Source organism: Colobus angolensis, unplaced genomic scaffold (assembly GCF_000951035.1).
Source record: "Colobus angolensis palliatus isolate OR3802 unplaced genomic scaffold, Cang.pa_1.0 Scaffold108, whole genome shotgun sequence".
NCBI classification, from domain to species: domain Eukaryota; kingdom Metazoa; phylum Chordata; class Mammalia; order Primates; family Cercopithecidae; genus Colobus; species Colobus angolensis.
The window spans coordinates 3209339-3281427 of record NW_012111808.1 but is presented as its reverse complement, the minus strand read 5'-3'; the positions used below and the strand labels follow the sequence as shown (position 1 = coordinate 3281427).

General features: G+C 36.7%; 1 long non-coding RNA gene across 1 annotated transcript; it reads left to right on the top strand.

The window, feature by feature from the left end:
• The first annotated feature begins 26264 nt into the window (after positions 1-26264).
• Positions 26265-58555, top strand: LOC105516850. The gene is made up of 4 exons (XR_001002554.1): positions 26265-26302; positions 47940-48030; positions 48164-48360; positions 56573-58555. It is a non-coding gene; the product is annotated as an uncharacterized LOC105516850 (long non-coding RNA).
• The last annotated feature ends 13534 nt before the right edge of the window (positions 58556-72089 follow it).

The following is a 72089-nucleotide window of genomic DNA, read 5'->3' as shown; positions in this document are numbered from 1 at the left end:
TTACTGCAATATCTATTCTTACAGTATTGAATTTGTTCATTTGTTTATTTTAGTCAAGAATAAATGTTGAATTTTATCAAATACATTTCAGCATATTTTTGGAGGATCATAGAGTTCTTCTCTTCTAATCTATTATAATTATATTAATAGATTTGGTAATATTGAACCAGCCTTGCCTGCTTGAGATAAGCCCCATTTGCCCAGAGCATATTATTCTTTTAGTATCTTGCTAGGTACTATTGCTGGTCTTTTATTTTGGATTTTGCATTAATATTTGTTTGTGAGATCATTGGTAGTTTCAGTGTATGTGCATATATGGGTTTATTTTGGGCCTTTGATATCAATATATGTGTGTTTCATAACAGCAATTTGAAGTTTTCATTCGTTTTCTAGGCTCTGGAACAGTTTAATGCTTTAAAAACCAATATCTTTTCCCTAAAAATTCTGAGGCTTCTCCATACAACTGCTTAGGTTCAGTGTTTTATTCATGGACTATAGGATATACAGGGCCACAACATAAACTTGTGTGGTTTCTGTACTGCAAAATAGCGTCTGGCCTTATATAGATTTGTAGATTAAGGAGTGAGGGAGGATAAGATCCAACTTGTGCAGTGTTTTGCTTACATGCAACTCTCTGATGGAGATGTGCTTCAGCTGCAGACAATATTTTCTTCTTCATACAAATAGATCAACTACCTTCCACACAGCAGAAGAAAAACGGAGTGACCTTGATGTGGAACTCAAAGACACAGCCATGGCAATTAAATAAAATAAAGAACAAAAGACTGAAACAAATGAACAGCATCAGAGACCTGTGTGACAAACTTAAGTATTATAATACACATGTAGTTGGAGTCTCCAAAAGGGCAATGAGTGAGAAGGGAACAGAAAAAATATTTTAACAAATGTGGCTAATAGTTTCCCAAATTTGATGAAAGCTATAGGCCCGCTGATCCAAGAAATTCCCCTAATCCAAGTGCAAGAACCTGAAGAGAAGTTATACCTGAGTATCACATAATCTAATTGTTTAAAATCAGGGACTAAAATATCTTAAAAGCATCCAGAAAAAAGACACACATTATGTGTAGAAAAACAAAGATAAGAACAGCTTCACGTTTCTTATTACAAAATAATTGCAAAGCCAGAAGATAGTAGAGCAACATCTTTGAGGTACTGAGAGAAAAAAGCTCTCAATGTAGAATTTTATGCCCTGCAAAGAAACATTTAAAAATGTAGTTAAAAAACAATTTTAATGTGTGAAAACTAAAATAATTAATCACTATAAGACCAGAACTGCAAAATGTTAAAAGAATTACTTCAGGCAGAAGAACAATGATACTAGATCTATAGAAGACATAAGAGCCCTCGAAACTCTAACACAGTCACTAAATACACACATCCACACACATGCACACCCCATCGAGTTATAGCTAATAAACTAATAAAAGATACGAAATAATCACAAAATACTCAATTCACAAACAAGCAGAAAAATAGAGAAAAAGAGAACAAATATCTGTTGAAACAAATAGAAAACAAGTAGAAAGGTGATAATTTTAAACTCAACAATAGCAAAAATCCTTTATATGTAAGTAGTAAACCCCCACCAACCAAAAAGCAGAGATTTTTCACATTGGATATAAAAAGCAAGACCCAACCATATGTTGCCTAAAGGAGATAAGCTTTAAATATAAAGACTTAACTAGGTTAAAAGTAGAAGGATTAAAATATATATACTATGCTAACACTAATCAAAAGTAAAGAAAGATGGAGTACTTATATTAATATCTGGCTAAATAGATTTTGGAGGAAATATTACTAACAGAGACAAAGTTGGTCATTTCATAAGGAAATAGCAGTTAAGTCATCAAGAAGGCATACAGTTCTAAATGTTTATGTCCCACTAATAGAGATTCAAAATACATGAAGCAAAAACAGACAGAACTTCAATGAGATTTTGAGAAATCCACAATTACATTTGGAGTTTCGAACACCCCTTTCCCGATTAATTGAAAGAAAATGTAGACAGAATACCACCAAGAATACAGGAGACTTGAACAACACTATTAACTAATTTGATTTAATAGGCATATATAGAATATACCATTCAACAACAGCAAAGACACTTTTCAAATGCAGATAGAACATTTACCAAAACACACACACACACACACACACACACACACTTGGAACCATTAATAAAGGCTTAGTAAATTTTAAAACTGTAAGTAATACACTGTATGTTTTCTGACCAAAATGGACTTAATTCAGAAGTTAACAACATAAAGGTGTCTGTAAAATCCCCCAAAATATAAAAACTAAGTAAAACATTTTTAAAAACTCATCAAGGAAGAGCAAATCAAAAGAAAAATTCAAAAGTATTTTCAACTGAATAAAATTGGAAACAAAACATATCAGTATTTGTAGGATGCCACTAAAGCAGTAATTAGAGGAAAATGTATAGCAATATAACACCTATATTAGAGAAGAAGAAGCATGTCAAATCAAAGACCTTACTCCTGATTAAGACCATTAATAGACTAGGGGGAAAAAGACCAAGTCAGACCCAAAACAAGACAAGAAAAAGAAGAGAAAACAATAAAGATTAGAACAGAAATCAGTGAAATAGGAAATACAGAAGATCAATAAAATCAGCATCTGTTCTTTGATATCAATATAATTGATAAATCTGTACCCAGATTGATGATGAAAAAAGTATAAGTGTAAAAGATTCAAATTGCCAATTATCTGGAATCAGGTGATACCACTACAGGTTTGACAGATATTAAAAGAATAATAAAGGAATATTATGATTAAGTTTATGCTAAAAAATTCAACAATTTTAATGAAATAGATAAAATTCCTTTAAAGACATTGTTATGGACTCACCAGAGACCAAGAAGATGCCAGCATCATGCTTCCTGTACAGCCTGCAGAACCATGAGCCAATTAAGCCTCTTTTGTTTATCAATTACCCATTTTCAGGTATGTTTTTATAGTGACACTAGAATGGCCTAATACAATAGTGAACCTTCTCAATCTAACAAAGAGTATCTCTGAAAAACCTATGGCTAACAACATGTTGAACAACTGAATACTTCCCCAAAGATCAGGAGCATGACAAAGACGTCCTCTCTCATCACTTCTATTTAATATTATGCTAGAGGCCTACTCAGTGCATTGAGGCAACAACAAGAAATAAAAGGAATCCAGATTGCCAGGAGACAACTGTCTTTATTCATAGATGATGTGATCATTTCTATAGAAAACACTGTAGATTCTATAAGAAAGCTACTAGAACAAATGTATGAATTTAGAAAGGTTACAGACTACAAGATACATATGCAAAATTAAATTGGGTTTCTATATACTACAAATCAGAAAATAAAATTTTTAAAATAGCATTTATGATAGCATCAAAAACCTGAAATACTTAGGGGTAAATCTGATAAGTGATGTGTAAGAATTGTACACCAAAACTGCAAAAACATTTTGGGAGAAAAAAAAGATAACCTAAGTAAATAGAGTGATGTACCATTGTCCTGTAAATGCAGACTAAATATTAAGATTTCAGTTCTCCCCCGTTTGATCAATAGATTCAATGTAATTCAAACCATAATTACAGCAGGCTTTTTACAGAAATTGAAAAGCTGATTCTATAATCCATATGGAAATGCAAAAGCCTTAGAATAGCCAAAACAACTTTTAAAAAGAAGAATAAAGTTGGAGGACTTACACTACTTCATTTCAAGACTTATTATAAAGCTACTGTTCTCAAGACAGAGTGGAATTGCCATAAATATACATAAGTGGATCAATGGAACAGAACAGAGAGCACAGAAATAGATCCACAAATCTGCTGTCAATTAATTTTTCACAAAGGTGCAAAGACATTTCAGTGGAGAAAGAATGGTATTTCAGCAAATGGTGCTGTAAAAATTGAATATGTATATGTATCATATGTAAAAATGAACTCTTAAATGGATCACAGAAATATAAAACTTAAAAATATAAAACTGCTAGAAGAAAATATAGATGAAATCTTTGTAACCTTAGGTTAAGCATAGATTACTTGGACACCCATTAAAAACACAATATGTAAAAGCAAAAGATAATCAATTGGACTTCATCAAAATTAAAAATGCCTACTCCTCAAATGATACTGTTAAGAGAACAAAAATATAAGACATATACTAGGAGAAAATATTTGCAAATCTCACATTTGATAATGGACATTTATCCAGAGTCTATAAAGAGGTCCCAAAACATACTAATAAAAAAACAAGCAAACCAATTTTTAAAAACTTAAAACCAGCATGTAGGAAGCTAAATCTAGAGGCTGGAGGAAGGTAAGACTGGATAAGATAGAGAATGGAGACTGAGAAACCAATTATGGTGAATCCATAGCTGTTTATTTTTAATTTCACCAGTAAATGTTCCAATGTATGTCTCTCAATGAAAAGACTCTTTTAATAAAATACAACCACTATACAATTGTCACGTTTTAGGGTCAATTCCAATAGATAGTACAAGCATAATAGTTGGAATACATTGTATACCCACTATGTGGTAGAAATTGCTGAACTCACCAGAACCCTATGAAACAGGTATTAATATACTGTCTTCAAAGGTAAGGAAACTGAGGTTTAAGGACACTAAATAGTGTGTTCAAGATCGTACAGCTCCAAAAGTTGCAAGACTTACAGTCAAACCAGGCTGTTTAACATTAATATGTCATGATCTTTCTATCATAGTATCCAGTCTTCTAGTAATTGAAAAAATAGTGGAAAGTAAACAAAGAATTTTTTTACATTCCATACTGTATTGATTAAGCTACAGACCAAGCTCCTTGGTAGAAAATGTTACAAGTGTAAATAACATAGACATTCATTTCTCTTCCTCAGGTCAGTGAAGAGACATGTGGTCTAGGATGTGTATGACAACTCTGCTCCATGAAGCCATCTAGTCACCTAGACTCCTTCTGCCTTGTCACTTTACCATCCAGATGATCTCCACATTCGACGATTAAAGCCAGCTCATTAGTACCGCTTCCAGCTCGTGGCAAGAGGAAGGAGAGAGTAAGCAGATTCCTTTTATGGATTTTATCTAGAAGTTATACAAATCTCTTGCACTCACATCTAATTATTTTAGTCACATGAGTACACCTAGCTTCAAAGAGGCTGAAAAATAACTCCTCCAGCTAGGCACTGAAGAAATTCTACTTCTAAAAGGAAGAAGAGATGGGTTTGTGGGGGCAGTTAATTATCTGTTAACGGTGCTTTTTCTAGTCAGGTATTCTTGACACAATAGATCTGGTTTCTATTACGGCATGACATTGGGAGGCTTTGTAATGTTAGTTCTATGCACTTTGTGAAAATTGGCCAACCCAAGTGATAATTCCATAGTACACACACTCTTGGAAATCTTGAGTAGTAGTTATCATTATTTGCAGATAGCCTAAGTTGCTCTCCTATTTGGGGAAGAGGATGGGTGTAGCCTGGTGGTCCTAGCCACTCATCAAGAGGAAGATACCAAGATTGTGGTTCAAACATCAAAGCTTTTAACCAAGAGTTTATTAATGAGTGAAAAAAAAAAATCAGACCAAGAGGAGGTATGTCACAAAAACTGAAGAAATGTTTTACCCAAAGCTGATGCCAACTGCTACTGCTAAAATAATTCACAACAAATCATCTCTTTTCACTATTTGAATTTTGGATAGAATAAAAGACTGAGGGCTAGAGAAAAATCACGATGTATTCAGACTTGCCCTCAAGAACAATCCACCATTAGAACTATTCAGAGGTTGTAATCACTTTCTTGTCTTGAGGCCAAGAAATCTCATCGTAATGATGACATGATGCTCTCTTTTCAAAACTCATTTACTCCCTAAGCATGAGGATAGTGTCTGAAACACAGAGCAAACCTTCAATTCTGGGAGACAGAAAACCCTAAATTTCCTCCAGGGTAGACATAGGAGTAGTTCAACTGCAAGATGGGAAAGGCCAACTTACCATGCCATAATAATTTAATCATGGTCTCAACGATGTTTCAGTAACATCATTTATAGCAAATAAGTAAAAGATAGCTACACATTAATTTCTGGGTACTAATTTTATAATGTAGAAAATGACATATTTAATGGGCAATAGTTCAAAAGAGCTCTTAAAAAGGACTTTTTTTCTAGACATGCATTCATAATTCCTATGAAGCAAGGGTGGGGCTCAAAACTCAACTGCTGAAAAGTCAAGGGGAGATGGAGGAAAAGAACAGGGTGTCACTGAATATATAAGGGATGTTTTGGATCTATTCTCCGAGTTTATTAATTCCATCTTTTCTTTCTGCTCAAGTAAAACTTTTCTAAGCTATAAGCACCACTTTTTTTAGAAATTTTAGTTAGGCAGAAAGTTATTATTTCATTTATCTTTCAGTATAGTTTTGTTATAAGACTATATAAAGCACATATGAGACAAGCCATGATGTTATATATGATATTGCTGGCAGATCTGAGTGGATTAAAAATGACTCTAGCTACTGAGATAATGAGCTTAGAGCTGTGGAAGTCTACTCTCTGCCATTGTTCTGAAGGACATGATAGCTGTCTCAATCAGTTTTTCAAGTATTAATAGTATTACATTACTTTTATATATAGAATGAAAAAGCCTACACTAGACAAGAGACCACAAACAAATGATTGACAGGCAAATTCACACAAAGTTACATTTTGATGGCAAGCATGGTGTTTATCTTTTTAAATTTGAATTGGTGGTTTTCAAGGAAATGTGTCATACCTTTTAGCCACCCATTTCCTTTGAATATGCTTCTTGTTTGTTTGTTTGTTTGTTTGTTTTTCCTCCTTATAAGTATTTATCTCCCTGACACAGGAGTCAGATATGCTTCCTCCCAGGCTGCTGTGAAGCAAGAATATGGGCTATCCCAATCAGATACACTAGAGTGAGGCTTCAGTTCAGAAATAGGCACTGCAGGGAAACTGGTCTGATTCAGGTAACAATGCCAGTGGTGGAGTTCCAGCATGGTAGTCAGCATCAATGGTGTTGAGACTCAGTGTCTATGCCCATAGGTAGCAGTGGCAGCATCTTTGCTAGATTAGCCCTGCAGTATGTTGTGGGTGCAATTGTTGGCAGCATAATCCTAGGATGGATTCTGGTCTCCTGGAGCCTGTGTCCATCTATATTGTTTCATAAATTCCTTTGTTTCTTATACCTGCTGGAAAGGCTTCTGTTATTTGCAACTAAGCAGTCCACCTGATACGTTTTTCAAACTTTAAAAACTGAGGAAATTTACCAAAATCCATGAATTTCTAGTTTATTTTGGAATATCAGATCTGGCAACCCTGAACTTAACTATTCCTGTAGGGTAACATTGAGCAGGATCTCACATCCTAGGCACATGCCATGTACCTTATATATATTTACTCCCTGTAAGTATTTCATTGTTTAACCCCTGTCCATTTTTCATTCCTGCAGGACCCATAATTTTCTATAGTCATAACACTTCAGGTCATGTATTTATATATCTAATACTTTGACCAAGTCAAAATATAGTATTTATATTGATTTGTTTCTTGTTAATGTATGTGTTGAGAGCCTGAGTCAGTAAATAACCTTTAAGAATTGTAACTTTTTAAAAAAAAATATGGGCAGGGATGAAATAAAACAAACCACTATGTGGATTGTTCACATTTTCCCAGCAGCTAACAAACACATTGTATGTATCATGGCAGGCACCAATAAATATACAATGACCTATCCATTTATTTATTCACTCAGCAAACGTGTATTCACTATCTGGGTACAGTGCTTATGGTAAAGTTCTTATAATGACTCCAAAAACTTCTGAGTTATTTGATGCTACTGGCCTACCCTGAACACAATTTTTGAGGAATAGTTCCCAAGAAAGGGAAGAAATAAAGGAAAAAAGGAAAGAAGAAAGAAAAAAGGAAAAAAAAATGGAAAGGACATAGAAGGGATCAATCAAGACTAATGCAAAATATGAGTACCTGAAAGCTGTTAGTTGTCTCCATGAGGCAGTATGGGCTGGAAGTGAGTTTTATCTGTGCTTCTCTATTATACTGCTACATTACTCCATCAGATGTACCTAATTGTTAATTATGTAGATTGATTATGGAACCATGCCACAGTAAACTAGTTAGATCATATTTAACTGTCTCTTCACCATAAATTATCCTCTGTAATGTATGGTTATGTCTATAATCAAAAAGGCAAAACCTATTGTTATAAAAATCTTAGTGCAAAGGATGGGAATTCAAATAATAGTTGGTGGAAAGTTGAGTGTAAGTAAACTATAAACAATGACACTTCCACAAGTCAGACCTTTGGTGGGTGAAACTATTTGTTATTAATAGACATACTTGTTGTCATTTTAAGTAATTAATCATTACCCATAAATATAATTTGTATTATGCATTTGATTTGGAGCCAGATATGGACTCTGCAACTTGACATGATTTTGTTGTCTTCAGTTAGTGATTTATTATCCCTGAGTCTCAGTTTCTTCCTCTGTGAAGGATTTGATAAGAAATTAAAATAAAAGAATAAATATGCCAAACTGGATCAATGTAGAAAAACACATTCCAGCACCTCTGCTCCACACACATACACATGCAAACCAACCTCCCCAGCTCACAGAAATTCTGGCCAAGATTGTAGTAGTAATAAAAGTAAATTCTTAGAACATATCCAATGGACTTCTGATTAAATATTTAAATATAGCATAATGAACATGTGGATTTAGCATCAATCTTTCCTAAGATTCCATCAAAATAAAGAAAGAAAATTATATAAACCCTTAAAGACAAATTGAGTAGGAGAAGGCACAACAGGGAACAAGAAGTTATCAATAAATATTAGAAGAGAGGTATGATAATGATAATTGACTCAATGTAGAGGAGAATATTACCACACAAACTTAGGATAATGATATAATGCAAAGCATGCTTATTGGTGAGGCAGAAACCTAAAAGGCATCAAGAAATAAAAATATATGATTTAGTGGAACATGGTAGAAGGAGAATAAAGCAAGGGCTAAAATTAGGGGAATTGGTTGAAGGGGAATTGGTTGAAAATGTGAATATTCAACAAAACCCCTTCCCACCCTAGCCAGCCAATTATTCCATTTGCAAGTTTGCAGTACTAATAGCTTCTAAAAAGATAAAAAGATAGTTGACTACAAAGAAGTAGGAGTCAGATGGCATTAGATTTTCAGGAACAACACTGGGAACTAGAAGACAAGGCAGCAATTAAAAATTCAAAGCGAAAATAATTTCTATACCCAACCAAACTATCAATCAAACATGAATGAGGCCAAAAAAGAAAATTTCCAAATATATAAAATATCACGTACTTACTACCTATATGGTTTCTTTTAAGAAGCTACTGGAAGATGTAGATTTGCAAAATAAAACAATAAATTTAGGAGTAAATATGGCATCCAAAGAAAAATCTCAGGACAATGTAATTGTGCACCAGACCTAAGGAATCCTCAACACAGACTAGAAGGGGAAAATGGGTGCATAAAGTAGAAAGATTACCAGAAACAAAAATGGAGCTGACAAATTGCTGTGCTTAGGAGCTTGAAATAAAATAGAAAAACAACCAAAAATGGCCTGTGTGTTGCTTTAAAAGAAATACTTTTGAAAGAAAATAATACAAAATTTTAAGATGAAGGATTATTAAAAGATATTTCACACAACTCAAAGGAAAGCTGCTCTCTACATGTTAATATCAGACAAAAAAAAATTGGCAAAAATCATCAAGACAGAGACATTCCTAAACGTAAAAGGTGCAGTTCACTGATAAGCTATATCAATGTTTGTCTTCACTTAAAAACTTAGCTGAAGGAATTAAAGAAAAAACTGACAGAATTCTAAGCAATGATATATCCATAATCATAGGAGGATATTTTAACACCTGTCTCTCAGCAACTCAGTTCTCAAAAAGAACACAAATTAGTAAGACCATAGAAAATTTGATAATATTAACAAGCTGACAGAAGTCATGGATTTTTTGTTTTCGGGTTCACTGTTATAGCCCCCACCCCACTGCCTCGTTGAGTGCTTGGAACATGGTAGATATTAAATATTTCCTGAATATATGAATGAATAAAACCAGTAGAACCCAGAACGCAACAAAGAGACAATATACATTCTTGTAAGTACATGCAGCACATTTACTTAAAAATTAACCTCGTGTCAGGCCACACAGGAAAATCTTGAAAAACATTTATAAATGATACAGTCTGCATCCTATGACAACACCTTACTTACAGTTAGTTGGTGTTTACAGTCATCATTTCATTTCTTTACAGAGAATTTAAGGAAACTTTCAAAATTTTTTAAAGAAGTCTGAATTATTAGAGTGAAATATTGACATTATAGAGAAGAAATACATTGAAATTCCTAATTAATACTTCCTGCTCTGCTAGTAATTAGAATTGTTACTGAACATGAAGGAAACATGTAACTAACTCTAAGTTTCAGCAACCTCTTCTAAAATTTGATGATTGGACTTTTGTATTTGCAGTCCCTTCCAATTCTAACACTTGTTTACTGCTTACCCATATAAAAGTCCTGTCTGTCTTTCCTTCTTTTCCTTTTTATATTTGTTAACTGAAGAATGTATTGTGGCATAGTTTTAAAGAACAAAAAGCATCTTGACCCATTCTACAGTAAGTTAAAAAGACATTGTGAGAAAGTTCTCATGTTAAGTGTATAGGAAAATTGCCATGCAGAGAGTGAAGCCTAAATAATATGTACTACAGGAGCCGTCAATCAAAAGAGACTCAATATCACATATATGTATAAATGGAATACAGACTTAAAGAGGAAGGTAATTTCTGAAATGCCACACTGTCTTAAAGATGGCCTCTCTGGGTGAGCAATTTGTCCAGAAAGAAAATAAGCATCCTGCCTTGATCTGGAATGTTCTTGGTATTCTTCTATGCTTCCTGCCCAAGTTTAAAACCTTAATATCCATTCAAACTGTCAGACTACTCCAATTATCTCTGGTACAAAATATCCCACAGTTCAGTACTGTAAGACATTGTGTAGCTTATAAATGACTAAGTTTTGCCCTGACTGATAACATTTTCCCAAAGTCAAACAGATTCTGCTTTTGTCTCTCTGCTTGTCTCAATATAGCTGCACTTTATTTCAATACTTCTCTTGTAATTGAGCAATTCCATAAAATCAAATAAAATGATTTATAATGGAATGATTACTCCAGGGTAACATTTCAAGTGAAATTAAGATTGAAATCTAATTTAAAAGCTTTAATGTAAATGGGTCATTAGAGGAGGCTCTCCAGGGAATTTGCAATTAAACTAAAGTGACAAGGGTTTTGTAGGGGTGATAGACCTAAAGGTGTTACAATACTGATACATGCTCATTTCAGATGCAGCTGGCCTTATCACAACTGCTCAACAAGATCAGAGTTGCTGAGTGAAAGGAGCAATCAAGTCTAACAAAAACACTCCAACCCATTACAAGAATTTCTCATGAAAAAAAAAAGAAGAGTTCTGATTTATGTAAAGGCTTCAGTATATTTAATTCAGTATATTTAATTGGCATTAATTAATCTAGTTAACTGCTGTTAATCATCTCCATATTTATCTCTTATCAAAATCTTACTTTTATCACTATAACTATTCATTTAACAATAACTGTTTTCTATTAATACAATCTTTAATATGTAATTTGCAACTGTGTAGTCTTTAAGCACAATAATAGAATACCTCTCCTTTCCCCCCAGCCTTTTTGAATTCTGCGTGTCTTTACTTTTAGAGGTTTCCTTTTTGACTCTATAGGTCCTTGACAATTAGTCATCCATTTCCTTTCTAAATTCCTTTTATTTTTGTTATTAGATCTTCTACTTACAGTAAACCTTGCTTGTGACTAGGTCCCAGTTCTCTAAAAGGAAACTATGCTGAATACTTTACAGTTCTTGCAGTATTGCATTTAACATAATAAGGGTCATAAATATTTGATTTTATTAATAATAATAATTATGTTAATAGTTAACTTTTATTGTCCATTTAAAATGAGTTAAACCCATTTAAAATACGTTAAACCCTTGATGTAAATCATCTCATTTAACCTTCACAATCATTCTAGATGGTAGAAATGTTATTATTTCCATATAAAAAATCCATAAACTGAAGATTAGAAATGTTTCAGTAACTTACCCAAGGTCACAGAGCAAATAAGTGGCGGATCCAGGAGGTAAAACCAGGACTGTATATCTCTAAAGCCCATGGTAGTACCTACTGTGCTATGCAGTGAAAAGTTGAGGTTGCCTAAGATCAACAAGAAAAGCACATTTGTGATGATCCCTTCCCATTTTGTATATCTGTATGTCTGATTGATTTTGTACATTGTCAGATTTAATTGGTCCCAGATCTTTAAAGGTGAACTGTTTCAAAAATAATAAAAATACAGTTCTTGAGCCATCCAACAGATGTTTCTAAATGTTTAGATTTATTTTTATGAAGGCTTTATAAAAAATCAATTCCAATTTATACACTTTATTTTTGTGGATGACAGAAGATTTGAAGAGCTCTATTGAGAGAGATGGCTGAAGTTTTACTTATTGCTTTTGAAATTTTCCAATTTTATTTATACGGCAGCTTTTGCAGAAGCAACAACACTGATGGCTCACAAACCACTCTTTTTTTGTTGGCTATCATACGTAAGACAAAGGTCCAGTGATGGAGTGGTTTTCAGATCATGAACTATATAGCTCAATAGAAGAAAATCAAGAGATTGCACAAGTCACTTTAAGGAAGGAATTTGGAGAGAAAATAATCATTCTGAGACTACATACTTTCTTACCCTTCTCTTACAAGTATACAATCTTTTCTTCAGATCATGAAAATAATCATATGATTCACTTTAATGTTATCATATTTGGTAACTTGCATAAATTTGATTGTCAGAGCAATGGAGGTGGAGGTCGATTAAGGTGGAGAAATAGTTTCTAGGCGGAAGGAAAGATGTAACAGCTAATAGATCGTCAAGCACCTAGAGAGCTATACTGTATTGGCAACTCCTTTTAGGTTGTTCAGATTGGTTCTCACATGGAAAAGCAAGTATTGCTGGACAGTCTCAGAGGGCAGCCAGGTATCTGCCTAACTTCTCAAGAATGAGCATGGATTGGTACTGGTGGTCAGAGAAATGTCTAAATATGTGTAGTCACAGTTTAATTCCACCTATAATTAATTTTTGGAGAATTATTTTTTCTGTTGTAAAAGGCACAAAGGGAATCTTCTGGAAAACATATTGATGCAGGATATTTTTTTGACCCCTTTGTGGGACTAGCAATGGGGATGCCTCGTTTACTCAGCCTGCCTCTGTCTACCCCTCGTGGGAGGGAGCATGTGAACAAATGAGTGCAAGAACTGGAGTGAGAGAGTGCAGGAACTTTGGCACCTGTAGGAGTAAACACCATGCAGGCCCCACAGCAGTGTCCAGGTGGGGATACCACTGACCCCAAGGCCCAGAGGGCATGTTACAATGCTCTCTTATCTTGGCTGTTTGCAGAGAGCAGTGTGTTATCAACTCATTGGGCCCTCTGCCTTGTCACATGGGGTGGATGCCTTCTGCCAGCAAGGGCAAAGGCAGTGTGACAGACTTTTTGGTGACCCGCACCCAGTGTGTCCTGAATTCTTGTCCAGTGCCCAAGAGGAATGAGGTCATGTGGGCAAATGGAAGGATGGTGAATGTGGAGAATATGGTGGAGTGGTGAAAATGGCTATCAGTGGTGAGGGGAGCTGGAAAGAGGATGGGAAGGGAAGGTTGCTCTCCCCTGAAGTCAAGTCACCTCTTTACCTCCTCTTCTGAAGTCAAGCTGCCTCTCTCTCTGATGTTCAATCACTTCTTCCTGGTGTCTGGCTGCTTCTCCTCTCTGCTGGCTGAGTCTGGAGTCTTTATAGGGACAGGATGTGGGGAGGGAGGCCCTGGGAAGTTTCAGAAAAGGCAAAATTTCAACAAGGAAACAGGGATAGAACTTCTCACTTTGAGCTGCAGGTTTCAGGGAAGGTGGAGTTTTGCCAGGGACCTGCCCCTGTCTACCTAGACTTTTTCTGCCTCCTGCCTCTATCATTTTATCAATATTACATTTGCAATGATGGTCTCCAAGCTGTGCAAGATCTTGCCCTAGCTACCTGTTGAATCTCTTCAATCTCTTCCCTATCATTTACCCTCTTGTCACTCCATGCGAGCCATCCTGGGTGTCCATGACTCTTGAACACATCACACTTCTTCCTGCCTCCCTGCCTTAGGGCCTTTGTATTTGCTGCCCACTCCACCTGGAATTCTTTTCTAGATCTTTTCATCCTTTGGTTCTTCTCATTTAAATTTAGGTCTCTGCTTAAGTGTTACCTCCAGAGAACTATCCCTGACCATTCTTTGTACATGCACACACAAACACATGCACATAAAATAGTTTAATCTAAGAACTCCTGTTCTTAGATTAAAGTTGGCAGCAACTGATGAAAAAGAAAAGATGCACAAAATGTCACAGGTTAGAGAAGACTGAAAGATGAGATAGCTAAGTGCTGTGTGGTCTCCCATATTAGACCAGGAAACAGAAAAGGATATGAGTGGGAGAATGGGTGAAAACCAAATAAAGTCTGCAGTTGAGTACATAGTATTTGTCTTAATCCATTTGGTGTTGCTATAACAGAATACTTGAGACTGAGTAGTTTATAAAGAAAAGAAGATGTATTTGGGTTGTGATTTTGATGTCTAGAAATGTTCAAGATTGGTTATCTGGTAAAGGCCTCAGGCTACTTCCACTCCTGGCAGAAAGTGAAGGAGAGCCAGAGTGTGCAGAGATCACAGCATGAGAGGGAGGCAAGAATGAGGAGTGGAAGGTGCCAGTCTCTTTTTAACAATCAGCTACCTTGGAAACTAATAGAGTGAAAACTCACTCACCCCTACTTCCATCCAGGTAGGGCATTAATCTATTCATGAAGGATTCATCTGCATAACCCAAACACTTCCCTTATAGGCTCCACCTCCAACATTGCAGATCAAATTTCAACATGAGGTTTGGAGGAGACAAAGATCCAAACCACAGAAGTATTGTACCAATGTTAATATCGTAGCTTTTGACAAATTTACCAATCATGGTTACATAAGCTTTTAGCATTAGGGAACGCTAGGTGAAGTGTATACAGCAGTTGTCTATACTAACTTAGCAACTTTCCTATAAATCTAAAATTATTCAAAATAAAAAGTGTAGTGAAAGAAACTAACCACTAAATAAGTTCTAAGGCTTTCTGTATCATGAAGCATGACAATTACCTGGTCTTCCTGTTGCCTTAGTTTTTTTTTTTTTTTTTTTTTCTGTTGCCTTTTTTTTTTTTACTGAGTCTGGAGTTCAGTTTTCAATACTGTAATAAGGCTTTCTGGAGAGGACTTGCATCCTTGGTTTGTTCAGTTAGAAGTAAGATGGGAAGCATCATGAAAAGTTGCAGCACCAAGTAATTCAAGGCTCAGGTGTCAGTTTATTCGTTCATTTCCAAGGCATGCTGTCCAGGCTTTCCCTGTGCACAACCCTTCGAAGAATTCTTTGCTCCCTCTACCAGATGGCTGACATTGGCCTGGTCTTTTGACACTCTCCGTGACTTATTAAAATCTGTGAACATCACATTTCTGCAAAACAATCTTTATGGTCAGATTTACTGAATGTGGAGACACATTTTCATTTGAAACAAAAGAAAGTGAGATTTGGTACTTACTAACTAACAACTGTGGACAAGGAACTTGCTTAGTCCTTTGGAGACACAAAGATTAAACAAACACAGACACTACCCCAAGGAGTCTGTACCATATATCCATGGGGGGCCAATCAAAGCAAAGGAGGAAAGCTATGCTTATAACCCAAGAGTCATAGAAAGGGTGACCCTTTCAAATAATCCATATTTTAGGTAAAAGCTTTGTATTCCAGGCACTGCCACTTACCAGCTGAGTAATCTTGGGCAAGTATTTAACCTGCAACTCTAGTTTGTTAATGTTAATCTGTAAAATGAAAATAATAATATCCACATGTGCAGATTTAATGAACTAATTTCTGTAATATACCAAGAACAGTACCTGATAAATGTCAATTGTTCAATAAATGTTAGTTATTATTACTTAAATAAATATATAAATAGCAAATAATGCTAACAGTGTGAGAATTTGGTTGAAAATCTATCATCTATCATATTGTTTATCAATAATTTATGGTAAGTTATTCTTCCACATTATCATTCATGGAACCTACAATGAAAACAACACTATCGTTTTATGTACGGATTTGTGCAAAGTATAAGCAAAAAGGCAACATAAGCATAGGTTTCTTCCCAATAAAACATAATATAGGCCACTCACTTTGCCCAAAAGGTGTTTTTGAAAGTACAATACAATGTAATAATTTTGTAGTTTGAGAAAAGGTTATCTTCAATTTACATTAGTAATTTCATATCTGGTTGATCTAAAATTGGCCATAGTTCTTGAGATGTGAAATGTCAGTATTTCCTGCTCTGTTTACTTAACAAATTGATTATAACAAAACGAGTTGTGTATTTCATTAGTTACCTGATAGGCAGGTAATCTTAGCTAATTCTTGTCTACCTCATAGGCAAGTAACTAGTAAAATACACAAATTCTTTAGGTATTTGTCGACCTCCACTGCTATTCCAGTCTCCTGGGTCAGTAAACTGGAGGCACTGATGATTAGTGATAACCTCCAGGCATTGTAAGATAAAATTTTTGTCATTTTAATTGGTAGACAAATTCTGATGATGTTAATAGAATGGGGTGAAGCTAATGATTTGATGAGACATATTTCCTCAATTTCACAATATTATTGGAGAGATAACAAGATCTCTGTAATAATAGTTTCTATCTGTCCTCCTCGCCTCTAGCATTAAATTCTGACATTTCATCTCAAATTTGAGCTTTACAAAAGGGGGAGCTAACTAAGAGAGCACAGAAAAGGGCTCCATGGGCTTTCTCTTCTGGCATGTCTAGGCTCAGAACTGGAAAAATGGAGACCATGTCACCAGAAAAATTGTCTTTCATAAACACAACTCTTTTCTTTGCTTCAGCATGGTCTAACTTCATGATTCTGGAAAGATTATCACATTTCAAATGGATGACCCTCAAAGAAAGAAGTAATGGTAGGTCTTATATTAAGGTATTGGCCCCTGACAGTTCTTACAAAACCATCAGCATTTCTATTTCTTGTTCTTTGTTTCTATTTTTACGATGTGTTGCCTGTTTTCTTAAAAAGCAATAGCATGAACAAGGACTATTTAACAGAAGAATTGAGTTCAAACCCTTGGTCACTTATTTACAGTTCTGAGACTTTGGGCTTGTACCTTCTTCATAGGAAAATAGATGATATTTCATGTATTAATGCATAAAAGACCCCTAGGTGCTATATCACGTTCACATAAACCTCACAGTAATTCTTAGAGGACTTCTGAAAGAGAAGGACACTGAGGTTGAGGAAAGAAGGGACTTGTTCAAGGTTACAATAACTCCAGGAACTAGAATCAAACCTAGATTTAGTCTGACTCTGAACAATAAAATTAGCCACACCTACTGAGCACCTACAATGTGCTAGGCACTGTCTTAAGTATGCTATATGCATTAACTAATTTAAACTTCATGGCCATTCTAGAAGGCAAGTACAATTATTATTATTTCACAGAAATCCACCACGATGCCTTCCTTTGTCCACACACTTCTCATTTTATAACCCCCCATTTATATGCGCATATATGACATTTTTCTAATTTCTTTGTGACACTCTGAATTACAAATGCTCTTAAAGCCTGTGGACTTGTTTCCCAAACATTTGGGAAAACTAAGCTCAACCCTATTTTGACATTTTTAGTGAGTTTTCCTTTCACTGTAACCCTTTCTCCAGGCCCCCATGTGGCATATAGAGCAAGGCATACTTAATCCTCAATTTACAGAGCCTCTTCTTTTAGTAGACGTAGAGAGGTTAAAATGCTAACTTCATTTATAGTATGTCACCATTCATTTAAAAACCCTCTGTGATTTTTTACCACCTTTATCTTTTCTCCTGAAGAAAAACATAACTTTTTATTGTTTCAAAAACCTCCAAGAAGCAACAAATTTAACAAGAAATTAATGACCAGGAGACTTATGTCAGTAAAATTCTGAACTAAATTGAACCCTAGGGTTTTAAAATGCTCAAACACCATCGTATTTTGTGGGCATTTATTTTTTTCTTGGCATCGTGCAACTTCCTGTTTCTAAGAAAAAAGGATTAAAGTGTCCCATTAAAAAAAAAAAAAAAAAGCAAAAACTCCAAAAGCTTCTTGGACATCAAAGAGACCTTACACAACAACATTTTGATGAGTTAAGTGTAAAGGAATCAAAAACACATGGATTAAATTTCCCATAAAACCCACATGTGTTTAAAAATCAAGAGAAAATGTGCTCGGCCAAATGCATTTGGGGTTTTGTCAAACCCCAAACATTTGAGGAATAGTGTGAGATGTTTAAGGAACCCAAAACACAGCTGGATCAGCCTATATCATTCTCAAAGCATATGCCAGTGGGAGATGTTAAAGAAGATAAACCCCCAAAACAATCGAGTTCTGCTTAAAAATCACAACTTGATTATTGATCAGAAAGTTACAGTTTTCAAATATATATATTTTAATCACCTCTAAACTTAGAAAGTTATAGCTTATGTAACCTGTTAGAAGTCATTTATGGAAGAGCTCTTCTATTTTTAAAAAAGAAAAAGGGATCATCATTTCCAACCTTTAGATTTTCCAGCATAAGCAGACAGGATCTTTTCTGCAGCTTTCAAATTTCTATCAAGTTATTCCATGTTTTGTATTATACTTGATTTAGCTTTGCTAGACTAGGCACATTATTAATTGGCTCCCTTTTTATTTACAATACTATTACTCGAAATATATACTAGAGTGTATAATTGAATTTTGGGTTTACTGTAATTTAAAAAAGTCAAAAGAGCAATAAACATAAGTGTTAGTCAACAATTGCCTCTGAGAACCAGCATAAATCATCAAGATTAAATGATTTTAAATCATATTTAAGCTCCTTAATTTTAATTTATGGTTGACAATCTATTTTCAGTCATTGTCGACTGGAATTTCTTGTCAGTGCTTTATGTCTTTAGAGGTGATGGCAAGGGATGTCTGAACATTCCCTTTTTATGGGGGCCTACATTATCAGGCTGAAATCATTGATCCATGCTTTTTGTTTCTTATTACTTTCCTAGTGCATTCTATTTATTTTAAAAGTTAGCCAAGTAGTGGGGAGGGGAATTTGATCATGAATTTAAGTACTTTTTCAAGTCTGTTTTCTAATTTAATAAATAAGACTTTGATCCTTAGGGTAGATCTAGTTTAGAGATGTATAAGTAAATGAATGTTTCCTTTAGCTAAACAATACTGTGTATCACTTTTTGGATGACAGATAGCACTATCATGATTTCCAGGGAGTACAAAGGTTAATGAAACCGTCGCTGTGCCTTCTTAACTCCTGCAAATAGCTAAACAGCAATATTGGAAATTTCTCGTTCCCCTTTCTACTATAATCAACATTACATATCCTGCAAAAATATAATACAGTGAAAGCACAAAAAAAAAAACAAAAACAGAAAATATTTTCCCTGATGAAAGCAGCCCTGATGTGAGAATGATTAATATTTTTTCCCACTCCCAGCCACAAGCACTGCAGTATGAATTAGCAGTTTCTACCCACTTAGATCTCAGCTCAGCTCTCCAAAGGGTAATTTCTGATGTATAACAAGGTCACAGCTCAAGAGTTAACCCTGTACACTAAAAAAACAGCAATAGCAGTCAGAATATCATTTATGGAAACCCACCATTTGCTAAGACCTGAACCAGACATTTTACACACTACTTTTAATGTTCACAATAACCTGGGCAAGTAGATTTCTATTGTTTCCATTTTACAGTTGAAGATGTTGAGTCTTAAACACATTAAGTCAGTTGCTCATGAATATACAGGTCTGTTCGGTCACAAAGCCCACACTCTCTCCTCAACCCTGTTGCCTCTTACATGTTTAAGGTGGATAAATGAAAACAGTGACCATCTCTTCCCAAAGGGTAGAGAATAATACAACCCTAGCTTAAGAAGTTAGCAGGTTCTCATACCGATATGGCCTGCAGGTCTTGAAATCACAGATCCCTGCTCTGTTGCTCACCCTAATGAATATCCTATGTTGCACTGTGATACATCTTTTGCCCCAGACATGACTTGCCATATTTATACTCTCTTGAATTTCCTTGAACATGCCCCGGGCATCATTTTGGAAAGCAGTCAGTTGCTCAGGAACTGATTCCATGATGCTTTTGAGGCCATCGCCTGTTTCTGATTATTTCTTTCCAGAGCTTGGCTAACGGACGTGAGTGTTATACCTTGGGAATGAAAAGTCTCTGGCCAAGAGAACAAAATCACATCCACCAGCCTTGTACCTTCCTATTATTTTATTGTCCCAACAGTCAGAATGATGTGTCATGGGATGAAGAAATCTGTTACATGACAAGGTTTTTTTATTTGATATAGCCTTAAAGGGTTTTCCATTAATGACTGGGGGCAGAAATTAGGCTGGCAGGCCACTCTAGATTGGCAGTCCATGGTTAAACTCATTAGGAGGTGATCCTAGATTCGAGCAGGCACTATACTGTGGATGAGAACTACAGAAAGTGTACAACAGGTCAAGTTTCTGAAGAATAATGCCAAAACTGAAAATTACTACAGGAGACCAATCAGCAAAGTGAAATCATGAAAGAAGTAAAGCTCCTTAAAAAAGAGAAAAACTGTGCTATCTTGCAAATCAGAATGAGTATTTCGAATTACAGTAAACTAAAATTAGGGGACATGATGGAAGTTGAAAAATAGGGGGAAAAAAACCAGATGCATTCAAGTTGTAAGACCCGGTACCTACATTTCAGGTTTCTTAAAAAACTGAACGCAGATATTTTTAAATGCCTAAAATGACTAGTCAATAGATAGACAAATACAGAGAAAAGATAATTTACAAAGGAAAATAATTATAAAGAAAAACATTTATTCTTACTATAAAGAAAAGAAATCTAAACTTTCAAAAATGATACATTGGTCTGTTAAATTTCAATTTTTAAAAGTGTATAACAGGCTTTGATGGTGCGGGTCAGAAGAAATGGATAGTTCCAAATATTGTTATTTGTTTCATTCTGAATTGTATCTGAATGGATACAAATCTTTTACAAAGAAATTTGACAATGCATATTGAAATCCTCAAATATTTATGCATTTTAGTCTCTTGAGAAACTGATTCTAATAATCTTAAGTATATGTACAGGGTTGTTCATTACAGCATTATGTAGAATCACAAAATGTAGAAACAGCCCTTAAATGTCATAAAATAGAAGAATGTTAAAGCCATTCAATGAGATGATTTAAAAATTGGTGATTATGAAGACTAACAAAAACTTGAAAATGCTTTTGCTATAATATAGACTGGTAAAGAGCAAGAAAAATTCTGACTATAAGCAATACAAAATTTTGTATTAGTAAAAAGACAGGAAAGAAGTATATCAGAACAATAGCAGGGATTTTCCTACCATGGTGAGACCCTTGCTAATTTTATTTTTCTTCTCCATTTTTTATGCCTTCTTAAACGTGATTGCATGACTTTTTTTTTTTAAGGAATAGAAGTAATATCTCAAGATCAATATATTTTTAAATAACTCATAGGAGGACCAGGCCAAGCAAACAAACTATGAAGACAAATGCAAATAAACAAAGCATTTATATTTAAGAGAAGGGTAACAACAGAAAGGCAAGTAAAAAGGCCCTATGATTTAGGAATATGAATCTTTTTTTTAATCTGGAAGAAAACAATATGTTGAAACACCAAAGAAAAGCTTTGTAAAAAGAAATCCATTCCTTTAGAAGGAAATGAAATAAATTTCCTTCTAAAATCGGTTGAAATGTACATAGCAATGGGGAGGAAAGAACAGGTATCTCTGAGGTTGACTGGGTTGGAGTGCCATGTGGTTGCCATTGTAGCCTATGCAGAGTCACATCAACAATTATTTGTCTTCCTATGTTTGAAATTACTTCTGAATGTCTTCCCTGAGGCCAGAAGTCTTCACTAGACTGCTCAAACTCTCTCCTAGCTCCAAAATTCCATGAGATATATTAAATAGTGAATAAACCACCAAGTATGCTAGCAAGTCGCCCTGATATTTGATTACAGCTTGTGAATTTACTGAGACCCAATTGCTTATTAAGGGAAAAAATTAATTCTTGATCTAGTAGAGTCACTTACTGGCATAATCTTTCCATAGGTTATTCACTGCCTGATTAACAAAGAAATGGGAAATGAGGATGATGCTTTTCTCTGGAAAATTAAAAAATAATCTTGTTACTATCTAAAATGATTTATCTCACATAGGAACTTAGCATGGCTGAAATGGCCGGAGGGGAGGCAAGGAAATAGTCTATGTCAGGGATCCCCAACCCCTGGACTATGGACCAGTGTGGTCTGTGACCTGTTAGGAACTGGGCTACACAGCAGGAGGTGAGTGGCGGGCAAGTGAGCAAAGCTTCATCTGTATTTACAGCCGCTCCCCATCACTGGCATTAGCGCCTGAGCTCCGCTTCTGTCAGGTCAGTGGCAGCATTAGATTCTCATAGGAGCACAAACCCTGTTTTGAACTGCACATGGGAAGGATCTAGGCTGCATGCTCCTTCTGAGAATCTATTGCCTGATGATCTGTCACTGTGTCCCATCATCCCCAGATGGGATAGGAGACCAAGCTCAGGGCTCCCACTGATTCTACATTATGATGAGTTGTGTAATTATTTCATTATATATTATAATGTAATAATAATAGAAATAAAGTGCACAATACATGTAATGTGCTTGAATCATCTCAAAACCATCCTCCACCCTGGTCTGTGGAAAAATTGTCTTCCACAAAACCAGTCCCTGGTGCCAAAAAGGTTGGAGATTGCTGATCTATGTGCTATTGGTAGACTTGCCACAAGATGGTATAAACCTTTATTTGTAATCCCTATCTTGAAGAAAAATTAGCGTTTTTTAATGGAACAAAAGACTGTGATGTTGAATTCACAGTTTGTATAGCTCATTTTGTACACCACTGTGTTTCATGTTCTATCACACATCTAGTCTTTATAGATTTTGATGTTCCCTCAAGGACATTTGGATGTCACATTGTATCATATGGGGTAGGTGATGCTGGAGGCTAATGGGAGGAACAGGCAGAGGCATCTCCCTCCACCATGTTCAGAAATATCTTCCTCCTATATCTGTAGAGATCCACAACAGGACCACAGTCAATCTGGCTCCAGAAATAAGAAGTGAAACATAGGTGTTTCCAATATAGGTTGAGAAAATAAGAGACAGAATCAATGTGTTAGAGTTTTGCTCTTTGCAGAGTATGTCTTTGCTATTAATGAATGTCAATTAGAGGTAGATATTGGCTGCTGTCTTCTGAAGAGTTAATGATCTAGTTAAGAATCCAAACATGCAAGATAAAGGAAGAGAGGGTTAATTTATATTTAAAAATGAAAAGGAACAAATGAAAAGGAAAGAAACAACACAATAAAGGCCTTCATTGACATCAGATGTTTTCCTGAAGTCTGTGATCTTTATTCTATAAGAAAAACATTACAGACTTTACAGAGAACAGTGAGATCTGAGGATAAGAGGTCATTTGCCTCTCTGTTGGTGGGTATTTGTTCATAAAATATATACCAAATAAGGTACTTTTTTAAAAGTATATTTATGCAAACATAATGGCATGTTCCCTTTATATCGGTAGTGGTATTTTGTCAATTACATGGATAAGATTTCATATTTTTATAGAAACGACCTTAGTACTAGTGTCAATAATTTCTTTTTGGCCAATTATGGACCAGATCAGGGAATGACAGAAGCCCTGAGATTCAGTACATTTAAGTGCTAGGCACTTTTCAATTCACAAGAGGACTCATTAAACTTTGTTGTCTAACCTTAACTGAATCCCAAATAATTTAGATGGTTGTATGGGAGAAATGATGTATAGAGATAGAAGAAGAAAGGTTAACTTATAGAGTATTTCTTTATATGCTTGCTTACTTGTTTTCCTTTCTTGTTCTTAAGTTTCAAAATCCTGTAGTAACTGGAATGTATTTAACCATGTGTTGCCCAGAGGGAATTAAGGCTATAAGAGAAGGAAATAGAGATTCAGCCTAAAGAATGCCTGCCTATGTTACCATTGCAAATATGTTGTTTTATGAAAATATATACAATGCCTCTTGCTTAAAAACCATGTACTTTGTTAAGATGTTAAATATGCCTCCTTTTCATGTGGGCCTACTGTCTTTTGGTTAGCACCTTGACAGAGAGAACAAGAGTCTACTTTTATCCTAAAGACAAAGTCCCAAATCGATGAAATTTTGCAGATGAGAGCTTATGGCAGTCTTTTAGAAATGTTATTCTTCCTGGAAATAGGAGTAGACACCTCCTTTTTATCCAGACCTATAAAGCATCAATTGTCACCAAATGACTCTACTGATCTGGAATTTACATTTTTGGAAGTCAGTGATTTAATATGCCTCTTTTTGCATAAGGTGAAAGTAGTATTTTCAGTTAAACAACAATGTGCTTCAATCATTCACTCTGCCTCCTTCTACAAAACAATCCCCAGACAAAAGAATGTATTATAAAATATGTTACTTCATTGAGTATATACTAAAATGATATATCTGCATGCAAATTAGTCACTTATGTGTTCACCAGTACTGCTCTAATATCTTAAACAAATATGATACTTTGGCCAGAGTAGTCTCTATAACTGCTTTATAACTATATTATATATATATAACTATATAACAAAGTTACAGAACTTTGGCCTTCATTTAGTCTATGTGAACTATTATTTCCTGAAATTCAAGTAGCAGGAACTAGCATTTATGGGAATTCACTCTGTGACAAAATGACTATGTCAATTAATTTAGATCTATCATCTCAGTTGATCTTCATGGACTTATCTGTGAGATAAATGTCATTATCACTATTGCGCAGATGAGGAAATTGTGGCAGAGAAAATTCAAGCAACTTTCCTAAGGTCATTTAGATGATGTGTAGAATACAATACTGAGTCCCAAATTTATACACTATTTACTATATCACCACTAGACCATTATTATGTAACTACAAGTATCATGGAATTCATTCATTCATCTTTCCTTTAAAAAATATGTATGTATGGGCACAACATTGGGAGCCTTTAAGAGGCATAATACGCACCTGCCATAGTAAGATGGGAAGAAAAAATATAAACCATTGTTTTTAAAAAAAACCCTCAGAACATGAGAGGATATTTTTAGGTTAAGACATACATGTGTAAAAAAAAAAAAAGCAACAGAGAGAGACTAATTAACAACACTGGAGAGATAGGGGTTAGTTAAACAGTGAGCTCTTAGAGAAGGAGGTAGAACTCAATGAAATCAGGAGGAATTAGCCTTGGAAAGAGCAGATGTCCTACCGTGGAGGCATGAAGGATATGAAGATAGCTGAAGTCCAAGAGATTATTGGGTGTAGGGAGAAGGAAAGGGATGGGATCTTGATAGGGAGTCTTGGAATTGTTTAGCAAAGTAGAAGATAAGTCAACTGTCCATAGCAATGGGTGGAATTTGGAGTTTAAAGACAGAAAACCATTTGGCTCAGTAAATTTTGGGACTGGGCTATACAAGGTGACAGAGAAGGATGAGGAAGAGCAAAAGGATCCAGGAACGTTTCGATAGCCAGATCAGCAGAGTCCCATCAATCTCTACAGCGAAGCTTTTCAGCCAGGCATTATAGCATACAGTGCACAACATTTGTGCATGTCACTACCATGACACTAGGATCAACTGTTTCTGTGCCTGTCTTTACCTAACACTCTCTGATGGTGGGCACTAGATATTATTTGACTCCATGTTACCATGTTACCAGCATGCGGGTGAATATCATCTAGTGCCTGCCACTGAGTGTTTAACAGACACTCAGCTTACATTTGGCTAATGAATATTGACTGACATGCTGGAAGATAGGCAGGGAAGAGTTCTCAATGACAATGCCAACACACAATGGTGTGGCATTATGAGACTAGGATTGACTTGCCTCTTAAAGTGTCACAGCCTATAAGTTGAGCACATCACAGGGAATTGCAGTGTACAGAACTGCTGTCTTCTGTGGATGGGAAAAAGGTGAGTACGTGCTGATGCAGGCGTTCTCCAGTGTCAGGTGAGGTAAGACAGAACATATCATTAGTTATTAGCACATTAAAAAAACATGGGTAACAAATAAGAGAAGACAAAGCAGAGATCCCTAAAGAGGCCAAGGGCAGTTGGAGAGGGATTCAATGAAGACATATACCATGATAGGCACTAAACATCGCACTTTATGAAGTATTTAAGGAAATGATTTATCTACATTAAGATCTTAAGACAAAAAGTATTCATATGAGAAAAGTTATAGCAGAATTTTATTTTGAAGTCTTTTTTTTTTTTTTTTTAAAGAAAACTGCAGGCTGGGTGTGGTGGCTCACGCCTATAATCCCAGCACTTTGGGAGGTCAAGGCAGGTGGATCACAAGGTCAAGAGATTGAGACCATCCTGGCCAACAAGGTGAAACCCTGTCTCTATGAAATATACAAAAATTAGCCGGGTATGGTGGCACGCGCCTGTAGTCCCAGCTACTCAGGAGGCTAAGGCGGGAGAATCACTTAAACCCGAGAGGCAGAGGTTGCAGTGAGTCGAGGTTGCGCCATGACACTCCAGCCTGGCAACAGAGTGAGACTCTGTCTCAAAAAAAACATTCCATGATAGTTGTGTTGTAACAGGTTTTACTGGCACAGACTTTTACCATCACTGAGTGTATAATGAGAACATCCTGCTGTCTCACAATGGTCATGGTCAGAAGACAGACAGCATGTTTCTTGTTGACTTTGATGCACCCTCGGACAGCATCTGTGAAGCATAGGGAGAGATTGCTTTGGCTTTGGGATTTGGTGACAGGAAAGTAAGAACTTGAGACACCTGAGGCTGGGTTCTTAATTATCTGTGTCCTAAAAGTAGGAGATGTTTCGTGCCTGAAGAAGACCTTGTCCAGTGTCAAAGTTGGCTTCTCTCTGTTGGACTTTGTTGGTTTCTGCTGCCCTGAGTCCTGACCATGGCGGAAAGCAAGACTCTACCTACTGGGTGAGTCCTGAGTCCTACCTTACCCCCAGTTTAACCCTATCCCATTACTCTCCACCTTTCCCTGAGTCTTCCTGTTTGGCCTGTGACCCAATCCTAACAAGATGGGCAACATATACCAAACAGCAGCACACAATCCCAAAATATTTTATGATGTGTCTCTGTCTACATTGATATCCAATTCATAGCCAGTTGGATTTGTGGGGGGTGGGTAGAAGTGGTGAAGTATCCCTTTCATTCTCTTTTTAAAGTGCCTTCTAGAATTTTGGGTGTTTTTTATTTTTTGGTTTTTTTAATTTTACATTGTTATGATAGCTTATAAATAAGAAAGCATTCCAAGTGCTTTCAGTGACATTTTCTCATACAGAGGCTGCCATCAACACATTTGATGACAGACTTTTTTTTCAATGATAACTTTGCCCCTTTCTCTAAATCACAGATAATCACAAGCAGAGTTGGTGGTTTTTTCAAATGGTTGCAAATCTCCAACTCATGTGATAAAAGATGCTGACATTAATATTCTGGTGTGCAAGCTAATTCCTTCAGCCCAGCTGGGAGGCAGAGACTCTATGACCGAGGTGAGACCGCCGCAATGTGCAGCGTGTACCGGGTCCTCTGCAAGGCTGATCTGTTAGTTGCACCTTGTGCAAATTGTGGCAGCTTGACTGTTTCCATGGGTGAGCAGAAGTGGCTCTGTTTTCTCACTGCTGCTTTCAATTTACTGGCTGCCTTGAAAGGTTCAGAGAGGGCCCAAGGTTTTACTGTTAACTATTTATGTCCTGTCAGTTTCTAGACTTCATTCATCCTTGAACCCTCTGGCATCAGCATGTGATTACTTGTTAATATAGGAGGGACAAGTAAAACTAATAAATACCATTTAGCTCCTGTGTCTGCAGTACGTTCATTAAGCAAATCTCCATGTTGCTTCAGACCCCGTAGAGCAGTCCAGTGTTTAGAGATGAAAACTATGTTAAGTTGCAAAGATGTCCTTTTGCAGAGTCAAAGTACCCCTATTTACCTTGCTACTTTCAGGATGCAGCAGCAGTTAACTCTACAGTTTCTTATAGCATTGTCTAGTTATTTCTTGCTTGTGCTCTTGTCTTTGCATACAGATTTTCAGGTCCTTCAGTTTACAAAGTAATGTCACCTTCCTTGAATCCTTCCCAGCTTCCTACCATAGAGTAGGTTGCAAAACAACCCTTACTACATGTGCAGAGCTAAGCACAGTGTGCAACATACAGGAAATGCCCCATAAATGTTTGTTGTTACTGAAATTAAGAAAAAAAAGAAGCAACAAGTTTTGATGCAATGAAAGAGTATCTGTATAATTTTGCCAAATTCCTTCTTTTCTATCTGCTTTTCCTGACCTATGTACTGACATATGGAACCCAAAAATACCCCCATCCCAATCTTTGTGATCTCCACCAACAACACCTGGTACTCTAGCTGAAACCAACTCTGCAAGTCCCGGCAGCCAAGTATCTGTGCCAGCCAGCTTCCTAGGTTCATGTGGTACCGGAATGACCTCCTGCTCTTATCCAGGTGAAAACTTCAGGACTCTCCTTGCATAAGGCTTCTCGGGCCTGACCTCTACCATAAAGCAGATCATTCATTTGTGTCTCCAGGTTACTCTGTACACTCTTTATTTTATTTATCTTTCTGATTGATTGATTTTATTTAGATCTCTCTCTTCCCTACCAGATGTAAGCCTTCAGAAAACCAGGCTGTGTCTTATTTATCCTTGTAGCTCAGTACATGACTGTATTAGTCCGTTTTCACGCTGCTGATAATTTACAAAAGAATTACCATGAGACTGAGAAATTTACAAAAGAAAGAGGTTTAATGGACTTACAGTTCCACATGGCTGAGGAGGCCTCACAATCATGGCGGAAGGCAAGGAGGAGCAAGTCACATCTTACATGGATGGCAGCAGTCACAGAGAGACAGCTTGTGCAGGGGAACTCCTGCTTTTAAAACCATCAGATGTTGTGAGACTTATTCACTATCACGAGAACAGCACAGGAAAGACCTGCCCCCCTAATTCAACCACCTCCCACCAGGTCCCTCCCACAACACATGGGAATTCAAGATGAGATTTTGTTGCGAGTGGGGGGATGCAGCCAATCCATATTAGTAACATATAAGGTGTGATAAATAAATGTTTTCAAATGAAGTCATGAATGTCTGTCCTCATGTGTCCATTTCTAGGGTGACACTTCTCCTTCCTCACTCATACACTCCATCTCCCCAAGCTGTGGGCTCCTTCCAGCCTTTGACCAGCTACGTCCATCCAGCTGGGGCTGCAACCTCTTCCTGATACTTGCCTGACAACTCTTAATTACTTTTGCTGTTTTGTTTGTTTACTTTTTGGATTTCCTCTTCTAACTCTTGATGGGGATCTACTAATTATTGTTTATCACCAAAATTCTTTCTTCATCTGAGAGGGAGGTATGCTCATGACAGGTATTGATGGAGAAAATAAAAGATACTAACTATCTCGAAACAGTTAATTCACTCCAGCTCTCCAACACTAGGTGCTGGTGCAGATCTCACAAGAGACACTTCCTGCCTACAGGAGCTTAGAGTCTGACTAGACAGAGAGAATCTATGAGAAAGAGGAGGCTGCATATATCAAGTCACAACTTTTCAAAACAGTGAGCTGAAAAATGTGAAGGAAAAAAGTCATATGAACAGATAAAGAGAGGAAACAAAAACAGTTGTTTGGCTCATTAGCTCAGAGATGGTCACGAAGCTGGTCGGTGGTTGAGATTACACCAGAATCAAGGTCTCATGTGGCCCTCCAAGGACTTGTTTGATGATCATCTAGTCAGAATGAAAGCATTCTGTGCTGACAATCATGATGGATTTTCTGAGCATAGGCATGGTTCTCAATAAACCTGAGTCTTAATGTTGCCTCTTACGGGTGGAGAGCAGGAGATGACAGAGAAGCTTTTTGTTTGTTTGTTTGTTTGCTTGTTTGCTTGCTTTTAATGGATCAAAGAGACAAGATGGCTAAGAGAGAAACTCTGGACCCACCCTGACTAGGTTTGACTCTTGGCTTAGCATCCTTTTAGCTGTAAGAACTTGGTTATGTTACTGAATAGCAATTTCTCTGTTTGAAACATGTGGATGATATTGACACCTACCTCCTAGGCTTGTCAAGAGGATTAAATAAGATAATGCCTCTCATGCTGTTAGCATCATACCTGGCATGTAGCAAGTGCCCAGCAAATATTACCAATCAACAATTAGATTATTTAATTTGACTTTCATGTTCAAATAGCTCTATCAGACTTGTTGATATTTCCACTGAATATTTGAGATCATTGTGATTTATAAGGCACTGCAAAGAAAATATTCTAATGTATGAGATTTACTCAGTCCTGCAGATCTATTGCGTCCTACTTTCAACATAGTTATTTTTTACATGATGCATTATGCATATAGCTGATAGATATACCTATAGATGATATACATCTGAGAGCAATAAAGGATGACTGTTTTTCCAGTAGCCATACATGAAGCAAGATAAAGGGAAGGTGGCAGAAATAGAAAAAGAATTCTGGTGCCTATGGAAATAAGGACAAAGTACAATGAGTAATGAGGGTTCAGGTGAGGAACTAATTTGCCCTTTGTCACTCCCACAGTCACCCAGCATCAGTGCATTGAGCTGAGGGAGACCCTTTTGTGGGCTGTTCTTGGGCTTCTCTCCTTCTAGGGCAAGATAATCTCCACTCTTTTGCCAACACCCTTCACATATCTTACAGGAGATGTAACCTGTCCAAAGACAAAAAACTTACACTGGACAAGCCAATACCAGGATCTCCATCTACACCTCCAAAGTTAAGACTTGGAAATCTTTCCAGCTACCTTACTGCCCTATTCAGGAGAAGATACTTCTGCATGATCTTTCATTTCTCATGGCCCTACAGAAGTGTCATGAGAATAGGTCTATAATTCATGTGTGTCTTATGGACTAATGGATGGGTGGATGGACAGAATGAAGGCAGCAAGGATGAATGTAAATAAGAAAAAGTCCCAAGACCAGAATAACAGGAGGGAGACATATCCATATGGTTACTTCAACAAATGGCTTTGAGAACAAAAATTCTTCTTAGCTGTGTGGGAGAGAATTCTCTGCAGATACTCTACATAAATATGGTAGCTGCGATCATGAAGATCTGGGAGAAAAAATGAAAATGACCTAGCCACCAACACATTAAAATGAGAGCACAGCAGGGAGTCAGAGACAGAAAAATATTTTTTGAGAAAGAAATGTTCTATTTTTTCTTTCCTTTTAACCACTCCCAAACTAACCATGGTGGGATAAATTTTAGGAACCAGTGGGTCTTCGCACTCTGTCCTGAATTATTATTATTATTATTTTTTAATTTGAGGAGCAAAGAATCAGGTCCCAATGGGAGGAATAGCAGAGTTGTAGTGCTTTTTTTTTTTTTTTTTTTATACTTTGGTAACATCTTGAGTCAAAAGAATCTTTTTTTTTTTTCAGTAGCTCAAGCTGGAAGAGCTTATAAGAAAGTGTGGAATCAACGAACGCAGTCCTGAAGGGACCTTGGGGTCCTCCTATAGATATATCTAATAGGTGATGGAACCTGTCCATGGTCACCTCACTCACCAGAGAATGAACCAATACCAAGATCAACATCTGCACCTTCAAAGTGAGGAAGCCAAAAGCTTTCCAGCTCCCTGTTGCACTATTATTTTTAAAATAGTAAGCAGATATATTGAAGGAGGCCTACAGTTTATGCTATTAGAAATCTATTTGGTTTTAATTGAGATAAGCTGATTTATGTCACATTCTACAAAAAGAGAATTACTACAAAACCAAACTAATCAAATATAACTTTTCTTTTAGTTATAATAGTTATAATAATATATATATTCAATATAATTATTTTATGTTCTTTGTTTGATATTAGACCAGGTTGTTTGTGATTTATTTTCAACACAGATAAGGAACATTTATTTTACTTCATGTTAAAAACAATAATGAGAGAACCCATAGCAAAAAACGTTGAGATTCGTATTTTTATTGGTGTAGAGAAGATGTAAAAAATGTATCTTTATCAGTGATGTTGTGGAAAACTGTAATATTTTAAACAGCACCATGACTTTTGTTGTGTTTTATGCCAATTCTATTAAGTCGAGATATAATGAGTTGCCAAATTACTCCATTGACAGAAAATAGGCTTGATTCTATTCCTACCCTACCCCCAGGAGGGTGAGTTAAAATTACAATTGAAGAAATAAACAACAGTTGACAATAAGAGAAGTTTGGATAAACAAATGACTAACAAAATTAAGAGAGGTCCTTTCGGTGTAGAACCCAGGTAAATTTATGTTGCATGAGATTCACCTTCCCTAAGAACATATTTGGAAGCTGAGGTCATCTCCGTCTTTTAAAAACCTTTGCTCCCACTGCCTACAGGCTAAGGGCAGACCATCTTGGCCTGATATTTGACACCTAGCCTGGCTCCTGTGCACCTGTGCCAGAGGAGCTGTCTCTACTCCTTACAAAAGCCTTGTGCTCCACTGAACTAATTTCCTAGGACTGATATTTCTTGACAAATAAGTAACATACAGTTCCAGAAAAAGGAAAATGACTATGATCCAACAGAACTTTCTTTCATGATGGAAAGGTTTCATATATACTTTGCAAAACAAAGGCTACTGAGCACCTCATATGTGGCTAGAGACACTGAGACACTGCATTTTTACATTTCATTAGTTTTAATTAATTTAAATTTAAGCAACCACATTTGGCTAATACCATATTGTATCACACAGCTCTAGAATATCACAGTGGATTATGGATGCATGCTTTAAACAACTGTTTCAATTATTTACTGCTGCATGACAAAACACTCCAAAACTCAGTGGCTTAAAACAATGAAAAAATTATTTCTCCAATTTTGTAATCTATTCTAGGCCTAGCTGAGTGGTTGCTTTGCTCCCCATGACGGTTGCTGGGAGATCCAAGATGGCTCCTTCACTCAGCCGTCTGGTGACTCAACTGTGACGGATGAAACCACGGGAGCTGGCTGAGTTTCTATTTCTCTTTCTCTTCCCACAAGGTCTCTCCAAGTGGCTAGCCAGGCCTTTTTTACAACATGGTGATCTCAAGGTAGTTCGAGTTTTTACATAGAGCTGGCTTCCAAGAAAGAAAGTGGAAGCCTCCAGACCTCTTGAGGGGTGGGATCAGAACTTGTCCAGTATCACTTCTTTCACATTCTATTGACTAAAGCAAGTCACAAGGCCAGGCCAGATTTCAGGGGAAGGGTCTAGGCCTTATTTGTAAGGAGAGAAGTGTCACATGCATAGAAGGAGAGGAAGAATTGTGGCAGCCATCTTGTGAGACTACCACAGCAAGTCTAGCAGAGTTGACAGGGCATCAACAGAGCTGGTAAATGAAAAAATGAAGAGCCACTTAGAACATAAGCAAAGTTAGCTTTGTACTGATCAGAGAAAGGAGAAAGGAAAGGGAAGTGGAGAATCAAGTCCACTCCAGGGAGACCTATGAAAGCAAAACATGATCAAAACAAACAAAAACCATGAGATGACCACAGACAAACTACAGGAGGACTGCTACCCATAAGAGGTGTGATGGATGAGCATGGACAGGTCCAATGCAAAATATAGACCAAATGTCTCCCTGGTCCAACTTTGTCTGCTGAAGCTTCATATGCAAGCTCTTCATTAGTGATCATCCTGGCCCTCTCTAGGATACCTGTCTTGATGTTCCATCCCCTCAGACTTAACAGCCTCTCACACAGAACCAAGTAACCTATCAGATTACTGCCTAGAGCTGCAAGCTTTGGTCAAGGGGAAAAACATAACTGAGGAAGACTCTGAAGTCTTCTACCTAAAGGCTTTATCCTACCAGATGAACCAAACCACATTTGCCTTGCAACAGAATCACTCCCACATCCCAAATCTGTAGAAATGCCACAGCACCACACATAGGGGAAAGTGCTAGCAATGTTCCTGTTGGAACGAAATGAGAAGTTTTGATGAGACATCAACCCAATCATCAGAACAGTGCAGGCTTTCTTATTGTAACAGTGATGGTTGGACAAGAGACATAAAAAACAGAGAGGCTTGAATTGTTTCTGTGTACCTTGGACAATTAATTTAACAATTGATTTTTTGATTTCTCATGCATACAATTAAGATAATTCCATCCACCTTGCAGGGTTGTCAGGGAGAATGAAATGCCAAAAAACATGGATTCAATGCTATTTCCCATCCCTTATCTTCATCTGGAGTTTCCTTGATATCTCTTTTAGGACATTGCATGGAGATAAACTAACTGTTAAATAAATTATTAAGTGTTCCCCTGAGCGGGACAACCTCAGAAATTTAATGGTATTCTTGTAATAAATAAAACGTTTTCAGAATTTAAGTTGCTTTCAATTGCATTCCACACTTTAGAGAGGTTTAAATTTAGTTGTCTTTTCATCTGGAAGAAATAATACTGCACCAGTCAGTAGCAGAAAGAGTCTTATCTAAGTTTGATGAATTTAATCCAACACAAATCTGCACAGATTAACTGCCATGGGAATGTACCACGTTAACTTATCCAATTTCACAGACTCCCACACAATGCTTCATCGTTAAATCAGCCAAATGTCCTTGAGAGCCTACTATGTACTCAGGCCAAAGGGAACAAAAAGACATTGTGGTTTCTCAGAGAACACATGATCTCATTGGAGAGAAAAATAGACATATTACAAGGTAGATCACGATGCCAGGGTATGCGTGGTGTATTCCAGATTAATGGTAGAGACCATAGGTGCTGTAAGATGTGGAAGGAGAGTACAGCCACACTATGCAGTACTGCAGGCATGATTGCACCAAGAATGGAAGCTTTGTATTAGCCCCAAAAGGAGAGAGCATGTAAAGAATGGGAAATGAGAAGAAAGTGCATTACTGAAAAGCAAGAGGCATGAGAATAGTCTCTCACAGGATGTGCAAGGCTTCATGCAGACACAATGAGAATGCATGTCTGACTGGGGCATGCGTGACTCTTGGGCATCGTAAGAGAAACTGGGACTGGACCCCAAATCCTGGAGTAATAGGCCTAAATAGAAAGCACTGGGGGAAAAAAATGTTGAGATCAGGAGAATGACATGCACCAAATGTTCTGTGGGAGTCTGGACTTATTGCTCTCCTCTCTCTCCATTTATATTTACCTAAATTTTGGTTTAAACAGGACAGCTCCTGCTATAAGCAGATCACAGAGCACCTATCATAAAACCTTATGCATTGGTGATCTGTAATTTCCTGTTGAGCTGAATTGAAATAATGATTCAAACAGCGTTGTGTAACTTCCCTCGCTGGGTTCTATGGAAGAAGTTCCCAACAGCTGTTGTCACCTTGGTCTGCTTCCTAGAAATGTGATTTCTTATCCCCTTAGCCAAATATGGAGACCAAATAGTAGCCTGAAGTCAGCAGTAAAAGGGGCAGAAAAAAAGCTAAAGTTAGCAAATAAAGTTTTAATACAAATATTTCTTCTCATTCCTAAGTGTGGCAAAATGCATATAAAATACCTAGAAATGTGAGGGCCCTATGGATAGATTCATATTTTAGATGTGACCTGAGGCAACTGGAAAGTCCATTCCCTGACAGTCTTCACTGCCATTCTAGAACCTACATTCAGAATTGTAGACTCCTGTGCACCGAATCTCTCTCAATCTGAGCAGACGAGTTGACTAAATGTTTACTCTTGAACTTCTTTGAACACTAACTTCTGCTTTTCAGTTTGTCGTGTCAATTTGTCTGAGCACTGAAATGGAAAACTGAATAGTTATTTCAAAAGTACAGATGGAGCCCCTTGTTTACAGTATAATTCTTTACACCAAATGGAACTGCAGGAGGTTCAAAATTTGTAAAGGTCTTCCAAAAATCCAAACACATTATTCATTTCCACAAATCTGACAATTTTTGAACTACATAAATTCTTGAACAATTTTTTTAGTCCATTCGTGTTAACTGAGGTTAATTTGAAGATATTGCTACTTTCCAAAAGAAGTAGTTGAATTCCAGAAGGCAATTTATTCAAGAACATAATTCAGTTGCATTCTTCTATCCTGGGTGAACAAAGAAATTACCTGTTAGTCAGGACAGTAAATTAAAAAAAAAATCAGGTCAAACTCATGTTATAGTTACTAGATAAATGTTTTTAACAAAGTGGGTAATGCATATCAATCTGCTTGCATGAAAAATAAGATAAAGACATCACTTTTTCATATATCTCATTAATTCTTATACTATTTTAATTATGTTTGTTGTAAGCATTTAGTTTTGTGCTTTAAAAAGCAGATTTTTTGGTGAGGTAGGGAGAGTGAAATTTAATGGGAAAACAGAATAATTTTAATTTTCTTCAGCAAATTGCGTTGGCTAGAGAGATTATGGCCTAAACTAGCCAGTCTGTTCACAATTCTCCAATGACAGGTTGTTACCGTTATAGGTGATTTTCAAAGCATGCTTTCGGAGAGAGCACTGTAAATATGTGTTCTTCTGGTGTATTTTTAAATTTTGAATTCAAAACTGCTACCTATAAGGAAAATGAACAGAGAACAGTGAAAGCTGGAAGTCTGGCTGATTGCCGGGCTTTTCGACTTTCTTTTTTTTCCAACAGAGAAATACAAATTGCTTCTCAAAATAAAATTAGTTTCTATCTTTAGACATCTTCAATGAGACGTTAGTGTTCAATTTGATTTAGGTGGGGGAGAAACCCAAACCTGATTTTTTCAAATCACCTTTGCATTTTGCTGCTGATTGACACAATAATATCAGAGAGCTATGCCTCAGAGAGCAGGTTCCCAAAGAAAAAATAAACGATTTGCAAAGTGACTTGGATGATTATGTGAACTGGCCACCCAAGAGTGCCTTGCTGATACCATCAAAGATAACTGTGAGGAGGATGGAATCTAACCTCTCCTTTCAAAAACGAATATCCTTCAAAACAACAAAAGAAAAATTTGGAATTTCATGAGGATTACTCAGGATCCTCCAAAATAGTCTTAGCTTTGTCAAATCTGGATTTAAATGTCAGTAATTTAAGGCTAGCTTTATGAATACAATGTCTCTCTCCTGCAGCTGGGCCATATTATTTCAGTGACTTTTTTATGCTGAAGTTGGCTATAAGTTCTATGCTTGATTTATGAAGCAAAACACTCTATTTACTGTACAATGCTATAGTGCTGACATGCGGGGTCACTCAGTAATGCATTTGGAGTGGAGCGTGGGAACAGGGTTAAATGAGCAACATGCAATGGTTTATGAATGCAAAATGTGGCTTTTACAAAAAGAAAGCAAGATTCTAAGGGCCCAAATGAAAATTGTGACAAACAATTTCAAAGCTGTTTGAATTTATTTGTAAGCACAAAGATTACATTTGACTCGGCAACTTTGAATCACACTGTAAAGTGCAAAGTATAAAAAAGTAAAATAAAAATGAAAGTACAGACTTCCCAATCACCCTCAGGGTAGGAGGGCTCCAAATGCTCATATGGCTTCTCCTTAATAACAACGGATTATTTTTCAGGGACAGAGGAATATGGGAAATAAATAGGGAAATGGACAGTACAAATATTTTTGGAATGGATCACAATTGTCAAATTTAAATGGTCAATTACCTGAAAAACCACAGACATGTGCATTAATACAACACAGAGATAATTGTATCATATTCTGAATTTTAATTATAAAGTTAAAGCTAAGCACCCACATAGCTTCTTCCTTACAAAATCAACAAAAGATGAAATGAATGGATGAATGGTATATAGGGCTACTGATTTTTCTCTTCGGGTAGTTTTCTGCTTGGGGGAGGCGGGAGGAGAGAGAAAGCAATTTTTCAAATGTTATTAAATGGCCATGAAAACTATATGGAATTCAGGTGTGAGCTGGAAAATATAAACAGAGAGAAGCAATCAAGTGATGTGCTGGTTCTTCAATCAGTCTGTGATTTTTACTCTTATTCAAATGCTTCTAAAATCATTTGACGAACTAGAAATAGCAGAACTTTAGAATGAAATGTTCCAAGTTTGCCCCAGGTGGAAATTGTAGAATGCTTTTCTTAGCATGTTGAATGTCGGAGAACACACCAAAGGGAAAAAAAAAAGGAGTATGCCACTGAAATGTGAGTCCCAGAGAGTCAACAGCCCACAAAGAAAAACAGGCAAGAACTATGCCTGACCCAACGAACAGCTGGAAAGTCATCAGTGAAAGGAAAGAAAAAAGTGAATGAGAAAAACATGTTGGTAGAAAGGCATCATTTTGCCGGCAGATTCATTTTGTTGCTTCCATTTAAGATTAGGCAGCCACCACCACTTAACGCCTGTCAGAGCTGGATACTATTTTACAATGAAAACAATGCCCACTTGAAGAAATAAAACTGATTACTTTTGAGAAAACATTCAGACAATTTTTTCCAGATTCTCTTCTGACATTACTGGAGACTTCGCCAGGGTTGCCACGTGACTCAAAACGATGCTGGTCTTGAAACTGGAACAGCTGTGTAAAATATTAAAGCTGACTTAAACATGTTCACTCTATGAAAAAAGTAATCAAAAGGTAATGCCCCAGAGCAACTGAATACTGTAAACTTATGAGGAGATCATTCTTAGATACTAAGGGTGTGACCCAAATGCTTCACTGAAACTTAATTTCCTGCTAGCCAGGCAAAGAATGACAAACACCTTCTAATTTGACAACACTTTTGCTATCAACCTGATGGAATATTTACCAATCTGAGAGGAAGAAAATAAAAGCATTTACATTCCCAAGCCTCTTGGAAAGTCTCCGCATTTTGACTCGTGCTAGAGGGTTAGATCTGGTAGCATCAATAGCTCAGGAGATAATCGAAGGCAGTGAGGGTGATGTGAACCGAGTGGAAAGCACCATTAGATAACAGTTCTTTCTGTTTAAACAAAGTTGGGAGTATAATGCCAATTTTTATATTAAAATCTGTGATTGCTGTTCTTCCCCTAACTACCCTATCGACATTTTGAAAAGCTATTTGATATTTTGCTTGGAGTAAAAGAAAGACTGAAAGAGCTCACAATTCGTTTAATTTAGGGCAATGTAAATCTAGACTCTGTGTAGCTTGTACTACCAAGTGTCCATGCAGTACTGAGCAGTAAGAAAGTCCACAATAAAATGCTAGCTTCAAGGGGCTGGAAAGATATTTAAAAGAAAAGGAAATCTTTTAAAAATTAGAGATGGCATAACATTAGAGAAAAATGTGAAGGAAAATATCAACATCAAGTAATACAAATGGAAATAATTTCCAAGAAGATCCAACCTTTCATCTTTCTCCCCCATTTCTGCTTTTTTAGCACCAACTTAAGTCCCCTTTGTCAAGGTTCAACCTGAGTCACCTTTGACTTCCTGTTACTCAGGCGCTTCAAGTTATGAAGACTTTTAACCACATTCCTCCCTCCTTTTTGTGTTCCCTCCTTTTTGTTCCTATTACCTTTGTTGAGGCTCTCATCACTTGTTTGTTTGTTTTGTTTCATTTTTGAGACAGAGTCTCACTCTTGTCACCCAGGCTGGAGTACAATGGTGTGATCTCAGCTCACTGCAACCTCTACCTCCCGGGTTCAAGCGATTCTCCTGCCTCAGTTTCCTGAGTAACTGGGATTACAGGCACCCACCCCCATGTTCGGCTAATTTTTGTATTTTTAGTAGAGAAGGGGGTTTCACCATGTTGGTCAGGCTGGTCTCAAACTCCTGACCTCAAGTGATCCGCCTGCCTTGGCCTCCCAAAGTGCTGAGATTGCAGTCATGATCCATCACGCCCAGCGGTTCTGGACACTTCTTTTCTTATCTCCTGGTCTCCATCTCCACTATGCTCTTTTCATTCCCATTCATGCTGTAAACCAGTGCTGAGGAAAAACAGTGAAATGCAGGTCTGAGGGTATCATGCCTCTGCCCTGCAATCTGCATTTACTCCCTATTGACTGAGGAATTTAATCACTAATTCTTCCTATTGTCCTTGGTCTGCTCAAATAGCTCCAACTTCTTTTTGACCCTCCCAATACACCAGACATTCCAGTCCAACAATACTTATCACACAGTCCCCTGAACCTAAAGTTTAATGCTTTGCATCATCGAAATTCTACTCATTATTAAGATCCATTTCAATTATTATTTCCATCTTTAAAGTTGTTCCTACTCATCAATTAGATGTACTAGCCCTTCCTTATTAAACTTTCTTTATGACAATTATTTTATGTTGTCTGCTTTTAGAGCTGTTTGGGTACTTATTACACCTGAATTTAAGCTCCTTGAGGGCAGGGAATCTCTTAATCATTTTTAGTATTTCCCACAGTACTCTGAATAGTCCCATAAACATAATAGCTACTCCATGAATATATGGTGATTTGAATAAGTTGGTTTAAAGGAAAAACAAAATTCTGTGTTCTTTTCAATAAAACAGAGGAATTTTTTGAAAAACCTTACATATGAAATTTTAAAAAGGTAAATAGAAACTTCATTTTGGGGGAAAATATTAAGGAATGTACATCATTCACATTCTAGAATGAACTGCTCACCCCTCAGAAATGGAAAGCATTACCATTATTCCCAAACATAAAATTATAGAAATTAAAAATGGAAAGGAGTTATTAGGTTATACTGGTTTCTTTTTTTGCCCTGTCAACTCGAGATCCTTATTTAATTCCATTATTTAGTGTTACTGAAAGCAGAAGTCAATTTTAATCCGTTTTCAAACCTTTCAACAAATGAGTTTTAAATGAGTCCCATGATTTTTCTTTAGGAGGCTGGTTTCATCAAGTAATAATGTATTCTCGTGCGTAAAATCTTCTCAACTCTTTAGAGATCACTAGTTGCACAATTGTAGTTGCCGTATTGATTCTATTTCTTTTGAATAAATTGGTCTGGTTTTTAATTGTCCCCTTTCCTCCAAAACTTATAGGATATGAAATATTCAAAGGCTTTGAGATGTTTTCCTTTGGAGTGGTGAGTTTTATTCATTTCAGATGTCATTGAGAAAAATGTTGAATACTGACTGCTTCGTGTCCATTGAAATTCCATGTCGGGGAAACTGCTAAGATGGGTGCTAGATCATCAATCAGGAATTGGGTGCATCAGGAAACCTGGCAAGGTGACACATTTGTTCTGGTTTACTTGAGATTTTTCTCAGCTTTAGCACTGAACCTTCCATTTTCCAGAAGACCCCTCAGTACAGGGCAAACGTGATAGTTGGTGGTCCTACTGTTAAAAGTGGTGCCTGGGGAAAAGTATCTTTTTATCGTGTCCCCTTCTATACAACCCTAAATATTGTATTGTGCATGTAGTATATATTCGAAAATTTCTAATTAAAAATATAAAATCATGATTGGGAGCTCTAACAACTGGCTTGGGGGAAAAAGGACAGAAACATGTCAGATACTCCAAAAAAGAAAACCCTAGTTGATTCCGTATTAGACCCCAGAGAACAGTGCCCCTCTAGACCAGCAACATGAACCTGGAGATTCCAGGCCCTTCCAAAACTGTGGAGTTTTCACAAGAAGTCTGCAGATCTATGTGTTCACCAAATAATATCTGTAGACAGAATAATATGACTCACACATGTATGTATGTATCTTTGCTCTTCAGATATTCATAGGAACTACTGTCATAAATAAACCAAAAATTCATTTACAATTTTTAAAAATTCAGTGCATGAGTTTTAGAACTACAGAGTTTCAGATCCGGATAGGACCTTGGAGATTGACTCTTCCGGCCCCATTCTTTTACAAATGTAGAAGCAGAGTTGCACAGCTAGTTAATGGAATGTGTGCTGCATGAACGAATCTCCCTCATGGTGCTAAGCTAATTACAGTAGGGTTTACACAGCTTTTATAGAATTGTGATTAAGTCCAGTGGGGATATGTGATAACCAATTTACTATCTATCTTCAATGGCATTAAACAGTGGCTCTCCCCACCCCACTGCCTTGATAGCAGACAGTGACAGCCTGGAGTACAGTTGCAAGGAGACAAAGACCTGCATCCCAGGACTGATTCTCCCACCACCCAGTCAAGAGATCTTGGGCAAGTCATTTACTATCTGTAGCCTTCACCATTCTCGCCTAGAAAAAGAAAAGGACTGGTTAAGATAACCTCTGGGATCCCTTTTTTGATAACACTTTATGAGCCTGTAAACCATTAGGAGAACTTTCTTGGTCAAAGCTTATAGAAAATTGGCTCCTGGAGCTTTAGCAGAGGCCAAGATTTCACACTTAGTCAATGGCAGAGTTACAATTAGAATCTAATTCTCTGGACTCCCTGCCTTTTTATCTACTTTGGTCCCCCCACAGTACATATAATTAAGCTTGCAATGGCTGCCATCTGCCCCCAGGAAGTGCGGATCACAGATCCACACAACTATGGAAAGGAGAAAAGTAGAAGCCAGTTCTAAAGTTCAAGCTTGGTAACCTGAGATTTTCTAGTTTGTGCCCTATGTACAAGCAGTGACCATTACTGATATCATCATCATTGGTATTATATTAATGACTTATATTTGAGGAGTTCACAAATCACATTACATATATGATCTTATTTAAGCCCACAGCTATATTCTGAAGTATTGCAAGAAATCATTTTTATCACTAATTCATGAGCTTGTTGATTGGTGCTCCAAGACTACACTCTCCAATAAGTTAATTATTAGCCACATGCGGCTATTTAAATTTAAATTACTAAGATTAAATAAAAGTTTGAATTCTGCTTCTCTATTACACTAGCTATATTTCTAGTACTCAGTAGCCACGTAGGTGTCATGGCTAACATATTGAATAGCACAGATATAGAGTATTTCTATTACAGCAGAAAGCTCCATTGGATACCACTGCTCTAGGAGATTGTGACTTGCCCAAGTTTACATAGCTAGTAAGTGGCAGAGTTAAGGTCTTGAGCCTCTGACCCCAGAGCTAGTAGCCTCATCCCACAGCAGCTTTGCCTCACCATCTAGCCTATCTATAGGTCCTTTACCATTTAATTCATAGTGTCCACTAAAGAAAGGTAAACCAATTTTCATATCACCCTTAGAGATGCACAAAAGGGTAGCACCATTCTAATTTACAAAATGTAAAAAAGGATCAGGTAATAGGGAAGACAAGCAAAGTCTGAAAAAAGGAGCTAAACCTCAAGCATGTTCACTAGCAACCTGAAAATTAAGTATTTGTTGCTCTGTGTCTATTAAACACCTAATAATTTTCAAATATTATCAATGTCAGGCCTCTACTTTTCAAATATTATTAATGACCAATTCTGAATCTTGAATTAGCCAGAAGACAAATGGCAGATTGGAAATCATACTACTCAGAATTCTAGGCAGAGCTATTTCACTCACATTTAACATCCCAGTTTTTCTTTCAAAAAAAAATATATATATAGGCAGGCATATTAGAGGAGAAATTGGAACATTATCATATTGTTTGCCTGCACTGATTTTTACACAGGTGTCATAGAAAATAGAAACAGTCATCATTATCTAGTTCCACGTCGAAGCTTAATTCAAAACAGAGAGAGCACACTGAAGTGCTCCCAAAAAGGCAACAAAGCCTAACGAATTTTTTTTTCAGTCCACTTTGGAATAGATCAAAGGCATATATCCTAAAAAAGAAACAGCATGGTATCTGTAAAGGCTGAACTTTGAAACCACAATAGGTCTTGGTTAGAAACGTCACTGACTCCTAGTTTCTTGGCCTCTAGTAAATCCCTGAAACTTTCTGAGACTCAGTTTCCTCATCTAGAAAAAGAGATACAATATTTCCTACCTTACAAGGGTTGCTTTGAGGACTGATGATAGCGCCTGTATAGCACCCAGTTTTTCTGAGTCCGGGGTATTTTCATCCACTCAAGGAGAGGTTAATTATTAACACACTGAAGGTGAGATGGGATAGATGATGTCAAGTGTGTGACAATTTGTACTGGTAACCTAGAATTCTCTTTGGCGAAAATTTTCACTTATTAATAGATTGACTTTCTTCAACTGAAAAAATGACACAAGTGGCTAGACAGTGCCAAGTAAAATGTGTTCTTTAGTAAGAGGTATTGTTATTAATTTCCCTTAAGGGAAAATACTAACACATAATGTAGTTTAGCCATTTCTCAACTGAAAAATATCAGGCCAGGTGCAGTGGCTCATGCCTGTAATCTCAGCACTTTGGGAGGCTGAGGTGGGCAGATCACCTGAAGTCAGGAGTTTAAGACCAGCCTGGTCAACATGGTGAAACCCTGTCCCTACTAAAAATACAAAAATTAGCCGAGCATGGTGGTGGGTGCCTGGAATCTAGCTACTCAGGAGGCTGAGGTGTAAAAATCACTGAAACCAGGAAGCAGAGGTTGCAGTGAGCTGAGATCATGCCACTGCACTCTAGCCTGGGCAACAAGAACAAAACTGTCTCAAAAAAAAAAAAAAAAATCAAGCTGTTAATAAGCAGAATTTTCACCTAAGATAATTTTATAGTGCCACTCCAAATTGTCACTTAATTCCCATCTCACGTGCACTGTATTTATTTACAATAAACCTCTTATTGAGTGAAGAACAATACATTGGATCCAGAAAAGTTTGTTTACAGATCTCAATTACGTGTATGTTTATAGATTTTACCCTGGGGTGAAAATACAAATACTCATCTTGTACCTATGTTTTATAAGAACAAGTTCTATGGTAACTTTTAAATTCATTATTAGCAAAGGTTGTATTTAAGATTCCTGTGTCTACTGCTTAATAACACCCAAATTAGTCTCAATGGAATTAGCTGTAATTAAGGACATTGTGAAATATGGTGGGGCAAACAGAATTATGCTATATTACTTTATTAATAATATTCTTTAACTACACTGTAAATTGATATTAGGCCTGCATATTACTGCCTGGATATGGAAATAGTCTTTTGCTATGCTAATCTAACACAATTTTCTTTTAAATGTAAACAAATTATACTCTATTAATATGCTGTTCTACTTGCATAGTTAATTATTGTAACAGTAAGGAATAAAATTGTTCTGCTTTCTCTGTTTCTGATGGAAAAAGGGCTACATAAATAGTTTAATAGGGAACTAATTATGCAAAAAATTTAGATGCCTAAAATGTGTTTGTAATTACATTAAAATGGTCTTCTGTTCAAATATTGGAAAGCCTGCTAATTGGAGGCTAGCTGAAAATTTAAATATTGTGAATCAATGATTTTAATACAGTACATGTTTAGTTGTGTTTCTATTCATATTTGTCTTGAAAATGAAGAGAATATTTAACAGTGTTTAATAAGAGGGGATCTGAGTTTCATACCAATGAAGTTAGTCTGCGGCAGACTGGAATTTTAAGCATGTATTTTACAGCATTATCTTTAATTTACTCAAGAGGTATGGGCAAGTTTTGGCTCAGCAACAAGGAAAACAAAAGTATACTGCTTGCAGGGTAAGTTGATGTGAAAGGAAAATCTGATGTGGACCAAATGAAATAGTCCTGGAAAATGCCCACGACAGGCAGACCAGAGTTGATATGGTTGTAAATTGTTAAATCGTTTTAGATAAATAAACACATGTAGCAGGTCACCTGCCTATTCTCCAAAGATTTCCAAGTGCATTGCTTTATCTGGTCATAATTAAGGAATGTTAAAGATGCAGTGCCTTGTCCTAAATGATTCTTTGTGGCATCCAAGCTTTTATTTTGATGTGGAACCGAGGTTCTTAATCTGAGAAAAATGCAGTGCTAAAATAAGCCCACTCTTTTGGAGAGAATTTCAACAACCTGTCCTGAATTTTAAACTATTTTGGAAAAAAAGAAGGGCAAACTGTTCATTATAATTTTTACGACAATACAAATGAAAGCACTGCATATGTAACCAGGATTAATTGCACAGATAATTGGGAACCCAGAAATAACTTTATAATTTAAAATTCTTGCCTACTTAACAGAGCTGTTGTGAGGATCAAGAGATATGATGTACTTGAAAGCCTGCTGAAGACTGGAAAGCTCAGACGGGAGGTAGCAGGACAATCACCATGGTTGTTAATAATAATGAAAAGATGAAATGTCATTTTTCATATAACATAATCCCTGCCATGGTTCTTTCCACTCAAACTTCTATAACTATCATACCCCGATGGTACAAGCAGTGATTAGGTTTGTGCTCTGGACATAACAAATGAGGGTGTGAATCCTGGCTCTCCCATTTATGGTCCAATAGTCTGCAAAAGAGTGCTCTGTGGGCCTGTTTTAAGATTTAGTACAGGGGACAGTCATAATCAGTCAACTGGCTAATTTCTCCTTAACCACTGCCACATTCTTTGACCTAAAGGATATCTTTGGCCAATTTTTAAAGATAAACACTTTAAAGTGTTTGCAATGGATTTGCAAAGACTTTAAAGATACTGTGCATTGGATTGAGCCCAAAAACTTAGCCTGGTCATGAACTTCTGCCCTCTTTTCACTCCCTGCCTATCACCTATGTGAGTTCTCTGCTCCACTCAGTACAGGTGAGTCCTTCTTTCCCAAAAACGCCATGCTCCTTGCCACATCTGGGCTATTGAGTCTGCCATTTTCCTCACTTGAAATGCTTCCTCCTCTTCCCATATCTCTTCTTTCAGCCTAACTCGAACTGTCTTTCTTCCTCTAGGACCTTCATTGAACATTCCAATACGTTCTCAGCAATTTCTCCCTTTCTTTTGAATTCACCAGCACATAATATCTGTACCTTTTTCTTGGCACTTGGTCTGTTATCTTGCTTGTTATTTCACTTTCTTAGTATTGTATTTCTTTTCCTCTAACTGGATAATAGTCTCTTTCAGGAATTTTATTCATCTATGTGTTGCTAGCACGTGCTATGACCTATACATTGTACATTTGTACAGATGCTTGCTCTTATGTGAGAGCAGAGGCACACGGTGATCAAAGAATGTGTGGAAATGGTCTCAAGCCAATTTACCCCAAATAACCCATTTAAATGGACAGGAGGGTTTGATCCTACTGGCAGTTCTGTAATTCACATGACAGGCAGCACTGTTTGTCTGAGAAAGCATCCTGGGTCATAGTAGAACCTGAATGGCTTGTATCAAATATATTGGCGAAGTGGTGCTTTGTCTAATTCCAGCCTGCCATTACACAACAATTATCCACCTCTCTGTATGCGCGGAGAACATACTGTGTGTATACTGGAGTTGGACGTAAGACACATATCTGAAAATTGTCAATCCTGGTTTTACTCTACTAAAACTATTTGTTGTGTCTCTTTTCTTTTTTGTTTGTTTGTTTTTTGAGACAAGGTCTCACTCTGTTGCCCAGGCTGGAGTGCAGTGGCACAATCATAGCTCACTGCAGCCTCAAACTCCCAGGCTCAAGCCATCCTTCTCCCTCAGCCTCCCAAGTAGCTGGGACTACTGGTGCACATCACCGTGCCTGGCTAATTTTTAGTTTTAGTTTTTGTAGAGACAGGGTCTCACCAAGTTGCCCAGGCTAGTCTCAATCTCCCAGCCTCAAGCAATCCTCCTGCCTCGGCCTCCCACAGTACTGAGATTATAGGCATGAACCACTGCACCCAGCCTCATGTCTCTTCAAGATAGAAATTTCAAAGGTGTATGATTGCTATTTACTGTAACTTTTTATTTAGGGTATTTGTTATGTCTCAGGAAAGCCGGATGACTATCTTGTTCTCTAATGATGGAGAAGAATACTCACAACCTGCTCCCCACCTCCCACTGGTATGTTAACCAAGAATATCTACCTTTTTAAAAATGCCACCAGACTTCTATACCAATGGAAAGTGGTGTATTGATTGATGCAGTCATCAATTAATGCATTCTCTTTTTCCTTCCCACAATTATTAATGAGCAGTGAAATGCCAATATGGTGGAAACAGAAGGGAGAAGAAAGAACAGCGGAGACACTGATCATTCAAAACCAAAGAAGCAGCTCATGCATAATGGAGAGCTATCTGCATGCAAATTGCTAAGAGGAGTAATTCCCTTTTTTCTAGGATATTGTATTTAGCCTTCTCTATTCAGAAGAGTTCTATTTTCCAGGCCAAGAAGGTAAAATGTGGATTGTACGTGAATAGCCTTGTGAATGAAAAATGGCTAAATTCTTTTTGTTAAGTGGAATAATCAAACTGGCAGAGTACTTTCCCGAAATTTAAATTCCCATTACAGAGAAGAGACACATTCTTGCCCACTTATAGCCTCTGTTCTTTATCACGTGCTTTCTCCCTAGCTGCAGAAGCCTAGAAGAACCTTGTTCGGTGACGTCTTGTGATGGATTGTCACAGAGAGATCCAAAGGCATGGCCAACAGAAAGTAGGGCACAGGGAGAAGCTAGCTCCCTAATTTCTTTTTCCTTTTTCAGCTGAGATATACATGATGCTTTCTTGATCTTTTGCTCTGTTTCCACCGGTTGTATTATATATGCATATAAAATGTCCATTTAAAACACCATATACTTTGTGCCAGACTAGTCCATTTTCACTATCTTCTGATCTCTTACAGACAGAATATTAAAATCCGAGAAGGATTTAGCTCAGTGCACATGTTGCCACTGGTAACCCATGGTAATAAGGTAACCCTATATATTCACAAGTGCCATATGTTACATGCATAGATACATATGCAGACAGAGTGACTGTTTTTAGAAAATTCATGCCTTCCAGTAAAAAAAAAAAAAAAAAAAAAACAAAGAAAAAAAAGAAAGTGTTCCCTGGAGTACACCACCAGTGCATTGGGCTATTGATAATTTACTCTCCAACTTTCAGAGCTTTATTTCTGGTTTTACAGGAATTACAGGAAAACCAAGTTATAAAAGTTCTCAAGAAACAAAGAATGAGTATTTACTGAAAAGTCTCCGTGAAATGAAATCTATCAGTAGACGTCCAAATGTAAGCCACTTAAAGGTTTACATTGAAGCCAGATAGAGATTTTTTTCTTAAAAAAAGAAGTATATTTTTGTCCTCATTTTCTAACAAAATAATATCCCCTATTCTTGACTGTTAACATATTAATGTAACTAGTAAAATTTAAAAATTATATATAAGTAAAATTTAAATTTTACATATATGCACATGTAAAATTTTTTAATTATATATATTTGGATTCCATAACAGGTTGCAATTTTTCCATGTCCTCCTCAGAAGTCAAAACCTTAAGACATAGGAGATACGTTAACAGATGTAGTGAACTCATATTTTTTTAGCCCAGCAAGACAAGACCAAACCTTAGCTGTGGCTCCACTTAGTCTATTAGAGGAATGTGTAACAGTTTTGTAAAAGAGAAAACTACTTTCTCAAAAGATCTTATAGATTCTTAACACCTTGATTTGATCCTGGATAGAAAGATAATACATTTAAACTCTACAGAAAAATTTAATCTGGAAGAAAACAGGTCTATTTGTTTAGGTTTCAAAAAACATTAATGAATGCTTCCGGTAAGATTACAATCAAGCAACATGAATAAAGATCAAGTCAGAGCTACTGAAGCCCCTCAGTAAGCTCTCTTATCTGGAATCACCATTTGTTGAACTGAATGTAGAAGGCTGCCTCAGTTTCCTCAATGGGACTGTGACTAGGCAGGGTGTGAGAGGAAGGTACATTTATTTGGTTCCAATTCCAGAGAGCGTAGTACAAAGGAATAGTGGCTCATGTTACGCTATCAATTTTATAAGTGATTTCTTTGGAACAAAGGTGCTTTCTTCTACATTTTCCTGAATATTCCTAAGAATTTTTTTTTTTTTTTTTGAGACAGGATCTCCCTCTGTCACCCAGGCTGGAGTGCAGTGGCATGATCTCAGCTCACTGCAGCCTCAACATCCCAGGCTCAAGCAATCCTCCCACTTTAGCCTCCTGAGTAGCTGGGACCACAGGTACTTGCCACCACGCCTGCCAGCCTTATTTTTTGTAAAGATCCAGTTTCACCATGTGGCCTAGGCTGGTCTCTAATTCCTGGGCTCCACCAGTTTGCCCACCTCAGCCTCCCAAAGTGCTGGGATTACAGGTGCGAGTCACCTCTCCCAAATCCTAAGAATGTTTTTATTAGTCTATACTTTGTGTTTTCTCTGATGGTATGTATTGCCTTGATAGCCAGAATTTAAAAAATGGTTTTAAGGAGGACAAAAGCAATGTCTGATGGTCCCTTCTTCCATCCTATATTACATACATACATATCTCTCTTTCTTTTCAGACGTTCCCATTGTGCCTGAAGGCTTCTTTTCCCCTTTACTGGCCAACGATGCCTCCCTCCACTGGGAATGCCAGGCCCACACGCCCTGGTTGACCTCCTCCTCCATCAATACACAGTCCTCCCTTCTTCTCCAATGGGCTCTGCTCCTCTCTCTTTTTCATCACTTTTATGTATGTTTACATTATGGTGGCCTCAGGAATTGTATTGCGGGTACCAGATCTAAAGCACCATGAAAATCTGAAAAGCAGCAGGAATGGAGAATGCTTGTTCCAGGCTGAGAATTACCAAAAAGTCAGTTTATATTAGCTGTGATAATTCACAAAGCCTTGTGCATCCTAGTAATCTGGTTCTTTCTAATGCCTCCAATTCTCCTGTTACAAATTGATAAAAATTAGATCCAAAAGTCAGCATATCTTCTTTTTTATCTCAAACTATAGCAATGTACCATAAATGTCCAGGAAGTAGATAAACTCATAATAACATAGAGAAGCTACAGGAGAAAAGTAAAACAGATTACTCTCTTCTGTATTTTGGGTTTTCTGTATGTCCGCACGCAGTCATATATTCCTGGGTTCTTGTATCTAAACTCTTTTTAACACATCACTTGTTTTCAGTAGATGGATAAAGGAAAGACTCACAGACTCTTTTAGAGCAACCAAAAAATCTGTAGACTATTGTACTTCGAAAAAATAACCACTTGAACATGGTCCTTTATCCCTTCCTCCTTCAGAGTCTTCTCATTCTCTGTTGAGGCTTATAAGCTCTTCTGTTTCAAGACTGCTACTTTCAAAAATAAGTATGAGCTGCTCTGGGAAACAGAAGTTGTTTGTTGTTTGTCACTTCAGAGAAATGAAGGTGAACGCAGCGCACTGTGGGGAACCAGTTGTTGCATAAAGCATGAATTTGCTATAAATGCAGATAGAGGTACATCTCAGAGACAAATACTATAGATGGATTTAAGATAAAGTTGGTTTTATTGACTAGAAAATAACAGGAATTAATTACAACATGCTACTTAAAATATACTGAAGGTAAAAGAGGTAAAAATGTAATAAATCAGCTATGGTAGTGATCTCTTTATATGATTTCTATAACTTGATATTTCCCCTTAAGGAAGTGAGGAATCAGCTCGAGGGCGTTGAAAAAGAATGGAATTCCTGCAACTTTTTTTTTTAAATAAAATCCCAGGATAATCTAAGGGGTTTGTTTCAATATTTCTTTATTCAGGAAAATCTTATGGAAACTTGACAATTAGGGGGAGAAAAGCAGTAATAAGTAAACCATAGTACCTGCATGGGAGATCAGGTGAGAGAAGAAATAGACTGAGTGAGGCCCAACTGTGACCAACTCTGATTGTTAGTGAGAAGAATTTGTAAGAAGGCATCAATTAAAAACTTAAAAGTATCTATATTTGAGGGGATTTTTTTACTTTGAGAGAAACTTCTTTGCCATATTCATATACATTGTTTATGTAATAGATTTTCCATGAATGTGAAAATGTACCACGTTGTTTACATTTTAACCAGAATACACTGAAAGTCCAGCAAAATGAGACTTTCCCTCTAAATATCACTTTTTCACATTTTACCAGCTATTTCTTCACCCTGCTCTCTAGACTCCATTTCTCCATGCCCCCTTTATCAGGCTAGTTGCTATTTATCATTGCGTTCCACTTAGTGACACTCCTTAGGTAGGTCTTCCCTGTAACCCAACTCTAAGACAGGTACCCAAGCTGTGTGTGCTCCCACATCACTCTGAAATTCCCCTGGCAACATTAATTTCAGTTCACACTACTTTTTAAGTGTCTTCCCCAATAGACCAAGTTTCAAGGTCAAGAATTCATGTCTGTCTCATGAACTCTGCTGTCTCCTGAACATTCAATAACATCACCTAGTACTCAAATGTTTATGTTAAAGCAAAATTTATCAGGCTACTTAAATTAGGCCCAACACATTTCCGATAATTCAGTAATTAAAAATAGAATGGAGAATGGATTTTCAAATTACCAAAACATGTCAAGTAAACAGCTGTAACAAGTTTGAACTCTTCAGTCATTCAACATCCTTGTTGATCACTATCAGCTACTTGCATTGTCTCCCATAGTCTTGTCCTCTTCCTTTTCTTCCATTTGGAACTCTGAGTCTATGCCAGTAGCAGTCATCGTCCTCTTACGCCAAGACACCATCATCAGGGAGTAAAACTGGATGGTCATAGTAACAGCAGATGTAGTTCAGAAATAACTATATTTCTTCTTGCTGGGGTCACATTCTCAGCTCTATCTGCTCTCTGGCTAACCACAGACACATCCCACAGATACAAATTTTTAAAGTGAACAAAATACAAGGTTATTTACTTGAAATGAAATCATGTTATTAATATTTATGTTAACTACAAAGCAAACATCCAGGTACATTATTGCTATGTTTCAGGAGTCACTACAGTGTCATTTAACTCCTTGCTGCTCCTGGAAACAAGAGTTTCCCTACAGACTCAATGTGACTTCATCTAGTGTTGCTGCCACCTTTGCCAGATTATGTCTCTCAAACTTTCAGATGTTATGGGAGAAAGTTGCTTAATTTCTGAGCATCAGTTTTCAAGAATTTCTTTTTGAAGAGTGAGAAAAAATTCCGGAAGCATGATTTCTGAAATGCCCCAGAGCCAGCTGAGATAATCCTGTCATCATTGAGCCTGAGTGATTCATCAATGATTCAAATGACCAATCAACCAGAAAGAAAGAGGCAAAAGACTTTCATGATGTTCATTTGCTAGAATCAAGATCATCTAGAAAATAAATGGCTGATGTAGAAAATGTAGGATACAGTTTCATAATTAGCCTTTAGGGGGAATAAAATCCACAGAAGTAACTTCTACCAGAAATAATCACTGTTGATCTTATTTATCATGTGTTTTACTAGGTAATGGAAAAATACATCTATTTATGGATTAACTAGTAGGTTAAACACTACAACCATTTTTTGAGTTACTAACTATTTTTTAATTGAGAAACACTAGTAAAAACATAAAAAGGCAAGTCACAGTCTGGGAGAAAAAATATATATTTTTGATAAAGAATTTATGTCCAGAATATATAAATAACTCCCATAAATTGATACTAAGAGGATAATTAGTAATAAAAATATAAAAAACAAATTTTTAAAGTGAACAAAATACACGAATAGGCACTTCACCAAAGAAGACATCTAAATGGTCCATAAAGACATGAAAAGACACTCCAAAGCACTAGTAATCAAGGACTGCAAATTAAAACCACAATGAGATGCTACTACACAAGAAGTATAATGCCAAAATGTAAAGAGTAACAGCAGGAAGTTCTGGTGTGCATATCCTCGATGAGAGTATAAAATGGTACCACCACTTTGGAAAATTGTGTGGCATTTCCTAATGCATTTAAACTGCTACATATATTCCATCCTAGGTATATATTCAGGATAAATAAATGCATATGTCAATAAAAGACTGCTGGAATAAGAATGTTCTAAGCAGCCATATTCATAGTAGCCAAAAAGCAGAAACATCACAAATGTCCATCAGCAGGAGAGTACATATCAGTGGACATCTATGTTGTTGAATGCATCAACAGCTCAATCCCTTTTATTGCTGACTGGTAATCTACTGTGTGCATACAAGAAAAACTCCTCAACTTCCAAGTAGGTGCCAGAACCTGTATTAGTATCCTACAGCTACTACCACAATCTGTAACTTGCTTTTTCAGTAAAATATGGTATTAATATTACCATCAATATTCTACATGACATAAAATTATTTGTGATGTATATGAAAGACATATATGACGTATATGCCATTTTCATTATTTGCACTATTATAATGAGTCAACAGACTTTGTTACATTTTACTAACTCAAATTCCAATGATCTCTGACCCAGGTAAGACACAGCAGAACTCACAAAGCTAAAAACTGTGAATGAGGTTGATCCTTTAATGATAATTGTTAATAATGAATACCCTGTAAAAAATCTACAAATACCACAAACGAGACCCCAAGGGCTTCCTTGACAATTAAGAACAGAGCTGCTTAAATGTCCCTACGAAGTCATGTCAGTTTGTATAACAGATGTCCACATTCTACCAAGGACAATATTTATATTCAGAGTATATTGTAAATAACACTACAATATTCTCATTTAATTGCATTTACTTAGTAACTGATTAAAATAAATACTAACAAAGCTTTAATTTATTTTTACTTTTCAGGTAGCAAGAACGATGCAACTCAGTAAATCACACCAGAGTGCATTTTCCCACCAGAAACAGCCAATGTGCGGTTCAGTCACTGAAACATGGCAACTGGGAGGTTTTATGTAGGTTAATTTCAAATACACTTAACCCATTTCCTTCACTATTTTCTGCATTTGTTATCTGTGCTGTTTCATTTGAATTATAAAATTCGTGAGTGCTAGGTTGTATTTTCTTTGTTACATTGGAAAAGAACTTGTCACATGAAATGAAAGCTCAATATGAACAATGATCATAACCTGTACATCACGAAAACTGCTTCAAGTGATCAATATTTATTGATTAGGGTCATTTTAGTCTACAAAACAGACTAAGCAGTCATTCATAAAGGGACTGTTAGAATTTTATTCTTTTGCAGTTTGGAAAACAATCTATGGTATAAACATGAATTCCCAAAGCCTTGTTGTACAGCTAGCCCTTGGCATCCAAAACTGAAATATTAGAAAGTCTTTCATCAAGAAGAATCTCTATTGAAATGACCCATTACCAGGATTATAGGCTGTGGGGCTGTAAGTTAGCCCCTTATGCTAACCCTTAAATTAACCTTTTAAATTAACTCCTTATCTGACGTTTACAGTTTAGCAAATTACATCAATTAAATAATGCTCTCTATTAGATTTTTAGATGATAAATGTTCACCATGGGCATTATAGCCTTGATGGAGAAAACAGTAGAGAGAGGAAAAATGTCAAAGAGGAGGTTTTGATCATGGAGTGAATCTGGGTGCCCAGGTTTTGTGGAAGCCTCTGAGGAGAAAGGGACATGCTCAAGAGCTCAGTTCTGAAGGAGGAGCAGACACTGAGAAGGAAGTGAGGACTATACCAGAGAAATGATATTATCTTGGGAATATGTTCTAAGATGCAAAGACCAGAACAAACAACCCTGTACAGGGCACTAATTGCCTTTCACTTTTTTATATACAGAAGATTTTTACAAATAGAAATAAATACTTGGCGTTATTGGAGAATAAAAAAGGTAAAAACGTTTCTGGAGTTAATTGGACACTCTGGATAAAAAGCTCTAAAACTATGCATATATTTTGAGGCAGAAATACAAATGTTAGGCCAGACGCGGTGGCTCACACCTGTAATCCCAGCACTTTGGGAGACTGAAGCGGAAAGATTACCTGAGGTCAGGAGTTTGAGACAGGCCTGGCCAACATGGTGAAATCTCATCTCTACTAAAAATACAAAAATTAGCTGGGTGTGGTAGCACATGCCCGTGATCCCAGCTACCTGGGAGGCTGAGGCAGGAGAATCACTAGAACCTGGACGGCAGAGGTTGCGGTGAGCCAAGATCACGCCACTGCACTCCAGCCTGGGTGACAGAGTGAGACTCTGTCTCAAAAATAAAATAAAAATAAAAATAAACAAACAAAAAAAGAAATACAAATGTTAGGATTTTTTCTCCTGAGAAAATTATCAAGCAAATATGGCAAAGATTTATACCTGTGTAAAAAAAAATTGCAGTGTTTTTTATAATATTAAAAAATTAAATCACCTAAATGTTTATCAATAGAGATTGATTTGATATCATCAAATATCCATACAGTGAAATTCTTATATCTAGTAGAAAAATGAGTATATAGTGCTGTATTTATTGACTTAGAAAATACATGTATGATATTTTCAGTGAAAAAAAGAATATTTACAAAGCAGTGTGTAGAGAATGGTAAAAGATTTACATTATTATAGAAAATAAAAGGCTTGAAAAATCTTCACCCATGTGTGGTTATAGCTGCAGTGAGATTATGATTAAGTTTATTTTATTTTTTGTATGCCTTTTATCCTTTACTTCATAACAGGGGAAACACATGGAAGACAACATTAATTGTTGGAACTAAATGCACAAGAATCAGGAGCATCTTAACTCCATGCCCTGAACATGATAGGCACTGAAGAACTGTGGATTAATTATTTTTTGATTGATTGATTGAAAATGTGTCAATACAGAAAAGCAAAGGTGAAGCTTACAGAGGGAGAGTGGTGCAGTTAAATTGTAAAGTTAAATCGACTTTTCTGGCAGCTGCAGAAAGATTCCTCTTCTGCCTCCTGTAATTGCTCTGAGGATATTTAAATTGTAGAGCTCTAAGTGGCTGCCCTCAATTTGCTTCAAAGATAATAACGTCACCTTACAGTTTATAAAGCACCTTGTTACATCCCTTTGGAGACCTACAACAATCCTGTATGAATCTAGGTATTATTCATTCTTTTTTTCAAATAAGAAAACTGAAGCACAGAGGAAGGAGTGACACATTAAAACCCATGGAACTTATACACTAGTTAAGATAATGCTAGCAGCTATAACAAATAAATGCCAAAGTCTCAGAACTTAATACAATAAATCTTACTTTTTGATTATCCTATGGCACCATATGGTGTTCTGGGTAGATGAAGAGTCATCCACAAGGTATTTCAGGGATCTAGGCTCCTTGGATCTGTGGCTTCTAGTCTTCAAATCTTCTGCATCCAACAAGCAGGTGGAGAATGAGGAATTGGAACAGGCATTCCTTGATTTAAGCTCTTTGATCCAGAACTGATACACATAACATCTGTTGATATCCTATGACTAGAATGTCACCTGGTCCTCATCTGGATACAAGAGGATGGTACTGAGAAATAATTGCAGCCTGGGCAGATGCTTTTCAGTGCAATTCTTTTCTAAAGAAGAGGCAGACTGAAGGCTACATGCCAGTAAGCAGAATCTCCAGGACTCAAAAACAGACACATGACCTTAAATCCAGTGCTCTTGCTACTGCAACACACTGCCTCTGTATCCAGTGTTGCCTCAGCCTAGGTCGTGGTTTTGGAGTGAATTAGAACCTGACCCTAACACTCGACAGTATTAAAAAGGGGACTATCACTAGTGGGACGAACCCTTGAACTAAGCATGAGGAGAACCTGGCTTATGCCCTGGCTCTGCCCTATCTGACTGATTGAGTAAATCATGAAATCGCTCTGCATCTCTTTTTTTCAAAGTCATTGATACAAATCTATACTTCTCAACTTTTCCCAATTAAGCTACTAGATTCTTACATTATTTTTCCCTAAGATGCTCAGATATTCCTATAATGTTATATGAGTCCATGTTATAAGAGCCCCTTAACAATAAGTGGTAGCTGATAAAACCACATCAATACATAATTCTATACAAAGGTAAGAAACTGAAAACATTATCTGGCCTTCATAGACCTTGCTTGGATAACTGCTCAATTTCTACGAAGGTATTGGAAGTATTAGGGGGTGACATTGGCCACTCCTGTAACTATTTCTGCAAATCTCCAATTGGGAACCATAGAGCTTCATGACCTAAGGCTCCAATCAGTTACCATCTGAAAATGTCTTTTGTCTCTGTAATCTTGACAAGTAAATTCCAGTCACATCCACCCCAAGAAGAGTGTGCCTGAAAATACTGGTTTCCTTCTTCTCAAGTTGTCTGAATCCAGAAGTATATATTAATCTGGAAGTGGCTGGAGGTGATGGAAAGGAGAGGATGTTGAAAAAAGCACACTTGGTGAAGTGGAGCAGTAACTCTCTCAGGAGCCTCATGAGTTTGTAACATCGTTTGACTTCCAAAGCTTTCTTCATCACTCATAAATCCATAATCATCACTCCACCTCGGAAAAATCTCATTCTGTTCTTCTCTATCATCTACATGAAATGTATCAGGAATAAAAATTAACATAAGGAACTTTCACCAGCTTTATAAAATCTTAACCCTTTTGTACACTTGTTTCTGATAATTTTAAGAACTAATGTAAATAATCGTTAAAACGTTGAACCATGCCTAGATACTGTTCCTGTGTCTCATTTTCTTATTTCCTTTCCCAGAAGTGATCCCTAAGCTAAATCTGAACAAACTGAAAATCTGGTAAACATCAGCTCGATGTTGATTATTTCCATGCATAAATGTTCATTAACAATATATAGCATGTTTTTTGCATGGTGGCAAACTTCATATAAATGGCATCATACTGTATGTATTATCCTATGCTTGTTTTCTTTATTGCTTAAGATGTTTTTAAATTTTAATGATTGAAAGCATAGTACTCTAGCACATTCCTTTTAAAAGCTATAAGGCCATCTTTTCCATAAATACACCAAATTTTAAAACCCATTCTCCCTATGGAGAAGTGATATATCAATATATGATATAATATTGCATTAACATTATTATATATGTTTTCTTGTATAAAAGTATGAGAGTTCCTGTGATATATGTAGAAATGGGTGAGGGATAGCATTCTCTTCTACTGGACTAGATATTGACACATTTTTCTCAAAAGTGATTTTGACAATTCCTAAAAATTCCTGTTACTTCACTTATTTGCCAAACTCCTTTTTACTAATCTGATTGGTTTTGAGGCAGGAGGCAGGACTCAACTCTGGATCAGATTGAGGACTAGCTGAAACAGGGAGGAGGCACCTAAAGCACTTCTCCATAAGACACAACCACTAAAGCCATAACAATTTACCATTGCCATGGCGACACCACCCTTTTCCATGGAGACAACCTGGAAATTACCATCCTTTTTCTAGAAATTTCTAATTAGCCTGCCCCTTAAAGTGAGAATAAATATGACTGCAGGACTGCCCCTGAGCCGCTGCTCTTAACACACTGCCTAGAGGGTAGCCCTGACTTCCAGGAGCAGTCCTCAGTAAAGCTTGTTTTCTTCTACCACCAGCTCACTCTTGAATTATTTCCCCAGCGAAGCCAAAAACCAGCCCAGACTAAGGCCCAGTTTTGGGGCTCACCTGCCCTGCATCAGTTTGAATTCGAATATCAATAATTCCTGGTGTGATTAGAAAGCTTTCATGCATGTACCTGCCATTTGGGTTACCTATTCTGTGAATTTCTTGTTCATATCCTTGGTTCATTTTCACACTGATTTTTTAAAAATAATTTATAGAATTTCATTATATGTTCTGAATAGTAATCCTTAATTAGTTGTTGAGTTGAAAATATCTTTTCCTAATATCTATTTGTATGGCTTATGTTGCTGTTGTTATTTTTAACTTTACTTTTAATGTTTTTGTTTGTAATAATTTGATATTTTAGTACAGCAAAAGTCCTAAATATTTTCCTATATGTTTTATGCTTTTTGCATGTTATTTAAGGAGGATAGTTTGCACTCACAAAGATATTTCCTATTTTTTTTTTCTGAAAGCAGTAGTTTTCTTTAACATCTGAATATTTTATCTGCCCTGAAATTTATATGTATGCACTGGTGTAATGAAAAATATAATTTCATGAAAAACCAATTGTTCGAGCCCTGTTCATTGAACTAGTTGAGCTAGTTCCTTTATTATTATTCAGAATTCATTCATTTTTCTTGGCTGTTTGTAACAGTAATAGTTTTAGAATCATCTGATAAGATTTTTTCAATTAAAATAGCATTCCATTTATAGATTAGTTGTGGAGATAGGAATAATATCTTTATAGTATTAGCTTTCGCATTTAGGATCTTGGTTTATCTTTTTATTCTGGCATTCTTTTGTCTTTTGTAAGGTTCTCCACAAAGATATTACTTATCTTTAGTTAAATTTATGTTTAGTTACCTTATAGCATTTGTCATTATTTGAAACAATGTTTAATTTTTAATTATATTGTGATTGATTATTTCATATGGAAGAGAAGCACTATTCATTCAATTTTTGTTTATTGATGTTTTATCCAACAAGATTTCTGAATTCTCCTGTTAGTTCAAGTAATTTGTCTATCTAGTTTCTTGGTTTGTTTGTGGTTTCTTTCTATAGAACAGTTATGTTACCCAAAATAAGAACAATTTTGTCTATTCTTTCCTAATCTGTGCAATTGTTACTTCTTTTTCTTATCTTACCGCATTAACTAGAACTACCATTAAAATACTAAAAGCATGCTGGTGGTGGGTATTCTTGTCTTCTTGCTAACCAAAATGGAATGTTTCTCATGGCTCACAGATAAATGATGTTTGCTCGAGGCTTTTCAAAGTTCATCCTTTAGGTCTGGAAAATTTTCTTCTATTCCTAACTTGCTCTGAGTTTTGTATTTTGTTACTGTTTTAAATTATGAATGAATGCAGAATCTTATCAATTTAGTTTGCATCTCTCAAGATAATCACCTACTTTATCTCTGTATGTCAGCTAATGTGAATTACTTTAGTATATTTTCTGGAGTTAAATGATCCTTAAATCCCTGAAGTAAATTACTTGTTTATATGTTTTTTTAAAAATTCACCAGTAGAGGATAATTAGATATTATTTTATTTAGGATTTATGCAACTATGCTTGTATGACTAATCTATATTTCCTTCTTTTACTTTTCTTTTAAAAGTTTTGCCAGCATTATAATTTTTCTTCCTTTTCTGTGCTCTGAAGTAGAGTAGACAAGACATGATACATTTGCTTCTTAAAGCTTTGTTGCTGGGACCTGAGTTATTAGCATGATCATCTAAATCACCAGTTATTTATTTGTAAATGTTATCACATTTATTGTGATATTTGTATTTCAATAGCTATATTTTTTCCAACATCTCTATGTTTTTGCATATCTTCCTGTTCCTGTTTCAACTCTGCCTGACTTTGGTTCATGATCTTTTTCTTTTTAATGAATATAATATTTTCCTTGATCTCTTTGAACATTCTAAACATTTTCATCTAAGTCTTTTCTTAACTGCACCGTTAAATTAACTCTTGTTCTGGTTGTTGATTTTGTTGACTATTTTGTTTAGCATTAGATTTCTTTTCTTGTTTTGGGTTTTTTTTTCCCTGCAGAATTTGTTCTGTTCTCTCTCTGTTCCTATTTGTCTTTCTCTCTCTTTCTTCCTGGGCTCTCCCTTCCCAGTCTTTAGCAGTGAAGACTGACTAGTCAACACCCAGCTCATATTAGAATGCATCCTTTCTCCTGCTCTACCATAATTTGAGAGATATAACAAATCAAATAATCAGACGGATTGGCTCAACTCCTTGTTGTGAGGCAGTGTTTTTGTCTGTTGTCTGCCTAGGCCCACAGAGTCCCATAAAGCTACGACTTCAGGCGGTGACTCAGCAGTAACTTTTTCCAACCTCATTTCAGGAAGTGGTAGGCTTACCTCAGTTCCCAGCTTCAAGCTATACATTTGCCTAAGTATGTCCTCTGTACATTTGGCTAGGTATGTCCTCTGTATGTTTGGTACAGGAGCCAAGCTGCCATTACCTGATTCCAGAGTTGGAATCTGGCAGAGCTGCATGTTCAGCCCTTATGACACTTTTTGTTCCTGTTTTATCTGTGATTCACAGATATGTTTATCCCATTTTGGTGTCTACCTACATCATCTTGGTCATCTCTTTTTAAATTTCATCTGTAGCTTCCAATTGTTTGAAAGAGAAGATTTTATTAAAGCATAAATTCACTTAGCAGTTTTACACAAAATTGCCAAAAAAAATTCTTAAATTAATTTTTCATCTTTCCTAATGCTTGATAAGAGCTATGCACGCTATTGACCCTTATGAGCTCCTGTGAGAGGAATGGATGAATAAATGAGTGATGAAGGAAGGAATGAAATAACATGAATAATTAGAAGAGGAGAAAGACTATAAAATACTTACTCAAAGAAGCTTAAATGAGTAGAATAATTAATAATCACATAATTCAAAGTTCCCAAAGAGTATACGCTTGTGACAATCTCCTATCAGGACTACAGTCCTATTTCTCTGTGATTCTCTTAGCTCAGCCTTTCTCTGACCTGGAGCTGCAGGCTACCCACTAGCAGCGACTAAGACAATCTGCTTCTTCATTCACATTTACTAAGAGGAAGAGATAATGGCTTCCCACCACTCTCTCAAGCATAGAGAAACAGCCTTACAAGCCTACCATAACCCTCTAACTGGGTTTTATTTGATAAAACCACATTACACATTCTTTCTCCAACAAAGGACTTGCAAGGGAGATGGGATTATTCTTATACCAATCTGGCCCATCCTTTAATTAGGGGTCACTTCTCTGACCACATTGTTGCTTTTTACTGAGACAGAAGGTATGGAATGGATGCTGGAGAGTCAAACACAACATTCACTCCAGCAGGTAACCGACTTATCCTTTTTAATACCAATACATAAGTTATTGGACTGAATATGGAAAAGATTGTAGGTATAAGTTAGATGTTATTAGCCAGACAATGTTAAGGAAATTTTTTTAAAAGTTTGATCTATTCACAAAGTGATAATTGTGATGAGGGAGAATATTGCTTAAAATAATTCAAAATATTGTATGCACTTGATGTATTTGTATTTTTGAGAAAAGCTCCTTTTCAAAGTTCTTAAGCAATCCTAAATAATCCTGTGAGGCAGACGTCGTTACTACTATTCTCATTTTACAAATGAACACTGCACTTATCAAACAGTAGATGCCAAATATTTGAGGAAGGTGAGTTTATGGAGACTGTGTCCAAATAATATAACTGTTTGTCAAGTATTCACTTTCTTCTTGCACCTTCATGGAAGAACATAAGATTCTGCTACTTTGATGCTTGGCCATGTGACTCGATTTATCTAATGAGATGTTAGCAGACAAGAAATGAACAGATATTTGAAATGTACTTGTGCAATTTGGCTTGTTCTTCTGCACTTCTACCATCACACGAAAGTGGCATGCCCAAGCTGGCCCACAGGTGCCAGGAAAACAGAAGACACACGGAGCCAAGCTGGACTCCCTTGCAGCTTGGTGCCAACACCTGTTGAGGCTAGCCTAAATCCACCAAGTCCCTGCAGTTTGACCAAATTCGGGTGCATGAACAAGAGGAAATGATTGTTGTTCTAAACCACTAAGTTTTGGGGTGGTTTGTTAGGCAGTATTACTGGGGTAATAGCTAACTGATGCAGAGAGGAAGAGAAAATGGAAAGCCAACAGATCATTTTCAAAAAGAAGTAAATAAACACAAGTAAATATTTTGATTGCTCAATATCACTCAGAAAATGGGAGAGCCAAATTCAAATCAAATTCCTCTGCCTCCACATCTTTTGACTTTTCTAAGACATGGATTGCCTCTCTACAGTAGCAGCAACGTTGCAAGCAGTTTCATTATTTGTCTGTGGCCCTGTAATTTCAGTGAGTAATTCTCTCACTCATATTATCACATGGATTGTTATTATTTACTCCGTTATACTGGTTTTTAATCAATGAGGAGATATAATTATTAAATATGAGAAAAATGACTAATAACTAACCACCATTTTAAAAACTTCTTTTGCACCATAACACATCCACCACATTTATATAGAGCTGCTCTGTTCAATATGGTAGTAGTAATCAAATGTGATCATTTAATTTAAATAAAATTAAATTTAAAATTCAGCTCCCCATTCACAGTAGCCATGTCTCAAGGATATAGCAGCTATATGTTGCTAGTGGCTACCATATTGGACAGCACCAATATAGAATATTTCCATCATTACAGAAAGTTCTTTTGGACAGCACTGTTATAGAGAATATGCAAAAAGTAACACCCTCTTTTCAATTATGTCTAGTTGACTCATTTATAGGGCTTTGGGATACTTTAGACATGCTGTGCTTCACTGGGAATCCCTTGCTAAATAAATCTCTCTTGAATTAGGACATGGGGTGTCATACAATTCTGTCAGCAAAGCTGGCTGGTGACGTTAAAGAAAATGTATACAGGTAGTCCTGACCTCTGGCCCCCGATTCAGCTGGAACTTACACGATAAAAGAGCTTCTGTCTCCATCTGAAAGCATCTGGAGCATGCTCAGCAGTCGTGCAGCTGTGCTTACCTCCAACTTGCTGCCAAGCTCAGAAGGGAACAAAATCAATTAAAGGGATAGATCACAGTGTTTACCAAGGAGGAAAACCCCCACATCTGGAACAGTGAGAAGAGTGGGCTGGTGATGAAAAAACACTGGGCATTGAGAAAATTACAAGTCTTGGTCCAGATCAGCCTCTATCTAGAGAAGTCATTTTCATTCTTTGAATTTTGTATTCCAGTCTGTAAGATAAACTGAGCGCATTTCCATACCGCCAAATGCCATCCTGCAGAATTTCCAGGCTTATCAAGCTATGATAATCCCCACCCTTCCCTTCAATGTCATCAGAGAGCTCTGTTCTATCTACAGGCTAACAGACAATGTTCAATTGCCCTTTGTAGAAATCTGACATTAGACATGTGCTAGAATACCTCCCTTAGGAATAGTAAAAAATAAGTGAGCTTCTACGTAAAAGCACTTGGGGGTCTTGCATCTTGAGAAGGAGCTACCCATCTCACAATGCAGATTCTCAGCCTCAGAAAAAGGCTAAACATTTAAAGATTGAGTATTTAAAACATTATAGCTGCACTGGCAACTTTTTAAATGCCTGAAATACAAAAATGAATATATGCCTGGTGTGAGCAGTGTTTTACAATTTCTCTTCCAAATGAAAGAGCCCCCCTGTTTCTTTCCATTTGGTGGCTTGGTTTATACTTTCATTTTTACAGTCCAGACAACCAGCAAAGTAAAATTCAAGCCTACTTTTGTTCTTTACAAAAGGAGCTTGTTTTAAAATAAAAAAGTTAATTAAAAAAATGAATAAAAGAGCTTGTTTGACCTTTTCTGAAAGGTAGATTATTACCATGGAGAATGAAGTAATCACTTATTCCATAAGTATTTTATTCCACCTGAGTTTCCAAACTTAAATAAAACTACCAGGACTAAAGGTCTTATTATACTTACCTATATAGAGACCATTCAATTCCAAACTGTCCTAAATTCTAAAAAAGAATTTAGAAGTTAAAAAAATCAAAGTTATTCCCCCTCATTACTCAAAATATTTTATTTAAGAAAACAATGACACAGATAATTCACTCAAATCTACCTGATGATTCAAATCTGATGATTCAATCCTTCATCAATTATAAGCACCAGATTAACTGATAATTGTTGATTAGGATTTTCTGAAATTATTTATTTATTTATCCTAGGAATACAATTCTCATTAAGGTATATTATATACCCAAAAGGTGTGCTTGAATTCATCACAAGGTAATTAACTACTGTGTAGAAAGCAATATAAGAAGACACTACTAGCTCAAAGAGATATACATAAACATAATGATGTCATGGTTCCTGTTTTCTAGAAGTAGTGATTTGGTAGGGTTGAAAATACAAGCTACTAACCATAGGTCTAGGTACAGTGAAACAGAGGTATATACAAAAATCCAAATGAAATGCAATACATTCTGACCACTTGGATCACAGAAGACTTGGCAGAGAATGGGGCACTGGAGTTGAACCTAAAACAACAGATGTCCTTTAAAACAGGGGTCCCCAGCCCCCAGGCCATGGACCAGTAGCAGTCTGCGGCATGTTAGGAACCAAGCTACACAGCAGGAGGTGAGTGGCAGGCAAGTGAGCATTACTGCCTGAGCTCTGACTCGTGTCAGATCAGTGGTGGCATTAGATTATCATAGGAGCATTAATCCTGTTGTGAACTGTGCATGTGAGGAATCTAGGTTGTGCACTCCTTATGAAAGTCTAATGCCTAATGATCTGAACAGTTTCATCCTGAAACCAGCCCCACTCGCCAGGTCCATGAAAAAACTGTCTTCCATGAAACCAGTCCCTGATGCCAAAATGGTTGGGGAACACTGCTTTAAAGGATAGGCAGAAAGTGAGGAAGAGTGTTCCAGTCCGTAAGAAGGGAGTATAATTGCATTTTCATGGAGGTGAAGTTAGCCAAGAGAATGAGCATAAGACATGTGGTGGAGACCAGAGGAGATGAAGCCAGAAGGGAACATTGAAAGCAGATGATTGACACCTTTCAATGTCAATCATTCAATGACACCTTAAGGGATTTGAACTTTACCTGTAGATCAGAAGTTTACTTTGTGAGTCATCAATCCCCCACCTAGAGATTTTTAAGAGGGGGATTGACATACTCTTATCAGCATATTAGGAAGTCATTCTGACAGCCCATGAAGTATGGATACAGCTGGAATCAAAGAAACCTTTTAGGACAATGTTTTGTGGTCAAGAGATGGTCCAGGCATGATGTGGGGCAGGATGTGCAGGAGACAGATATGTACATTTCAGATGTACAATCATGGAAATGGCTTTGAGACAAAAGGCAAAGCTACATTTGTAGCCTTGATGAATGACAGGAGGATGACCTTCTAAAGCAAATCAATTTTGCCTCTGTTATGCTTTTGTTTCAAATGTTATTTATTTATGGATAGGCTAAGATCCCCTAAAGACAAAGTGTTAACATATGTATCTATATTAACATATTTATATGCCATGCTCTGTTATTTATCTATCACCTGATCCTAGTAGAAAGCATAAATCCAAAAGTAGGTAAGTCTTCAATAGCAGATAGTCATTCATCCATTTATGTGATCAACAAGCCTTAGTCAAGCACCTCATTAGGAAATAGGTTGTGAATAACATATACTTAAACAGCTACTGCAAAACCCCAATTTTTCTATGTTCAGGAGGAAAAAAATACTTCTCTAAGAAGGATCAAGAAAACATCTTTGGAGGTGCTTACAGTTAAACTGGGCCTGGGAGAATGGGAAGGATTTAGATAGAGATGGGTTGAGAGAAAATGCAAGAGGGTAGGTAAATTAGATGTGCCTGACAAAGGGCAGGGAGTCTAGGTTTGAGGTTGAATAGGACTCATAAAGAGAATTAGTGAAAGTTGAGGTAGGAAAGGTAAACTGAGAACTGATTTTGGAACACCTTGAAAATTAGGACTTTAGAAGACAACAGTCACTGCTGAGTATTTTAACCAAGGGCTTGACTAGCCTAAAATATTATTCAAAAACAATACTGGAGTCAAATTTTCACATGTTCTAGAAAACTCATCTCCACTTATTTTATGTTTTAAGCCTATCATAAAACACAAGGAAAATTTTCTCTCTCTGAGTAATAATTAGCATACAGAGAATGAAAGTGTTTGGGGTATCGTCAATTCTAGGTTCCATCTCTGCCATAGAAACATCATCACGCTGTTAGGAATAAAGGGCAAACGAAAATATATTACCAAGAAATTAACTACAGTTTTCAATGCTTCTGTGACAAGGCCAAATTTTATTTAACAAAGGAAATGTTCACACTTCTCACTGTTAATTTGTTTTCATTCATTCAGAACATTTAAATATTTTCTTTTTAAAAATTGTTTTATTTTTGATGTTTTTGGGTTCATAGTAGTTGTCTATATTTATGAGATACATGAGATGTTTTGATACCAGAATGCAATGTGAAATAAGCACTTCATGGAGAATGGGGTATCCATCCCCTTATGCATTTATCCTTTCAGTTACAAACAATCCAATTACACTATTTACGTTTTTTTAATGTACAATTCAATTATTATTGACTACAGTCACCCTATTGTGCTATCAAATAGTAGGTCTTATTCATTCTAACTAATTTTTTGTACCCATTAACCACCTTCACCTTCCTCTCAGTCCCCTACTACCCTTCACAGCCTCTGGTAACCATGCTTCTACTCTCTCCATCCTTTAAACTCTTCCTTAATTCAAACGAAGTAAATAAAAATATCTAGTCTGAGAGCCAAGTCCTAGAATTTCATAACTGATCATGTCTAAAAATTGTTACGGCTGAACAATAAATCCCTGAAAAGTGATGCTTATATTCGTAATAGAAATGTCACCAAAGCCTTAAACAGAGCAGCTTGCCCTGTCTTTACTACTGTGCAGCAAAGTCAAATTTGTAATCGATTTCGACTTGTACCTGCTACCACGTGTGTTGAGTCTGGTAGTGCCGGACAGCATTTTAAAAAAATTTGAAATCTTAATTTTAGTCTAATGAAATTAATCTGTAAATCAATTGTCTCCACTTATATTTTTACATACCTATCTTTCTCTTCTAAGAGCAGACCAATTTATTCTTGGACTATTTTATTGGCAAATAATGAATTTCAGTAGTTGTTAAAATAGTTCTTAGAACTCTTTCATCTTCTGTCTACTCTTAAATGGAGAGAGGTTAAAAATGGAGAAATCTGGCTGGGCACGGTGCCTCACGCCTGTAATCCCAGCACTTTGGGAGGCCGAGGCGGGCGGGTCACCTGAGGTCAGGAGTTTGAGACCAGCATGGCCAACATAGTGAAACCCCATCTCTACTTAAAATACCAAAATTAGCCAGGAGTGGTGGTGCATGTCTGTAATCCCAGCTATTTGGGAGGCTGACACAGGAGAATCGTTTGAACCCAGGAGGCAGAGGTTGCAGTGAGCCAAGATCGCACCATTGCACTCCAATCTGGGCGACAAGAGCAACACTCAGTCTCAAAAAAAAGAAGAAAAAGAAAAAAAGAGAGAGAGAGAGATCTCCAAGTGAAATTTCTCATGTATACAGAACTGAACTTCTGATTAAGAAGGCACTGATGGACATTCTACAGCTGTTATGAAACTATGTGTCAACATTATTTATCAAAGTGATTTGATGGTAATTGTGGTCTCTGTTATGGTATAGGAGTTAGCAAGCCAAATACATACACATACTTAATGACTTTAGCATCCACCACTCAAAATCCAGTTAATTGTTGTTGGAGCCATGTAAAGCAGCAGTACAAGCTGTCTTGCAGAATACAGCGATAACTGTATGCCGCAGTGTGGATTCAAAGTTTCAAAAATTAATTTACAAATGGGTTTCAGAGATTCCACCAGATGGGAGAGCAACAGAGTTATGTTTAACCCTTGAGCTTGCAGTCTATGTTAGGAACATTGCCAGCTATAAAAAATAATAATCAGAGGCCCATGAACTGCTCTTTTTAAATGGTTACATTAAAACCCAGACACCTGTAGTTTTACTAGTTGCTAAAACGGCTTGTAATTGCACATGCATGAAACAGATGTGTAACCAGAGCTGTATAACTGGTTTCCATTATACAAACACAGGTGAATGAATGGCGGGCAGAAGGAGGAATGGAAAACTGAGATTTGTATCTTTGAAAATCTAACATCGGAGATTCATATGAACCTTTGGAAACATTTTTTGCTAAATATATTGGCCTGTCTCTCAACTGCTTTTAAATCATGGATATTTACATTTCCCAAAATAATCTGCTTAAATTTGGACAAGATAATAATGACTAATCCCCATCCCCTAAGACACGTGTTCTTCACTAGTCTTACTGAAATGGCTGCCAATGCTATGTAGGAAACTTTTTAACCGACTTGAACATTTTAGGGTTTTTTTTTTTTTTTTTGAGATTTTTGTTAGGAAAACAACATAGCTTGAGACATAAAAATCAGCATTCAAGGATGTTTCCAGAACTTTAGTCTTTCAAAAACTATGAACCACGGCCTCATTTCTAGCGTCCTGGAGTCTGCTCATTATAAAATTTACAGTATGGTGTGTCAGTTCATTTGGGACTGAGTCACACAGCCCAGGACACAGTGCACTGAGGAAGTCATGTGAACCATTGCACAAATACATTTTTGTCAGTGTTTGGTTTGAGAGCTGGGACTCAGCAGAACTTTGGGGGATTGAATTTTAATTCAAATGCTCCAAAATTCTGGTTTACAACAACATCTGGGACTTGAAGAATGGATCACTTATTTTGGAATTCCTTAGAAAGGAAAAATGAAATGCAGACAATTATAACATTCAACAAGAATTGTCCTTCCAGAAATCCTCATCCCACCTGGGATGGAACCTTTGAGCCAATGCTTCCTTTCAGATGTCTTAGCAAAAGGACTGCAAATAGAATGAATGAGTTGGAGCAAACAGGGATCTATGTGAAAATCTCTCTGAATTGAGAAGGAAAACAGGATATGTGTTCATGCTCCCATAACTCATCAGGAAAACTCATTCCAAGTCATTCCCAGGGATGATCAGCTGCCCCAGAAGACCTTATCTGTCCACATTTTTTCCATTCTGAAAACATACTTTAAAAAAATTAAAAGTCGTTCTTGGAATGAAAATGCAGCCTCTTGCAGAATATGAATTAAAGACATTTTGACCTGTAGGTGCACACAGTATTTTTAAAGGGCTACATGGCTGTTCATTCTGCAGCCCCAGCAGTTCTCTGGATTCAAATAATTCCTCAGAGACTACAGCACCAGTCGTGATGAGGAAAGTGAGGTGTAGAAAGCACCTGCTAAGTCTTCAAACTAGAGCCAAAAAACAGCAAATGGAATCAACAGGGCAAAGCTGTTTGGACATATTGCAAAGTCATTTTGGATATTCCCATTATATCTGTTAAATATTCATGTATATTCTGACAACTATGCCCTTGTTCCAGGAGCTTGAAGTTATTGGGTCTTTAAGTTAGGCTCAGAGTATAAACTGAGCACTCCTTGAAGTGTATTAATTCTTTCAGACTAGTGGTATACCATTCACTGCATAAATGTTCCACGCTCAACTGGTGAATCAGAGCACCAAAACATTCAGCCCGCCCATATTTTAAGATTGTGTATACATTCTGGTTCATGTGACAACATAAGGTGGTAGTGTTCCAATCTGGCTGTACATTGGAATGACCAGTAGGGCTTTATTAAAATACAGGAGTCTGATTCCACTCCTAGATTTTCACACAGTTGGTCAGAGGTCCTTTCATCTGAACATTTTCTAAGATGTAAGCCCACTGATAGTTTTTATTACGTTACCAAGACTAGAAAATACTGATGAAGAGTGAAATGTTTCTTAAAACTCTGCTCAGGCACACTTGCAAAATAAAACTTACAAACCCATAAAAATGCAGGATAATAGAGCTCATTGCAGTTATGTAGGTCTGATATGTTTAAAAATGTGCAGGAGTTGAGGGACTACAAAACTCAGGGAACATAGGAGGCAGTGTAGGGATGGTTTCTTAAGTTCATTTGTACCAGTGGCTCTTTTCCTGTCCCGCAAATAGTACTGTGATAGCCAGAAGTTACAAACACTGTGATGGCAGCTGGCTCTCAACAATGTTACTAGGAAGGGTTTCCCTTTAATTGTCCAGTGGCTCATTTCTAACATCTATAACAAAAACTGGGAGATAGCTTGCAACAAAGTCATCCAACAGAGGTACCTCCAAAGTGGATACAACTGTTGCCAAAATAGATCCAGACAAGGCACTTCTCCCAAAACAATCACAAAATCAAGGTTATCCAAACTGAAAGTATCACTTCCCTTTCATCATCATGGATACAGATGTCCATTTTAAGTCTGTATCAAGGATCAAAAGAAACCCCAAAATACCTGACTTTAAGAGGAAAAACTGAACTTATTTTTATAATGCTCTTTCTGCATAAGGTATGAGTTGAAAGAGTTTCATGAAAGATTTTGTTCTTGAGTTTGTACTAGTAACCAGTTATGAAGCCCTTGTCCTCCATTCTAAAGTTTTGAGCAAGAGACTTTTCACAGCTTCTTAG